Raw genomic sequence first — 72,089 nt, forward strand, 5'->3', positions numbered from 1 at the left:
CTAGCAATCGTTCCGTTTAATCAATTTTATTTATATAATTTATATCAGAGACTTGCTTTTTTTTAAACATATCCGGGCCGGGCCTAAAAAATTTTTTATAAAAATTTTTACATTATGAGTTAATGGTTATAAAATTATATTATATCATAGTTATGATTAATATAATTTTGGGTGATGGTTAACACTACCTAACACCCACAGATCGATCTAATTATTAATTTCCTGCAAATTTATTCAAAGTATTAATATATTTTTTTACAATTCATATCTAAATTTTTACAACATATTTTACCAAAACAATCAAATAAAGGAATATTTTAAATACGCCCCAATATTCAAGTATTATTAATATATATTTTTATAATTCATATCTAAATTTTTAGACTATATTTTACCAAAACAATCAAATATAGGAATATCACTTCTTGAAGTTTGTAATACCTTTCATAGCGAAAAAGGAGAAATAAAATTGATTTTACTTAATATAAAGCATTTTTTTAATTGAAAAATTTGTTTTACACAAGTATCATTTTATTTCTCTTTTTCTCTGTCCCAAATTCAAGCAATTACGTATGTTGTCAGGGACATATCGCATGACGGAAAACTATATAAAAGATTATATTAAATTACAAGAGGCTCAGGAAGTAAATGAAATACCATCGACCAGTCAAATTACGACAGTTGTTAAACAAACTGAATCGTTTTATGACAAATGGGGCGATGGTAATTCTGGTAATATTTCGATACCCGATGATGAATATTATAATTACATAAATAAAATAATAGATGAAACATTTAAGGTGGACAATTTGTTAGAGTGGTGGGCGGTTCATCAAAGCGAATTTCCAATTTTAGCAAAAATTGGCAAAACGGGTATTGGCAATTCCTGCTTCAAGTGCAAGCTGTGAGCGGAATTTTTCCACTACATAATTTTAAAAAATTCCGAGCCGGGCCTGAAATTTCTTTAAAAAAATATCCGGGCCCTGGCTTTATATTTTTAAATATAGGCCTAGCCGGGCAAATGGTACCTCTGCAGGTCTCTGATTTATATAATTTATAACAAATATTTTATACGAAAATTTGATTATAAAATCGAATATTCTATATAGTATTGTTTATTCGTATTAAAAAAAAATACTGTCATTGTAAATAATATTTGTTGTATTTTGACAAATATTCGAAAGGAAATTAAAGATATGCTAATGTTATATGATTTAATCGACTAAAATGATATAATTTTAAAATTATTCAAAGTCTGGTAGGGCCAATCTCTTCTAATTTTTATAAGAATAAGATTTTTCACATTTTAAAAAAACATGCTTAAATAAATAATTTAAAATTGAAAGACATGGCACATATGCCCACGAAAACACATTCACACTTTATTATAATTTTATTTAAGCTTATTTATTTACGTTTTAAAAAAAATTGTTTAAGTTATGCTATAGGGGTGAATGCGTTTCAAGAACAAATTTAGCAAAAGACGGCTCATGGAGTGATTGGTATACATCAGGATGTCAAGGCAATAAAGTAGTAGGTTATACGAAAACTACTAGAAAATGCGACAATCCAAAGTATAATAAAATATTATTTTTATCTCATTTGTTTGACAATATAAGAATATATTTTATTTTTTATTTTCGAATATAATAATAAAATATAGGTTAAAAAAAATGTTTTAAAAGGTACAACTGTAAGATATACATATAAGAAAAGATATCGTAAAAAAAAATTTGAAATATAAAATATAAAATATAATGTTAAAAAATTTTATAAGTGTAAGGAAGAAAAAATTTTATGGAAAGGAACTAAATTATTGAGATAACCTGATGTAAGAATGGATGCCTAAAAAATTAGAGCACCAGGAAATCCTTTGATGAAAATAAAACTCCCATTGTGTGCTCCAGCATTTTAATAGTTATTTCTTCAGGCAATTTGATTAAATGTAGCAGAGCCATCATCAGAGATATCTAGAGGATTAGGGCGTTGGTTCCCCTATCTGTTAAACATGTTGTCATACTAAATGATATGTGCTATCTCTCTAGTGGAAAGGGATATTAAGTTGCTCTTTTCATATTGATGACTAAGTAAATTTTTCTAAATGGATCAAGCATTTGTAATAAGGTGCTGAAAATGCAGGATAAAAAGTCAAGAGAGCGCCTGACTGATTAGTTGTCAAGCAAGAATGTTACGTACAGTGGCCTCGCTCAATCTCAGGGGGCTCAACTAAAAAAAATTTTTTATGGGTTTTATTTAATATATTTTACTTTTGCTAACAATCGGAATTTCATATTTTGTCATTTATTATATTATGCATCCAAAATCAACTATCATATAAATAATTAAAACAATACAAGACAATTGTAAAAATTATAATTTTTTAATACAAAATCTATTTACAGTTAAAAAAAAATTTCATTACTTATATAAAAAAAATTTGCGACTAAAGAATTACAATAAAACAAAAGGTTAATTAATTCAAACATAGTCTGAATTGGTAATGGTTTTTAGAAACCACACAAGAAAATTAAATTTTTAGGGCAACCTACATTGACAAAAGGTTATGAAACTACCACCATTTAAGACAATAATTTATAAAATGGGCCAATAAACTATATGGTGGTTAGAGCTTCCACGTAGATGACATTATGGAAGCTAGATTAGTAATTGAGAAAATTATCGTAAGATATTAAATTACAAAATATCTTCCATTTTTAATGATATACAAACAACTAAACAGTTGACCATTATTGCTCATCTAAATTATGCAATCAAATGCTCTCAGCAGCAGGAGTAATAATTTTAAATTATATTGCCATACAAATAATAGATGCTTGTTACTTTGCCATTATAGTCATGACACTCACATTGTAAACTCATATCAGAATTCATTATGTTGGATAAATTGGTAAAATAAAAGCACTAAGAAAAAATCTTCAGAAGAAATAATTATGCAAATATATTGAAGCCCTGAGTTATTTACACGGTAAGGATGCCATATTAGAAATGAATTATTTAGTAAGAAATAAAGACCAGAGTGATTTGATAGAAATTAAGATTTTATATATTTCGAACCAATTCTAGTTAATATATTATGCCTAGTAGTTTAGTTTGTAATAATATCAAAAATATACTTGTATTAAAAAATTTAAATCAAAACATTTTTTCAAATAAAATAACTTTCTTAAAAACAAAAAAAAAGTGAAGTTAAAAAAATCTAATAAGAAATACATCTAATGTGGGGTAAATAATAAGTTTAATTCATAATATTATTTATAAATAAAATAGATGGCGTTATCGAATTGAAAACCAATATTTACATATGTTATTATCAAAAGCATTGATTAGTAAACTTTTATAAATTATTAGCTACAATATATTCTATAACTGTCAAATACGACTGTAAAAGTGACATTTTACCTAATATTTTATAACCAATTCTATGTAATAGAGGATTTTCAACTATATGTATACCTAATTTTTATTAAGAAATTTCTTAAGGAACATGCTAATTAAATATAAAAATGAATAATATAGTTGATTAGTGATTTTTAACTCGGCTAATTGTAATATTAAATTGTTAATTCTCAATTAATAAATGATTATATTTATTTAATTAAGGGTTTTTAAATAATTTAAAAAATAAAATCTTAAACTTCAAATCTTAATATATAAACATTATGTATGGCATTGATATTCCATTTTTAACAGAGAATTTGATTGCAAGCTATAGTGAAAATATAATTTATATGTATATAATAATTAAAATAATATTCATTTAATAAAATTTATATAGTCTTATTAATTTTTAAATAATAAAATCAAATCTATATACTACTTAAAAGAATTCAATATTAAGGAGCTATTTAAAAAAATTTTTATTCAGGGGGTTATTCAAATTTTCAGAGGACTCGACTCCCTAAGACCTACCCCCCCCCCCCCCCCTTAGAGACGCCACTGGTAAAATTACATACTTTAATCTCTATTAAAATCTTGCATCTTTGGTTATGCAGATATAATGTAAATCTTGAAGGCAAGAAATTATTATAGCATGAGATTTAGGATCTGCACTATTAGTCAATTTGTAGATGAATTATTAAGAATATCTGAAACAGGGATTAAGGTTGTAGATGAATGCCACAAAGTTGCAGCTGTGATGCGTGGTTGTGAGAATTATAAACAAAATAGACATGGCTGGGTTTAATACATTCATTCTGTATTGGTGGTATTTGATTATCCGGTGTTTGAGATGACAAAAATCCGGCTTTTGTTATTCTAGCTGAAACAATGGGAAATTATTATGTACAGGTAATATTTGATTGTTTTTTTAATTTTGTGTAAAAGTAATACTTGAGATTTTATAAAAAATTTATTTTACAATATATATTTAATATATTAAATTTTATTATACTGAATTAACTAATAAAGATCATCTAAACATTAATAAATTTTGCAAAATATGTGATTGAAAAAAGACATATTGTGAGTGTGACTAAAAATGTTAAAAGTATTATCTTATTCGATAATATACAAACAATTTTTTTAGATAGTATGTTAGGTTTTAAATAGTTTCACTATTTACTTAAAATGAGAATAAAAAGAGGGATTATTGAATGTATTTTTAAATCTATTAACATGTAAGAAATGTGATTGAGCATATGTATAGTATACTTTATACCTTTCAGTGTAAAACAATTGATGGTATAGAAAATAAACATCAAATAAAATTTAATAAAACTCGTTAAATCTTAATCATTAAGAAAACTGTATAAAAAAAATTAAAGTCTAATTAAATGTTTTTTAAATTTTATTTTTCTTTACAAAATCAATAATTATAATAATATAATGGATTTTTTTTTTTAATATATTTAAAAATGTTTGAAAAATATATAATAATACTATTAAAAAAAAAGAACAAATTCTTAGAAAATTGACTGATAAAACATCTAATTGTATGAAATAAAAAAGGTCTAAGAAATTAAAAAGTTTGAGATTCATCAGAACTATTTTATTGTTTTCTAATATTTTTATATAATATAAACATAAGCACAAACAAAATATTGGTTAATGATAAATACTGCCAGAGGCAATACCAAGGGAATTGCTGTTTTGTTTATTCTTCATTTGGATAGAGACTGTCAAATTTGGTTAATATAAATTTTAAAATCGTAATTTTAGGAAATTATCTATGGTCTAATTGACAGGAGCCTAGCTTGTCAATCCGATGGTTGTGGGTTCGAAGATAATTTTTTCTTAAGACTTGGTGGTTCCCTCTTCAGGGAGGGGGGGGGGACTCAATTATGTGATAGCAATATATTAATATATAATTGGATCTTATTGAAATATATTCATATGACAGTGCTCATCAAAGAAAAAAATTCTAAAAAAATCGTTTCTCTAGGTCTTTGGCAGTGAATATCATTAATCCAAAATGTGCCATATCATTTTTATATTTTATTTGATTTAGATGATATCAAGTCAAATGATGTTATTGATAATATAATTTACGTGTTTATGTATTTAATAATTGGAAATATATTACATTTATATTAACATAATAGAAATTTGAACGGAATATTTTTTCTGACCAATATTTTACTATGGCCCATTAGATGGGCCATTTTTTTTCCTATCTCCTGCAGGAAGGAAAGGCTGTACTTTCCGAGGAATTTAATAATGTAACTCATAATATTTGTTTGTTTTATATTTCTTTCATCGAATGAGATTTTTTTGGGTATTAGTTTTAGCGAACATGAAACATCAGCAATCCAAAGCGAAGGGGACACCCATTTCCCATGGAATTAAGGTTAAGCCACCTCCCTCTTATCATTTGAAGTTTTGATATCTTGGAGCTCCAGGGTGCATTGTAGGTTGGGATAGCTGTCTTTAGAAAATCGACAGTGGAATGGATGGTATCAATTTTCTTCATCTCTAATGTTTCAAAACAAAGAGAAAAAAAAGAGAAACGATATTGCAACAAGTACGAAGACCGTTTGATATTCTTAATTGTTCGAGATAAATGAATACCCAGATATTTGTCAGGGGTGGCTTTAAATTTATAAAAATACAATAAAAAAAATATGCCCAGTAAAATTAACCACCATACATTAATTAATGCATAGTTAATATTTAACCATATCACAGATAATAAGTGTAAGGCAATAAGAATTATAGAATAATCATGAAACATAATATACCGTAGAAAATTTTGATCTGACAAACTTTATTGTAATTTATGAGAATCGCAGTTTTTGCATACTAATCAGTCAGTATTAATATATATAATTACTGTTATAAGTAGGTAGTGTTGTTAAAAAGCCAATGGTCCGATTAAGATTTTAGTTAAATAATATCATGTATAAGCATCGTGATTTTGGCAGATAGATGTTCAAGCATTTCTGTCCTGCTATGAGCAGAAATCTTTAGACTAACACAATGATATTTTAAGTTATAATCTTAACCGGGCCGTTTTCTAAAATTGACCAGAATCGGGGATTCTAAAAACGTTAGTTATTAGCTAAATTATTTATAAAATAAATTATCATGACCTTCCAGAAGTAATTTTTTTTTATAACTATCTGCAAGGCCGGAGTTCGGTGGACGATACTGCCAAGGCAACAACTTAGAATATGAATTGTGCATAAACGAGGTAAATTATTTATCTAATATGATATATCTACCGTATATAATTTTTTGACCCTTTTGGATCAATTTAGGCTTACCAAAATAATACAGAAAATATTAATCTCTGTAACGAATATTTTGGAACTACATTGTATAAACCTGACGGTATATTTATTCATTTCATATTTTTCGTCTTAGCTAGACTACTTAATTATTGTTCTTATTCAGAATGTAAGTCTTATTATTTCGATTAGATAATGATATTTTACGCTTAAATCATTCTTTAATGAAGCTTTTTAGAATTTTAAGGAGAAAAAAAGACGGTTCAAAACAGAGCCTAACTTTCTCATGTAAAAAATATTTAATGAAAATTGCATTACAGATTCTAAACCATGTGTTTTATCCTGTGTTAATAGACCCGAAAGTAATAAGTTCTTTTATCATGGAAATGCTGCCGACGGAACATTCGTTAATACGTATAACTCCATAGGGATGTGCCTTAGAGGCTATATTATAGTTCAGTTGACTTTGATATACCTCATATACATTTATATATTTTTTATTTTAATATAAATAGTTAGTAATATCTTAAAATTTAATCATCTTCATGTCCAGAATTTAAATATACAGTTATTTATTTATCGATATCACAAAGTATATTTTGATTATCATTGTGGTTGGAATTTTTATTTAAACATCTCTAATGAAGGGCAAAAAAATTTAGGTAACTATCGGGTGAGTTGACTAAATACCCGTAAATAGTTGACTTTAATAACTTGTGACTAATAATTTTTTGTATAATTTTTAAATCAATACAATTTTTTTTTCTTGTTATTACTTATGCACTTTACATAATAATAAAAAAAAACCAATTATATGAGGGGGAAACGGGCTGTTAACTTATTAGCGTTAGCCCTTTAAAGAAGCGCTATTTTAGAGAGTTTCCATCTTACCCAGTGAATTTGTGTAAACCTAATAAAATATACATGAGATAAAAGAAAAGGATCTCTAAGCTTTTTTAGTTAAGATAGTGTATTTTGTTTTTAAAAAAAACAAAAAATGAATAAGACATTTTTTTTATAGTCGCTTCTTACCCCTATTTTAATCTATTAATAATTGAATGATTTACATTTAAATGTTAAGTTTGGCCTGAAATTTTAAGATTTGCTTAAGATGAGAAATTTTTTTTTAAAGTGGCTTAGGCTGATTAAATAAGAAAAAATAAAGAAGATATATACTAAAAAAAATTAAAAATATTTATCGAAATTAATAGCAAAATATAGTTTTAAAAAGTTATCCAAAATAAAAACATAATCTATGAATAAAAGAAACTCGCAAAAACCCAAATAATTATTATATAAACGTTCATGTGGTGTAGTTACTGGTTATCATCAAAAAAATTATGATAATTATAAGTATAATGACGAATTATTAATTACATGATAAATAACTAATAATTAAATTGAAATGAAACACTATTATAAAATTAAAACTTATTGTTCAGAGAGAGATAATAAGATTATTTATAATTAAATATATAATTTACTAATCCACATTTAAAACATTATTTGATTGATTGTTGGATATTATTATATAAATTTATATATTTATATAATATATATATATAATGTAAAAATAGACAATTACAACAATAAATATTATTCTATCAGAACGTAAGGGATAGGTAAAAATTTTATATAAATCAAATGAGCAAAGTAATCATTCGTAAAAGGTCATTAGCAATAAGTTTAAATTTTAAACATAACTTCTATAATTATCAAGATATTTGTATATCAAATAATATTTTTAACTTAAATCATGGAAATGGCATTCCAATTTAACAGCTCTCTCCATAACTGTTAGCATGTTTTATATAACCTATTATTTGAATTTGTTATATTGGTTAATGATAAAATAAATATTTTACGGCCATTTAGCAGATAACTTTTTTAAAATAATTTCTCTACCTATTTATATAAAAAATATATTTCATACATTTTGACAATTCATTAACTTATTTCAACTCAATAATACGTAATTACAAATATTTTAATCCTTTTTTTCTCCAAATTTTTTTATCTAATGATTCCTTTAAAATAAAATAACATTAAATTAAAAATGTTTATATTTACCGCTATTATACTAAACATTGGAACAATATTTATTGAGTAAATTTTTATTTGCCATAATCTTCTAATAGTCCTTTATTTTGACGTCAGCATTAGCTTGCTCACTCAAAATTTAGGCACTATCTCATTGGCGATGTTGTGGCATATCTTCCTTATCGTGGTGTAGGTGACTGCTTAGTCTATACCATAATTTTATATATTTAAAGGTATAGATAAAATAAAATATATTACAAGTTGAAATTTAACGAATTCTTTTTTTTATTTAATATTTTGGCATAAAATAACTATCGAGATATACAAAATTAGGTTTCCCCCATCTCTGCAACATTTTTCTACTTTACTTCAGCAAGACACCCAAAACTGAAGAAAACGATTTAGAAAAATCCTGTTGTTTTAATTAATGTTATATGGCTCAATTTGAGTGCTATTTATAAAAACGGCTATAGGCAAGCACTTAAGTGTTGATAATATAGCATAATGGGTTTGGACAACTATTAATCTAATCTCGGGAAAGGGCTAAATTTTTGCTGGATCAAATTATTGAGTTAACCATTTAAAAATCGACTAAAATCGCGAGCCGTTTTAACAAAAACTATTTTATTTAATGATTAAATTTATTTTCTAATTAATTTTATTTTTTAGTCTATCGGTTATGAAAAACAACCTCCCGTAGAGATACAAAGTGTGTTCAATTCGTTTGAGGGTATATTATATATATATATATATATAGTTTTTTAAATTTAAGTTCTTTTCTACAACTAAATATAACGAACGAATGAATTGTATTTTTAATCTTACCTTCAGGCGCTATCGCATATAAAAATAAGGATTTTTGAGGATCTCGACTAATATATAATGAGAATCTTCGAATTTATCCCCTACATTTAAATGCCATTTAGATCGATTAACCAAATTAAACCAAATTAATATATGATGAATTCAAAACAAACAAAATAATTAGTCGCTAATTTAAAAAAAGTTTATATTTATGTCCAAGGAGTTTAAAAAAGTGATATGGCCATTTAATCCAGGGGTTTTTCTCGTTTTATGAAGGACTTAAGCGTATAATAATTAATAGCAAATTGTGAGCAAGTTTTAAAAATCAGGGAAGTGGAAGAGTATCCCGAAATTTACTACTATATATGCAACTTAATTAGGTTTTAATTCAAGATAAAAAAATATTTAATTTAACTCTCGTTACTTTTAATAAAGTAACGTATAAACAAAACTATAAAAGAGATAAGAGAACCGATTCAACATAATATCCTAATTTGTATTTAATGTATTCTTTGAATTTGATGATTCTTAAAATTGGATTTAAAATAAGATCTCAAAATATATTTAAGTTTTGCATTATAATTTACTATTTAGATAAAAAAAAATTTAAAAATAGTTGATGCGTCCCAGGTGAACTCACTTTAGACCGTTTTTAATTTGGTGTTTTTTAAGTTTACTTTTGTCAAATTTTTTTGTATTTTTGACAATTAAATCTAAAAAAAAACATTTGGGGGGTATACTAATAAAAATTAAACAAGTGACATGTTTTAAAGACGTTATTTATATATTTTTTGATCAGTATAATAATATATACATTAATAAATTTCTTTTAAAATTTATTTTGATAAAATAATTCAATATTCTCTATTAGAAGATAAATAATTTTATAGACTTTAATGGGGGAAACTACAGCAAATACTTGGGCTGAACGCTTTACTAATTTTAAAAAGGACGGTTAAAAATAATATAGGGTAATCTGGAAAAAAACTATATTATAATAATTTTTATTTAGTTTTAAAATTTACCTATTGAATGTTTAAAAATAATAATTTTTATTATATTTATAAAAATAATAAATATATTAAATCTAGTATATTTAAAATAGTTAATTTCGCGTAAATATACATATATTAAAAAAAAAATACTTGTATTTATAAAAATAATAAATATATATAATTACAATAAAATATAAGTAATTTTTGTTGTAATTCATTCTTATTTTTCCTATAAACAGATAGTATGAACTATGATGATGAAGAATGATATGTAATTGATGTCAAATTCCAAATGAGTTATAGCCACTACAAAAATGATCCATCATTATATATTTATTCTATATTATTTAAAATCAACTCTTTCCACTACAAAAATGATCCATCATTATATATTTATTCTATATTATTTAAAATCAACTTTGTTCAAACATCAATTTTATATATATTTACATAGGATTTTACTTTATTATTTTATCTTTTTTATTAAATTACTAAATGTATGGTGTTAGGGGGGGTTTAATATTCATTACTTAGATATAGCAAGATTATAAAATTTTATTAGTTTTAAAATTATGATATTTTATGAAAGGCTTTATGATTGTATATTCTCGGGGAACTGATTGATAATGATATAGCTTATTTGTAGATAATCTCTCAAATCGATATTTTGCAAAAAAAAAAGACAATACTATGTGACTAATAAAAGCGATACATAACAAGTGGAATGATATGAGATTACAAATATCTCATAAAATCTGCTTTAAAACTCGGACATTATTTTTTTATGTATTATAAAATTAGAGAATAAATATAATTTTAAGGGAAAGGGGGAAAAAAACATTCGATAAAATGATAATTGACATTTAAGGACGTTTGCCAATTAATCTACAATTTTTCTTTTCGAAAAAAAATGGAGAGTATATTCGATCACATGTTTACTTTTCTATAAAAAAAGTTCTAAATTTTATTTTTCTTGATCCACATTTTTGGTTATTACAACGATGTCATCTGCGTATGATATTATTATTTTTGAAAACGTACCCTCTCACTTGACCCTATATCTGCTAGATCGGCCGTGCTCAGCACTTCCTTTATGACTTTATTAATTATGATATTAAAACAGGAATGGAGATACAGCCTTGTTTTTACACCTTTTTTTATATCCTGAAGGAAAGGGGGATATTTTATCTTTGATATTGAAGCATGCAAAGTTTAGAATAGGGATTTTCTTGAGATGAGCCACACCCTGACAGCGTTTGCCGTAGAGTCTAATGGTTTACATTATGAAAGGCTTTACCATAATATACGATTGTAAAGTTGGAGGTTATTATTTTATATTTGCAACTTTTCTGCATCATTATATTCAGGGCTAATATTGGCTTCCAATATGTTTTTGTTTGGTCTGCACTTGCATATGTATTTTGGGAAAATATGAGGTGTAGATGATATGATTCTATTTTTCAAGAGGACCATAAAAATCTTTGAGACACTGGATGTGAGGGCTACGGCTCGGTAATCCGTAATTCTTCACTGACACTAGCATTTACCCGAGCAGTTAAATAATATATATTAATTTTTTTTTCTTCATTTAGGATAAATCGACATGAACTTAATCTCAATATCGATAGTATAATCAATCATTAAAGCTTACACTTAAAGAAATTAAAAACTTAAAATCGGCAACCACCCACCATTAAAGTAATTAAATTATATTGTAGCTCTCGGGTTTATAGGCTTTTGATTTGCCCAACTCTTTTGTTATAAGCCTATAGACGTTTAAACAACAGTTCTCGGACTGTTGTGTACAAGTACAAGTGCTGCTTGCTCACAAACGTGTAGAAGGGCTCCTCATTTTTGTCCCCCTAAATTAAATATCCAGTTTGATGGATTTGATCCAAAACCAGAGGGCGAAAATGTTTTATCACGTTATCACATAAAAAATTTTATAACTGTATTCTCGTTATTTGAAAAAGATATAATATGTTATCGATAAAGAAATTGAAAATATTCGTGTTTATAATAATTTATTAGAATAGATAAAGTAAGGTATCACGAGAAGGTATATTAATGATAGAGTGATATAGTATTAACAAGAAAATTAAACAAGTTATTTATGATATGATCTAATTAACAAATACACAGTGCAGATTTCAAACAGGATGATTTTTTTATAAAACGATTGTAAAAATTCTATGCCTATCCACATTTTTTTTTACTGATTCTCTCCGATCCCATGTTCCAATAGAAATTGGTTTAGCTAGCATAGAAATAGTTGTAAAATATGTATCTTACATAACATAATTATCAACAAAGAAGGGCGTAACATCTCTCTCCTTAAGTGACTCCCTGTCGTGCTCCTTCCTAATCGTCAAACCATAAGCTTGATCATCACTGACTTATACAGGCGCGTAACCAATGGGGGGGGGGGGGAAGGGGGAAATTCCCCCTCGCAAATTTGACAGTTTTCATAAATATAATTTTAGGCTAATAAAAATTTTAAAAATAGTTGAATATCAATTTTCCAACAAAAAACTTATTTTTTTTATAAATAAATTTTATTAAAATTATCCTTTACTTGTGAGTACATTAATACAAAAATATTAATAAAATGGAAATATTTTAGGCAAAGAGATTGAAAACAAACGATAATTTATTTTTATTATTATATATAATTATTTTATTAAATTCAAAATTATTAGTGAGTTAGAATTAATAAGTATTTTTAATAAATATCTATGAATTTTTAAATATTTTTATTTTTACTTCCATTTTGTAGAACAGAAGAAATAGATATACAAAAGTTAAATAAGGCTGAGCATGAAAAAAAGTAATGTGCCGTCAGAAGCGATATCTTAATTGAATTCAATTGATCAATCAAAGTTTATAATTGCTGCTAGTTGCATCAATAAATTATTTTCCTATAGCCCACTACTTTGTAGAAATTTACAAAAACCAAATTTAGATTTGGTTCAGGTTATTGATTTGGCGGAAAATATATATGAACAGGTAGATACAATAAGACTGACTGAATGTAGATTATTATTTTCATAATATTTATCTAGACGTTGAATAGAAGGCTAAATTTTATGATATAACACTAATTAAATCTCGTCTAGCACTTAGGCAATTATTGAGATGTATAATAAATATTGTCTCAACTGAAAAATATTATTAAATACTCATTTTCATCCCATTCTTAGATACCTTTTTATCGCAAATAAAAGTACAGTTTTTAGATAAAAAACAAGTCTTTAACAATCTTCAGGTTTTATTACCCAAAGATCCTTCTTCGTTTTCTAATGCCACTATTGGTAAAATTAAATATTTAGCAAATTTTATTCGATACTGAAATAAATTTAATCAGTGAATTTGAATTGTGGTATAAATATTTACTACATTTAGCTATTTTACCTGAGCATGCTAATGATGCGTTCAATCGGTGTAAAGAAACTTGGTTCAATTTCCTAATATTTTGAAGTTGTTTTATATTCTTGCATGTTTGCCTTTACAACATGTACGAATAAAGGACTTTTTCCAACTTGAGAAGGTTGAAAATATATTTAAGAAGTATTACTTCCGAATCTTGGCTAAATGGGTTAGCTCTGTTAAATATCCACAGAGATTTGGTTCCAACGACTAACGAAATTCTTGATGAATTGGCAACATTTCCACGAAAATTAAAGATCACATTATAATTATAGTGCTTAATATAATTTTTTGTATAATATTGCATTTGATAAGAGGTTAAAAAAACTGGTTTTTAAAATTATTTTATAGTCAATATTTTATACACAGGTCTATTAGTATTTTCAATAAAAACATTATATTCTACTTATATTGTATGAGAAGCTGAGGCTAGTTTTTAAAATTTTATAAAAAAATGACATTAAACTTTATTTCAAACTTTACATTTAAAAAAACTTTATTAAATGTAATAGACCTAACTTAAAATAATAAAAAATAGGCTTGTAATATTCATAAGCACGAATTTGTAAATAATAGTTAAAAATAGAAATATAATAATTATTATTAAATTATGAATAATTTAAAAAAATAGCTAAAACATAAGACCCGGCCGAAGACCGGGGGAAAGCAGGCCGAAGAAGAAGGTATGGGGGCGAAGTCCCCCCCCCCCAAAATAAAATCTTCCCCCCCCCCCCTATAAGAAAATTCTGGATACGCCACTGGCCTTCATTGATCATCATCGTCTTATCATTGATCATCGTCATACATTACCATTTTGCGCCCGTGAGAACAAGAATTTATTTCGCGTTTTAAGTATTTCAAGCGTTTTAATTTTATAAATTTCTTTTATATTTGCGTTTTTAGCCTTTTTATTTTATATATATGTATTTTTATATTCCTTTACGTTCATCGCAAAATCTTTGAAATAATTTGGTAAACGTTTTATTCATATCCCTCTTTCATTATGTCTCTTCCCCCTCCCCTTCAAAAATTCTTATCGGTCCGTTGTTTTCACTTGCTGCCTCGCATGCTCCTTTATCTATTTGGTTTATATGCCTACCAAAAATTTTACACCCAGTGTCGATCTTGTATAATAATTGGCTTTCTTTCCCTACGATAACACCTTTATCCCATTTTGTCTTCAAAAATTACGCTGTCCCCTTTATTTATCACCCTTTTAACTGTTTTTATTCTTGTATTCTTTCTTTGTTGTTACTGGTTTCAATGAGTCCCATTTTGTTATAGCGTCGTGCGATAATAATAATTTGCATGGCGCTAACGCCTGACGTGCTTTTCGGAGTATTGCGATAATTAAATAAAAAACCCTTCCAGTGCTATATCTAAATCTGTTTTCTTTTTCTCCAGCTTTCTTTTCATGTTCATTTTAAATCATGGGTGTTGTATTGTATTAGGATTCACTGCCCAAATATTGCATGATTCGAAATTTCTTACTTCGAGATCAATAATCCGTGTTCATTCTTGACCAATACACGTAACCCTTAGCTAATGCCTTGGTTTTTCCAGCACCCAAGTGTCCCATATGCAATTCTTTCAACATAGTTCAATGAAATTTATGAACCATTTTTTTTAAAAAAAATTGATACAAAGTTTGTTTATATAATTTATAAAGTTAGAGTTTTCCAAAAAAAGTAACAGAATTACTGTTAAACTCAAGTAATTAATTATGGTAACTCGTTACTTTTTATTTTCCTTACACTATTATACATTAATCATTTGTACAAATAAATTCAAGTATTAAATTAATTAATATATATACTTTATCTTTAACTAAATATAGTATATTATAAAAGATATTACCCGAATCTACATTACCCAATAAACAAAAATTTACTTGAGTTGTATTAAAATCAAGATTTTTATACAAAATAATTAAACACGTAATTGCGCAGCTGCGAGACTTTTCGCTTCTGAGAAGAGTTATTACGGGTCAGAATCTTAATATTGTTAAAAAAAAATCAACATTATAAACATTAGATTATATATTTTATTACTTTTTTTTTTTTTTTTTTTATGTTTAATCTTTTTATTCAATATATAGTTATCAAAAATAAAATAAAATAAAAATATTATATAAAAACCGTGGTGGGACTACAAGTTCCCAAAAAACAACAAGCGTAATTATATTTTAAAATTATGATTTGTAGGTTTTGTTTTAAGAAATAAAATTCTTTAGGTTCTGATGTAAGAGCTCTTATCTTATCCCCTATATTTTTTAAAAACTTTAAAGTTCCACTTGGCATATGTCCAAGGGAAGAGATAACAATCGGTGTAAAAATATAATTTGTGAATTTGGAATATTTCATTGTTTTTTTTTCTCGGCTATATCAACCGGATTAGAATTTAAATTTTTTGGGAAAGAAGATACGCATGTGAAGTCCCAAATTAAGGATTTCCCTAAAGACCAAGGCACGGAAGTTAAGCCATCAGGTCTTAAGCCATCATCTAACGATAAATTTGTAGGCTCCAGGATGTTTGGTATTCGGGCCCTGGTAAGAGAACGGCTAATAGCTAAATTAATTGTTGCATGCCTTGCATGCCTGCCTTGACTATATATACAATTTAGACCATGTCTCCCTTTGGAGTCAACTAATGTTTTACATTTGATGCATGTATGTGGTTGAACAATATGTTACATCCAAGTCGATGGCCTATGGCAACTCTTAATTGTTCATCTGATAAGAGGTTACCTAGGTTACGACTTGGTAATGCTTCCAACCATTCATAACCACTAGTACAGTCAGCATTCTGTAATAGTTGAATATACTCCAAAGGGGGTTTGATGAGATTATTTTAAAAAAATTTTTAATTAAAGGTTCGAAAATAGATTGGTGTGTTAAGATCGTGGGTAAGACAGCTTCAGGTGGAGCTAAAGATACCCAGGTTGTCAAGGCTGAGTTTAAAAGGTTATCTTTAGGAGAGATAAAAGAAGATATCATGGCGTTATTCATCAAACGCGATGCCAAAAATGAGGAAAGAGATAGAAGGTTTAAAGGATATAAATCTAAACCACCCATTTTCGAGGGTAATTGTGAGAAACCCCAATTAAAATCTTCCAATTTAATATTTAAAATATTTTCTAATAAGCTTCTAAAAAATTCATGAACACGATTAATAATTTCATTATTTAAAAAAAAGAAGAAGAAGATCTAAAAATATGTACAATCTTTGGTAAAAATAAATATTTTTTTAAAAGAAAAAAGCTCTGGTGTGAAGGAATTTCGTTTAAAATAGTTTCAAGACCTGATAAGCCTTCGAAAAATTTTTCCACGAACACCTCACAGTTGGAAAAACTGCTTAAAGGTGAACCTAGAAGATTAATTTCACTTTTTTTGATGATTTTAAACCCTTGGACTTTGAGAGTATTTGAATTTAAAAAGCATATTTCCGATTTAGCTTTATTTAGAGTAAGGCCTATGTTTAGAGAATTCTTCTCTATATAATCTATCGCTGCAAGAATATTTTTAGAAGGTCCGCAAATGGTACCATCATCTAGATACCATATGTTTAAATCTAAATTAAAAGAGGATTTTAGACAATGAACTAGGTTATGTATACCTAAACTAAAGATCAGAGGGCCCAAAGGGTCTCCTTGTTGAATACCTTCGTCAGAAGGAATTGTATATTCCCCGAATTTGAGAGGGGTTCTACAGCCATAAAAGACTGTTCAATAAATCTTGCATAAACTGGGAATTTTTCATAAAAAATGTTCAAAAATGTTTTTCTGGATAAAGAATTAAAAGCATTTTTAAAATCAAGCTTACAGACTACGGCGTCTGGAGGAGGATCTTCGATATATATGCGAAGAGAGTGAGCGGCTATTTCGCATCCCCCTTTGGTACCAAAGCCTAGTTGATATGTTTGGAACATTTTTGAAGCATCAGGTTTGATGCGCTCAACGATTATCTTAGCTAAAAGTCTCCTAAAAAAAGACCCTATTGCAATTGGCCGAACTCCACCATCAGGCTTAGAAAAAGCAATTAATCTTGCGCCAAAAATAATTTGGTGAATTTGACTAGGTAAATCATTGTTCAATATATTTTCACTAAGTATTATCATTGAATTTACAAATGAATCTTGATAAGGATTTTTAGGGTTAATTAAAAATTGGAAATAAGAGGGGCGAAAACCGTCAATTCCCCCTGCAGAGTTTTTATTAAAAGATAAAACTGTTTTAATTTTAATTAATTCTTCCTTACCTATTTCGATTAAATTAGATTTTATAGAGATGGGAAGATCTTCAGGAAAAGCCTGAGGGTGCAATTCTTTTAATAAAGTAAAAGTATGTTCATCAAATGGAGCCAATTTATCATTAGATGAAGCTAATTTAAGAGCTCCACATACGTCCCCTTGGTCTATTTTTTTTGATATAATTTTACATTTATGGGCAAAATCAGGTGTAGCCCTTACATCAGGAACGTAATTTTCCATTTCTAAATCATAAAAATGGTCTATTTTATATTTTATACTCTCATGCAAAATAGTTTTTTTATTTTTATCTGTAGGTTTAATTAAGACTTTAAAAGGAAAGGTTAAAAGATTCTCCCAAGCTTTAAGGGAATTTAAATTTGAATTAACTTCCATAATAAGTGTTGTTAAAAAATTAGAAATTAAAGACCTTGATTTAAGGGGTAGGTGGATTAAGGTTGGTGGTTTTTCCCACTTTAAAAAATTATCATAAAAATCAGGATAAAAATAAATTTTGAATTACAATGGGGGTTGATTCAATTTTGTTGTACAAAATTTCATTTGAAGGGGGTTTACCAGAGTTTATACATGGTTTTGACCTGGGCCCATGTTTATAAAAACAAATAGCTTGGGTCAAGGTTATATTTCTATGGCAGGCATTACAAATGCTTGACATACCCATTTTAGAAGAATAAAAATAAAAAAAAGGAGAAGAGGGTAGGGGGTATGTATGAATGAATAACTTTTCTAAAATATTATTTAAAAAAAAAATAATTAAAAAAAAAATAAATAAATAAAAGTTATAAAATTAAATTGAAAATTTAAATTTTGTTGTATTAAGAATAATTGAGTAATGTTTAAATAAAAATTTATATTTTAAAAAATAAAATACAAACTAACTTAAAATCTATATTTTTGAAAAATATATATTAAAATTTGAGGTTTAGATGATTGTGGAATTTTGGAATGTTTAAAAATATTTTTAAAATCAAGTAGATAAATTAACTTAAAACTATATATGATTGAGAGATAAGTATTTTCATCATTGATTGAATCAAAGACATCTTGGTGGTATGTTAGTGTTGAGCAAGCCACAATGTTCTTGTATTAATGATTGTTGTGCAGGAATATCATTGATTGAGTCAAAGAAATCTTGGTGGTAAGTTGAAGCCACAATAAAGTTCTTGTATTATGATTGTTGTGCAGCAGTATCTATTTAAAACTATATTTGATTGAGATAAGTAATTTCATCGTTGATTGAATCAAAGAAATCTTGGTGGTAAGTTACTGTTGAGCAAGTCACTATAATGTTATAATATTAATGATTGTTGTGCAGCGATATATAAAATGGCGTGTAAGGGTTAGGTTAATATGTTTAAAGTCAAAGGGATTGCCAGATATTGGGAAGGATTAAAATACTAAAATACCAATGTCATTTAACAAGGTAGGAAGGAATTTTGGTTGAGATATGCTGATTGTTGTGTTAAAATTTCAGGTCGGAATATAAGAATCAAAATTTTGAGTAATTGGTTATATTTTTAAAATTATGTAGGTATGATAATAAATGAATGATTCATGTTGTTAATATAATTGTTTTGATTTCATATATAGCTATAGGAAGGATCCTAAAAATATTGGTTATTGCTAGTTTGGGAGAGAATGATCCAAGGACTGATTTTATTATTGCAGCTGTACAAACTTTTGTCTTTTAAAGAACTTTTGTGTTCCTGTAGTTTCTAAAAATTATTCTACTGCTAGCACTAAATGTAATAGAAATTTGATAAGTAATATAGTTAAATTTTAATTAATAATAAATGCTATTTCATTGACTTCACTTAATGGCAAAAATTAAATTGCATATGTTTTAAAAAAACATTAAAACTTATAAATAAATTAAAAATTTTTAAATGATATTTTCATATAAATTTTTATTAAATAAGGTTATATTACTTATAATTATAATATTGGAAAATCAAAATTATATATGTTTTTTCAGTGCATTTATTTATTATTCGAATTTTGTAAATTTATATATATGTATAACCAGTTGAGTAGATAAAAGGAACAAAAAATTTATATTAGTGATCAACTTCTTGAGTATAACGTAATATTTCTTTTTTTTGAAAGAAGTAACGTAATTATTACTATTTTTTTACAGAGATACAGGCTCCGTTATTTATTTCGAGTTGCCATTATGAATTTGTAACTAAATTAGCAAAAAGTAAATATTATTCTTGTTAAACGGCTCGCTGAAGATTTGGCTTACAGAAGGAAGAAAGGTCTAAAGGTATATTACAGAAATCTCGAACAGCTTAGGCAATATTTCTGGTTAAATATTGAGTTAGCGTTTAACAACACTGGTAAAATATAGAATGAAGATAATATTTTTTTTCTAGATGAGCTATATCTGTTTTATTAATTATAATATATTAATATGAACCTGAAAAATATAAGGTAAAATAAAAATGAACATATTTCATTATTTAAATTAATGAGCTGCTGCTATTTAACATAATTCTTTTTGTTTTAAAAAAATACATAAATAAGGGTTTTAATAAATCTATGAACAAATTTATAATATAAATTTTTTTATCATTACAGATATTATATAATATTTGACAATAAAATAGGGTTTAAAAAAAACTAAAAAAATAATATTAATTAATTTAAAAAGGTAAAATTATTATTTATAATTATATAAGCGCAAATTGTATATTTTATATTATATAATATATTTTGCAAATATAATTTTTTTATATATATATAAATTAGTACACAAACCCATTAGTTAATGTTTTTTTTTGAGTAGAATACAAATTGGTTTAAAATAAAAGTTTAATTTTTTTTGGTTCCCGCCATTATTGTGAATCCAATTTCAAAATTTCGTTCATTCCTTAAAATCTCTTTTCAACCTCCCAATTCTTGGTAGTAAGACACCACGCAGAGCAAACAATAAACCTAAATATTTGAGTTTAAATATAATTTGTTAATTTTAAAGAATATATTAAAAAGTTATTCGGAAAAATAAAAGTAAATGCAATTAAATATGGTTTAAAAAAAAAAAGATAATTCCAAAATTACACTAAATAAAAAAAAAATAAAGAGAAAAATCATTTAAAAAAAGTTATACTTATATTGCAAGGGACATTTAAAGCACATGAGATTTTAAACCCCTCGTTATCTGTGTGGTGAAGAAGATAAAATTCCATATGGCAACCCTTAATTAAGGCCGCATTCATAGTGGATCCAATTTAACAGCTGATCGATTTTAAATCGGTTTATGAGAATCAGATTTTAAAAAATCGATCAGCTGTTAAAAAGTGTCGGATTGGATCCACTATGAATGCGGCTATCAGAATTATATTTAAAACATAATACATAAATAAAACTTGTCTAACAACCATGATAATTATTTTAAAATTTGATCGAGCAATATAATAAAGTTTAAGAATTACTGAAAAAATCTAAAATTTTAATTTTCTATATTAAATATAAATTATTATAATAACACCAAATAATTCATAGTCTCTTTTATTAACATTTTTAAAACCATTATACTCTTTCTTTTTTTTTTGCATTGAAAATAAAGCATATGAAGTTGCCCAATTATCAGAAAAAACATTTTCTTTCTAATTCACCAATCAAAGTTTCTAGTAATATTGTTTAGTAAAAAAAAAAAAAATTATTAAGACGCTATTGAAGAAAAAAAGAACTTCCAGATAGAAAATATTTATAGAGTTTTATTGTTAATCTTCGCAATGCAATTAAAAAGTATGGTGGTGGGTGTATAACTCCACCTGGTATAACGAAGGGTTAATACAAGGCACATAAAAAATAGAAGATGATAGTAATTTATTTTAATTGGCTTACCAAAAAGAGAGCCACAATTATGTTGACGATGGCGCTAGCTAGGAAGCTGACCACACCGTGCTATAAAAAACATGAACATTAAAAATGTATACAAAATTATGTGTTCTATCTTATTAGATATAATATGTATGTGATGTGATAGTAGTTTAGTCAATTCAGGAACTATGCTCATATAACCCCCTACCCCTCAGGTTTTTAGTAAATAACATCTTTTTGAGAGATCTAATTTTACAGGAATCATATTTCAGCAGGTATGGAATACATATCTTGTGTCACAAATTTTTGTTAATTTTATGGTAAAAATTTTCGGAATTCCGATATAATTAGACCTTTCAAATTTTTGTTTAAAAAACAACCAGCGTTATACGGTGATTTAAGTTTGAATGATTTGCTAAAACGATATAACATATTAACTTATTTTTAATAAAATAATAGGAAATTTATATACATAACCCCCCCCCCCCTCCTCCAACATATGTTTTAGGCCAAACAAAGCAACTCTAAATTCTTTCATTTTAAAATTTAGAAATAGCGCCCAGTAAATAATTTATAATTAGAGATTTAGAATCCTTATGGGTTCCATGTGGAGTTAAAAGATATACATTTACAGGTTTTTTTAATTATCCATTTTCAAAATCAGAGAGACTCCTTTTTTTAAAAAAAACAAATGTATATTTACACAATTTAGAAAAAGTATAATAACCGATTAATAAGTTATAGTAACTGGGAAAAGGTATACTCACGTGAGGATTCGGAGTCTCAATTTTAAATCATCTGAAGATATTATCCAGCATGGTGTCTACCACCCTTCCATTTCATTTCAGACAATTTCACTAACCGATTTATAAAAAAAAGAACAAAAATCTTCTACGCATTCATGTAATATACAGATACGTTAAAATCGGATATTTCTAAATTTAGCGACCGCCCTCGTGAATGATTTTACAATTGAGATTTTAGAGACTCCGAAATATTAAATATATATATCTAATTTTTTTTTTTTAAAAAACCAACTAACCGCATTATATTCGTATGTTACATTATATATTATTAAACATTTTTATATAAAATGGAACAATAATTACCCCCAAAGCTAAGGTGGCAATCGATGAACATAGGACTATTATTATCATGAGCATTAGACTCACCATCCATGGTACAAAGTAACTCCGATTATTCTTTCATCAGATAATTCGAGTATATATAATAAAATAATATGTTAAAAGATAAAATTGTGCTTTAAGAGTCATTTAAGAATCAATGATAAAAAACACGGCAAAACTCAACTTTTAACAAACAAGCTATTAAGTAAACATCGGTTTATTTAAAAAATACAGCTTAATTATGAACGCGGGTAAATATAATAAATTACTGCCCGGTATCGTTCCGCCCTTATAATTAAGTATTTTATCGGTTAACTATTCACTAAATTTCGCTTAAGTTTAATATTTGTACACTCAAATATCTAATTGCTCAATTTATAAGTTTTTATAAAAAAGCAATTTGCGAAAATGGTTGTCAAAATAGCCCCTACAAATTTTAAGTTAGATAATTTATAATGGAATTAAAACATGGTAACCAAGATATTGCAATTTAACCATTCCCAATATCATAAGTTTCATAAATAGCTGGTTTGCTTAATTAAATGATTATACAAAATCTTATATCAGTTAGATGTGCAAATGTTATTTAAAAGATATGATTAGTGTTTTATTTTGAGAAGTATGTGATCCAATTTTTTAGCTTTAAGTTTCGTTTATAACAATATCTTATATATTAACATTATAAATTCGACTCCTTTGCAAATATATAAATTAATGTGAAGATTTACATTTTCATATTATTAATATATATTAACAAACATTGAAAGTCATAAACATATAATATCAATATTAACTGTAAAACAAATTCACTAATAATGCAAAATTTCATAAATAATAAATGTAAAACAATTTCATAAATTTTAAATGCAACAATTTCATCAATATTAAATGCAAAACAATTTTATAAATATTAAATGTAAAACAATTTTATAAATATTAAATGTAAAACAATTTTATTAATATTAGATGCAAAACAATTTCATAAATATTAAATACAAAACAATTTTATGAATATTAAATGCAAAACAATTATATAAATATAAAATGTAAAACAATTACTTCATATTAAATGCACAACAATTTCATCATTCAAAAAAGTACAGTGGGCAGGTATCATACCGACTACCGTCTTTACTATTTTTAAGTTATAATTAGGTATTTTGTCGTTTAGCTATTCGTTAAATTTCTCTTTAACTTATAATTAAAAATGCTCAAATATTTTAAGCTTAATAATCAAATTATATGCATTTATAAATATTATATTAAGATTCTTTAAAAATAATTAGAGTTCCTTCAAATATTTATTTAGCAATAACTGTGTCTGCCAATAACTAATTATACCTCTTAAAATAAAAAAAGATCCAAGTTAAAATGAATAATATTTTTATAATGTTTTTTAAAAATGTAGATCATACCTGAAATTTATATTAACAAATAATTGTAATTAGATTATAAATAATTAAGTCTAGTTCATGCATGATGTGTGTTATTCAGTCAATCAGGCCACTCTACTTTTTATGAATAATGAGTATTTAAATAGATGTAATTGTTTTACATTTGACATTTATAAAATTGTTTTGCATTTAATATTGCTGAAATTGTTGCATTTAAAATTTATGAAATTGTTTTACCATTTATGAAATTTTGTATTGGTGAATTTGTTTTACATTTAATATTGATAAAAGATTAAATTTCTTCATTTGTGTGATTATTTAATGAGATTATATGTGTAAGAATAAGTTTCAATGTTTGTTAATATATATTATTTTACTCTAAAATAATTCTTCACATTCATTCATAATTTGATATATAATTATAATATATTTGCAAAAGTCATTGTAAGTTTTTATTTTGTTTTAATTTTAATATATTATTTAATGTTACGAAAATGGAAAGTGAAGTATAATTTATAACATTAATATATGAGGAATTGTTATCAATGGAACTTAAAGCTAAAAAGTGAGAATATTAGATACCTATTTATCAACACTAGTGTCAATACTTCTCAAAATAAAACACTCATCATATCTTTTAAATAAAATTTATTAATCTTACTGATATAAGATTTTTTGTAATCAATTAAATTAATAGAGACTCAAAAATCTAAATAAGTAAGCCAGCTATTTATGAAACTTATGCATATCGAGAATGGTTAAATTGCAATATTTTGGTCACCATCTTCTAATTCCATCATAAATTCTCTCGCTTAAAATTTGTAGGGGCCATTCTGACAGCCATTTTTATCTTATTTGCCTCTTTAATTCTTTCTTAATAGTATTACTAAGCTGACCCAAACCCTTTTAGATATAATTCATTAAATATAAAAATGTCAATTTACCCGTCTAATACCCATTATCAGAAATATCGATGAGATGACCACGAATATGGCGAACAAAAGTTCCAAACCCCATCCAATATTGAAACCTTGCGTTATATTATTGTTTTTCAAAATTTGTTATTAATAATAATTCGTTTCGTATATTCGTAAGGTTTATTCGTTACTTCCTCATAAGTGTTGTTAAACGACCCGGTTTAGGTCGATTTTTAAAACCGGCCGACCCGGTTTAGGTCAATTTTTAAAACCGGCCGACCCGGTTAGGGTTTTAGCTATAAGAATATTATGTAATCCTGGAGATTGTGCTTATAGGTAGTGGTAGGAATGTTATCGCGGTTTACATCATATTATCTTGAAATGTTTGATCAGACCGTCCCAAATTTTTTTAATTTAAAATGTAAATAAGACCATTAATATAAACACAAACCTCTTATTCTATCAGGAGTCGTTCCGGCGTGAAGATAATCTATATTCTTCTTGTTCCATGCCGTCAAATAGTATATTCTGGATATGGCTTGTAGCAGGAAATAAATCTAAATATAAAAAGGAAACCTTATAAGTTAAGTAAAACTCGCATAATCAATAATTAATAACGTTTATAAAATATCTTCGAAGAAGCATTTGTATAAATGTTGGGATAAAGGGGTATCTTGAAAGGGATTAATCCTTAGTTGGATGGAACATATTCTGAAGAGGTTCTACAGACGAAAATTCTTGGTCTTGTGCTTTATAAGGAAAACGGTGCCTTTGCCGGCTTGAAGTATGCAAAAAATTCTCTTTCAGTTTTTATTAGCGTTGTTAAATTACCTAATCTGACCATCTCTATTGATGTTTAGTCATTAGCCTAAAAAATAGAATTAAGCCTCTAAGTTAAGTCTCAACTTGAATATTGATTAGAATATTTTTGAATAAAAACATGGCTACGGTATTATAGTTTACTAAAGTTATGTAGTTTATAAACACAAGTTTATATATTAGTTACTCTTTGGGGTTGATGGGTCATATATATAAACTTGGTGAATCATCATTAGGGTGAATCACATATCAGGGCACAAAAAATGGGTACAAGATAGGGAATGGGGAGAATAGAGGGAATTTCCCTTCTAGAGATGAAGAAAGAGCATTTTTTGGTTGGGAGTAGATTGTAATTGCTTGACTTAAGGATTACAACGCCAGATATTCAGGACCAGTTTGCCATGCCTCACTTCTCATGGAGGTAAAAAGGCAGGAATCTGAGGGAGTATGGAATTCAGAAAAAAAGAAGAGTTTTTATAGATGCGCGTGAAAGAAAGGAAGAAAGAAAGAAAGAAAGAAAGAAAGGAAGAAAGAAAGAAAGAGATAAAGAAAGCACTTTTCTATAATGATTTTAAAGCAATCGTAACATATCGAGTTGAGTCTTATTTTTTTATTTTATATTTAGCAATTGATTTTTGGAAACTCGACAAAATCTTCGAAAGCATCCCCCTCCGCCTGCCACCTACTGTCTGTTATGAATGCCAGTCATAAAAAAAACAGTTAGAAGTATGATTGAAAAAAAAAACAAAAAAAATATAATTGTAGTTTTATCTCAACCTTTTTTTTGAGATTATCATATTGGAATTTAAGAATAATCAAGCGCCATTTTTGTATTTTAATTAATATTCACATGTTACAATCTGTATAATAAACATAAATATTTAACGAATTTTGATTTTCATTTTCTTCTTTAAAAATATAAAATTGGATTGGAAAATAATTACCCCGGACCTATAAATTCCTTTATTGAGAATTGAATAAATGTAGATAAAAATTCCCCCTCAAATTTTGTAAAATAAAAAACAATTATTTTTTAGGTGGCAGATGAGATCTACTAGAGGCTTGCAAATCTGGAACTGAGTTTTCAACCTTTTGAACGTTAATGTCAAATGGTAGCCAATATGGAGGCCGGGTTATATAGATCAATGTATATATAATACCTAGACTGACGATTCATTCATTTAAGGTATACATCAATGCAAATCAGCTGAAGACGTCATCTTGGTTACATTCATCATTATTTAAAATTTTAAACGAGAAGCCTAATTTATTCCCATATCTGATGCAAAACTTTATTAATGAATTACCGGATCATGGAGATAATAAGGAATACAAGTTATCAATTTAATAGTTTTTAACATGAGAATAATTATTATATGTGTTTACCAAAATGGCGGGTCCAGCTGATTTGCTTTTTAACGACGCTTAAAAAATGAATTTTAATGAATGAATCGTCAGTCTAGGTTATTATATATGTCATAGAAAGAAAGAAAGAAAGAAAGAAAGAAAGAAAGAAAGAAAGAAAGAAAGAAAGAAAGAAAGAAAGAAAGAAAGAAAGAAAAGAAAGAAAGAAAAAAAGAAAGAAAGAAAGAAAAGAAAAGAAAGAAAGAAAACAAAGAAAGAATAAAAAAATTATCAAATGAAATTTTCGTGGTTTAGTAATATATATTACTTATAGAGATATTTTTTGGGGGAATTTTGAAGAATATTTTGTATAGGAAATTTAGTCACATTTTTTTTTGTTCCATTTCTGCGAAATTTATGTTCGCGAACTTAGAAAACGCTGTATCAATTTTTTTAACCACACTTAAGACATTTTTACCTCAGAGAGGAAAACTGAAGTTGTGTGGACTTAATTTGGATAATATCGTCATTAGCTTGTGGGGGGGGGAGAGATGGAGGTTGGGAGTAGATCTGTTATACCCTGCCTCTATATCTAACATATAGCAAAAAAATTAAGGAGAAACAAAAAAAACGTTAATTATTTTTGTTGAAAGTGTGAAATGTAATAGTGTCCCAAATAACGAAGCTAATAGTTCGAACCAATTTGAGAGTTTTAGATAAAAAAAAAAGAAGCAAACTATTTACGTTTTTGTTAATGTTTACAAATCCATTTGAAGTGCCTTTGTTTGCCAAAACGCTCAATTACATCGCGCTATAAAGGATTCTTTGGGTTCTTGCACATATTAGTTGTTATAATATATATCAGAGACATGCCGGATACTCGAGCCGAGCCGTAATTTAAATTTTTTAAATTTAACCGAACCGGGCAGTAAATGATACCTTTGCAGGTCTCTTATATAAATATTATTTCCAAGTTTTTTGCTTTCTTAAAATGATGGAGACACAAAAATAATAATTAAATTTTAGAGGATAAAATAACATGTATTTATACGTTTTTTTTTAAAATAAATTTTCGAAAAAGTTATGCTAAAAAAAAAAATTTGAAAATTTATTATAAATTACCATAATTTATGTATTTGAAGAAACGAAGCCAAAAAATCAGTTACACAAAAATATGTTAAACTTGGCTTTATTTTTTGTAATTTGTTTTTTTAAACAAGTTAGTGATGATGGTACTATGAAAAATTATCTTAATATTAATAAAATAATTATTTTCTTTCACCTTTTTGACTGGTAGAAATACGAATTAGTTAAAATATAAAAACTACATTTCAAATCTTTCATGTTCAAATTTTCTTTTAACCCCGTGTTTTTAAGTGACAGGTGTAGGCTCAGAGGTCACAAAATCTGGACAGTGAGGAACAGACCTTTTAACGGGGTCAGTCGCGTGGTTAAAAATATTTAAAAAAATATATGATTTCTGCTTTTTTTTGAAAAAATTTCTACGAATTTGGATATGGGGAAATTTAGTTCCTATTTTCATTTCCGGAAAAATTTTTATGCGAGGCATCAATGTCACATGGGATGCGACTTTTGAAGGATTTTTTGTTATTTATAGTTTCGAAGTTTCAGGCTACCCCTGATCAAAAGAAACTTAACCGATATATCATTTTTTAATAACAATTTTCAATCATTTTTAGGAAAAAATTTTGTCCGTAGATTATCATAATCCGGGGGAATTTTGGTCCAAACGCTAAAAAATTTAAAAATTAAAGCATTCTAATTTCCCATTATAAATTTCATATGTGAAAGCGAAGGCGTGTCAAAATTTTTCAAAAAAATGTTTGCTTCGAAATGAATTTCGCAGGTATATATTTTCTTTATATTTGTATTGGAAGAGAAGAGAAGAGAAGAGAAGAGAAGAGAAGAGAAGAGAAGAGAAGAGAAGAGAAGAGAAGAGAAGAGAAGAGAAGAGAAGAGAAGAGGAGAGAGAAATAAACTTCATTCTTTTTTAAAGCGATCTTGTTTATTTGAACTATATTTAGAACGATAATTAAAACACACCCAAATTTTAACCTTGAAATATCATTATTTAAAAAAAAAATAAAATTAATTTATTATTAGTTTTAAAATTATAATTCGCCAAGAATTTAAAATAAATCAAAATCCCAATTTTAGAATAATTAATTTATTATATATATGATATAATATATTCTATCTCATCTGATTCATCTTTTGCAGTATTTTTTAACATTTTTTTTAAATATTTATATTAATTAATATTAATTAAATAATAATATTATTTAAATTTTTAGAAAAATTATTATTAGTATATTTTTTATTTTCAGAACATATTTCACCTAAATAAACAAAAAAAACAAAAAGCTAGAATTTGAATTATTATTATAGATCAAAAAATCTATAAGTAGAGAATAATTTTTATGATTGCTAAAAATTAATTGGTAAAATGATATTAATTATTATATATTTTTTATTTAGATTATAAGTTATTGATTTTCTATTATTCTTATTTTCCAATTCCCTCGAATTTCTTGCTATTCCATCTTTCTACGTTCTTCCCCGCTTTGCAAAGTGGTTTGGAGAATTGATCTCAAAAATAAATAATAAACTCTACGAATCAAAGGAGGAATAAAAATAGTTGGGATACTTTTGAATTTGTTTAATAAAAAAAATTGAATAAATTTTTAATCTTTTATTTTTCTATTCTATTATATTCTTCTCCATTCATTTAATTTTTCTTTTTTCTTGTGCGTGCGTGAGAACTCTCCTGCAAAAAACCAGAATTATCTTGGAACCCTTTCTATACCTAAGATGACGTCACATTCTTGTCGAACTGTTATCTCCATGCACGCGCATGCGCATAAAATGTTTCCCTCAAAATTGAAATCAAATAACTATTATTATTATTATTATTTATATCGACGCCAATTATTAAAATTTAATATTTTATGGAGAGAAAAAAAGGCATAAGCGAGGAAGGTAAACATAAAAATCGCTTTTTAAGTTTTTGGCGCCAAGATATATTTTTACTCCTTCCGGAATATACCGATATTTTATCAAAAAATTAATCTGAATCATATAATATATTATAATTAGAAAATACAAACAATTTCATTAACCGTTAATATAAAAAAATATAATCAATAATTTTTATATATTTACGAAGGTGTTCTTTATTGGCAACAAAAATATTCGCTTTATGATACCCCCCCCCCCCCCCCCTTGATATATATTTTATATTTTAAAAGGTGAGAAAAAAAATTATGGAAATCCAATCTTGATAAATAAATAAATAAATAATATATTGGAGGGAAGAATAGATAAAAAAAAAAATCTTATCATGCCCCCCCCCCCTGGTATGATCCTATTGTAGATATTTTTCTTAAAAAAAAAGATTTTACGGCTTCCATCGTTCTTCCGCTTCTATAAGAGATATATTGGGCCAACAAGGAAATACAGCTGTCTAGTTATCCGCTCCCCAGGGAAAGTGAGAGAGAGTGAGAGTGAGGGAAAAATAAAATGGAAACGATAAAATCTATATAATAGCTTAAAGTGGGTGGTGATCGGGGTAGGTGTTCTACTGAATAGAATAAAACGGTTCAAGGCATTCCTTTTTTGCTTCTGTTTTTTTTGCTTCGATGCATTCACCTAAACCTACTTTCTATTAGACAATGTATCGTCTAAATCATTTCTTAAACTATATTAAATATTTAATGAATGTATTATGTTAGCGTCAAATACGTTTTTTTTCCCGGTAAAGTCTTATTTAAAAAAAAAAAAAATTAAATCATTTTTTGAGGGTGTTTTATTAAATTCATGTATTCCAGCATGTTTAGAAATACCCATCTTTATGAATTGTAGATAATTTTGATGTTAAACCTTTGAGTCATTCGGGTTCAGGAAATTTAAAATTGTTTGGTTAGATATTTTGAAAGCACAGAGTAAACAGATACCGATTTTAGGACAACTCATTATACCCGGGGTAAAATGAACCTGGGGCAGGTCCGGACCCCTCTTAGGAAATCGGTTTCGATTAAGTTCCCGTTATCAAAATTTCCATTAAATGAAATTTAAAAATTCTTGAATTCGGGTTCGGTTTCACATCTCTGGAAAAAAAATAAAACATTGCGCCGGAAAAAAACTCATAGACGTTAACGCATACAATAAAACATTACGTCATTGTGTTTTTACCAAGGTAATGATCGCGGATATCATACTCCCCTGCCTCAGGGAGAAGCACAAACAACAGGATTTGAGAATGGCCATGTCAGTTTTTTTGTCTTACGAGTATCTGTTTTTTTTAACTGGAATAAAAAATAAAATATAATTAAAATTTTCATTCTTTCTTTCTTTCTTTCATTCTTTCTTTCTTTCTTTCTTTCTTTCTTTCTTTCTTTCTTTCTTTCTTTCTTTCTTTCTTTCTTTCTTTCTATCTTTCTATCTTTCTTTCTTTCTTTCTTTCTTTCTAGACCATTCGTTCAAATTACTTCAATGTAAAAAAAATATTTATTTTTTTAATACGAAACGACATTTAATCTAAAAAGTAAAGGTTATTTGTGCTAAAGGACGTTATTTTTTATTTATATAAATGACTTTTTCAAGATTAAATTTATTATTATTTAAACACATTTTTTACCATTATTATTATGTATTTAATTTTATTTTTTTACTTTCTTACTTTCATTCTTTTTTTTTTTATTTAATCTCCTTTGTATTTTATTTTTTGTCTTCTTTTAAATTGATTATGTAAAATTAGGTAAAAGTAAATTAATAAATCAGAAATACGTATATTGTTAATAATAAATATCATAAATATTGTCATAAATATTAATAAATATGCCTAAAGTGGAGTATGCTTAAAATAAAATTCAACAGTTAAGCATTCTTTCTCAGAGGGGTAAGTGTTTGGACAAAGTGTTAACGGGCACTTAATGGATACCGCCTATATTTTTTTCAGCCTCGGGGTGGTGGGGCACTCATGGAACCAAAAAAGTGTAAATATTATGATAAATGCAAATTTAGAATTAATCAATTTATTTACATATTTTTTTTTTAAAGTCTAAACGTTTTTCTAAAGGAAATAAGGGAGGTAAGAAAATTAATGGAGTTCTAACTATTTACTGAAGGAGGACCAATCTCTTCGCATTTTACATAACACTGCTATGGCCGTAAACAGGAAATCGTGTTAGCGAATAAATTTTCAGCTGTAGTGTGTATTTTCTTCTTTTTTTAAAGAATTTCATAAAACCATTCTTACTACTCGTTAGTTGTTCACCAGAATTGAACTGATGGATGTACCAGCGTATGCCTTGAAACCTCAACCTTCAATATACAATCAACGGAAAGAAGAGATGCTCAGTGGATCAAGAAGCTCTACCATTGTGCCACCAATTTCAGAGGAGTCGAAAAATAGTAATATAAGAATATGCGGCAACAAACCATGGCCGCCAATAGGATTTTTTAGAAAAGTCTAGGATTAAAAAGAATATCGCCTGAACCTGGGCCACAAAGTTTTAGGAAAAAAGAAAATACTTAGCAGAAAAAAAGGCAATATGTAGTTTTAAAATATTCCACCCCTTTAATTATCAATCCACAAAAAACTATTTTTTTGTATACTAATAGAAAAGTTAAAATTTTCAAAACAGCTATTTTACCAGATTGTTGTGGTCCTTGCATTCTATGTGAGGTAATGGAGCATATTGCAAGATTATATGCTGGGAAGAAATTTAATATGCTAAGGCTCCAAACCCGTTTCCCATTTCATCATATATATCGATAAAAATAGGATTTAAAATAGCACAATAGATAGCTATGTGGAAGTAGATTGCAGAGCGTTTTTTTTATTATAAGGATAGGAAAATCTCAGAGGTTTCCACATGGTAGATTTATAACTTTTATCAGTTAAATAAGTGTAATTAAACAAATTATTATATTATTCTTCGCAAATATAAACACCATCATAACAAAAGCTGAACTGTAAATTTATAATTTTTATTGATTTGCGAATTTAGGAAATTTAATTTTGATGATTAATAAAAGCTTTATTCCAAAAATTTTGTTCAAATTGATTTTGTTTTTAATAATAAATAAAATAAAATAATTGGGCTAATAAAAATTAAGTTTATAAATAATTTTTAATTAGAATAAAGTTTATAATAAATTTGTCACTTTTAATTAGAATTAATAAGTATAAGTTTGTCATTTTTTAATTATATAATAAGTTTTTTTTTTAAACAATATAGAAGAAGATTATTAAAGAAAAAAAATATAATCTTATCTATATTATACAAAATATATTAAAATAATTGTTTTATTTTGAATTAATTTATGAATAAAATTGATAATAAACAAATAAAATAATTATATATAATAACCTACATTTTACATAAATATATGATTGATTTATTGAACCGCCTTTCGAGTGTGGGGAAAGATTAAATAATGAATTCCAAATAAGGATTATTGTATTCCTCCCAAAACACATGTTTTTTTTAAAAAAAATTAAATTTCTTCTCTCTTTTTTGTTTGTAAGTGTGTTGTTTAAACGGTTCAGACACTCAACATTATAGCAGGAAAAAAATAATGCCTACGCGTCGATATTTTGATAATAGATGTTCAATCCTATGTGCCATCTAAGAGGAATAAAAGCTTGCATAAAAAATTTTCTGGATATTATATTGAGTTTTGCGGCGCCTAACAACATTTGTAGGAGAAGAGAGAAGAGAAGAGAAGAGTTGTGGTTTAAGCTTTTTTTAGGAGAAACTGGACGAAAATAGAAAATGAAATCGGTGACCATTTAAAATCTTACTTTTATCTTAGGATCTCTTAAAGAGAATAAAATCCATCCAAAATTAAGCCACAAATTAGCAAATAAAAAAAAAGAGGATACATAAACTAAATATTTGACGGTTCCTAATAAAAATATTCTAATTTCTGAGCTGGAAGCTGATAAACTTTACAATCTTATGAATTGGGATCAAAAGTTTTTTTTTTTTAAAGATTATGACTTCTTGGGGTGGAAATGGTTTATGAAAAAAAAAATTATAAATGATTTTTTAATGGTTATTTATAGGTGAGTAGTAATGTTGTTAAAAAAGTCGAATTGTAGGGTTATAACTAAAATAAAGGTTAGGTTAAATCCTAAAGTTTTTTACGCGTAGCTGACAGAAACGCTCGGACATCTTATCAGCCAAATCTCGACGCTTACATAGTAATATTTCGAGATAAAATCCGTTTTGAAAAATCGACGCAAATCGCGTTTATTAACAAATAATAAATATTTTTTTTACCTTTAGATTTATAATTTTTTCTCTTCTTCTTTTTACCTCAGAATTTTTATCTTAATATCAAATATAAAATAAAATATTTACGAGAAATATTTATTTATTTTTTATAAAAGAAAGTAATTAATAATTTGCCAAAATAAATCAATATTTAATATTTAATTTTGTTTTAAAAATTATTATTTTAATAAATAAATTTATTATTATTTTTCTTTTAAAAAATAGTATTTTTAAAAAATTTAAAAAATAATATTGACATTTTTTTAAATTTGCGACGAAATTGAAATTAATATAGTTCAAGGTTTATATAAAATTTAATGTTATTACATAATTACGACATTTTGAAATGAAATAAATCATTTTTTAATATACTTTAATAAATGAATTTTTATTTTCCTCTGATTTTCCTAGTTTTTTCCTTTCTTAAAATAATAAATAATATTTTTTTTGGCATAACGAACATCTAAAAATTAATACATTAACAAAAGGTTTCGTTCCAACTTAATAAATCAATTTTTTTAAAACTATTCTGGTTATTAAAGGTATTATTTAAAAAAAAAAGAAGTAAGAAGATTATTTCTCCTCACCCTGTTTTGATTCCATTTTTTTTCCTCCGATCCCATCAGTGCCATTTTTTCTTTCTCATAGTTTTTGGGTTACCTGGTTATAGGATAAATTTATGCAGTTGTCATTAGAATCCTCTAACACTCCCGGAGGTACGATATAATTGCGACATATACGTTTCACTCACCCAGATCGCCTTAAAATTGTTAAAAATTAAAAAAAAAAATTTTTTTTTTATTTTTTCGCATTTTAATTCCCTTTGGAAAGTAAAAATAATAATAATAAAATTAAGTATAATTAGTGTGTTGGTGTTTTACCAAGTTTTTTGATAAAATATTTCTGGCTCACTCAATGTTGGTAAACGGCCACCCAGAAAAATATTACCCAAATCTGAAGATTTTACTCATACAAGGAACAAAGGTCTAGAAGTATATTGTCAAAATCTAGGGGTTTAGGCAATATCTTTCTGGATAAACTATTGAGTTAGCCTAAAGAATCGGCTTAAAACGAGCTACAACACCACCCACTTGGGGCCCATATGCATGATTTTAAATCTGACTTTAAATTATCCCAACTAATATACGAAGTCGCATTTTCACCACAAAAAAAAACATATATGCCGTTAAATTCGATAAGCCTTTTATTTTATTTAAAAAAATTACATAATTATATTAATATGTACTAGCGTAAGAATATTTTTTTTTATATATAATGTATTAGAGATCTACAAAGTTATTTAAAATAATCGAGTTCCGGCCAGGGCGGATATTTAAAAAAAAAATTCGGGTCGAGTCGGGTCGGACCTTGGAATTTTTTTTAAATATATCTAAATTTATCAATTTTATATTGAATTTTTTATCACTATTATGTATTATATTATTATCATTTAAAAAAAAAACACTAATAAAAAATCTTTTTTAAAAATTCTTTCTTTCTTTCTTTCTTTCTTTCTTTCTTTCTTTCTTTCTTTCTTTCTTTCTTTCTTTCTTTCTTTCTGGATGAAATATTGAGTTAAACCTTTTTAAAAAATCGACTCAAGACTGGCCATTTAACAATATATCCTACCCCCCCCCCCCCAATTTTAACCATATCCGGTTTAGACGGCTCCACAACCCCCCCTCCAAAATAAAAACTGCTTAGCGGTTCTAAAATGAGATTTTAGCTTAGAAAATCTTCTGTAAGAAAAGTCTTCGCCAGAACCGATTTACTTAAACACGAATTCTATTATAACAACCATCATCCTAATTTTTTTAATAATTAATTGCTTTTTTAAACAAAAATAAAATAGTTTAAAATTAAAATTTCATTTTATTTTTCTTACAGGTAATATTAATAATACGCAACGCTGGTCGGCAAATGATTTATTTTTATCCCCATTTATTTTCTTTTGTGTCATAAATATAAAATTATATTAATTTATTTATATCAATTTATAAATAGAAATCAGCTGAATAACGGTTATTTAATCAAATTTTATATCAAATTAATTTTTTTATATTTTGTAAAATATAATATATGGGTATTGGGGGAAGGGGGTGGGGAGTGTATTTAAAATAAGATAGTTATTATATGAAATTATAAAACACCCCAAAAATCTATTCTTTGCTCCTCTATTTGAAATATCTGGTTCCCCGTTGAAAACGTTGGCGAAAATGGAATTAGCTAGGAATCATCTCAATCCCCGAAGCTCCATAATCCGCCTCGACTACTTATCTTGTCTTCTGTAGTCCCATTTCACCAGTTCGTAGAAAAAAAAGCCAAAAAAACGTTTTCAAAATAGAAATAAAGATATCCTCTAGAAAAGAGCTACTAAAAAAAATTAAGTTTGGGTTTAGGAAAAAAATTGTTTAATTATTTTGTAAAAAATATTTTACACGCTTATAGAGGTCGGAGCGGAAGACCCTTTAAAAGACGCCCCGCCCCCCCCCCCCAAAAAAAACATTTTTCGCTGTCCTTATTTTTTAAGAAATCCGCCTCATTTTATTCTTTTTTACACGGTGCTACCAAATCGCACAAAAAAAATGTACATATTAACGTTAAGACTAATCATCAAGCTAATTAGCCCTGTGAATTCGCTGTGGGCAAGTTGGCGAAAAATTTTTTTATAATAAGATCTTCCAAGTTTGGTGAGATCCAACATATCTTCTAATACATGATTCGGCCAGCCACCCCCCCCCCCTCTTATTTTAAAATAAGTTCTGATAAATTTTATTAAAATCATTAAAAGCGATGCATTTTTAAAAATAAATTAAAATTTTTATTAAAATATTTTCTCAATTTCGATTATGACATTGGTAGGTAAACAAATTTTGAAAAGAAAAAAAAAATTAATAAAAATAAAAATAAAATTTTTGCAAAAAATATTTCAAGGTAAATTACATATTTAATATATACTTTTATTACTCTCGTAAAAGTTTCAATTTTTTTTGGCTTTTCATTTTAATACCTTAAAAATATAAGTTAAATATTATACCTATTTTTTATTATTATTATAAATATCTAGTCCATTAATTTGTTCCTTTTTTATTTTTATTTGTTTTTATTAATATATATACACAAATATTTATTATTTTCATAATTATATTTTCTAAATATTTTTTTTAAAAAAGCATATATTATTGAAACTTTTCCAAAAAATTTATCGCGACCAAAATTTATTTGATTATTATCGAGAGTTATTAAAAGTCTAATTATAAAAATGTGTGTGGTATCTGACTAAAATATACACTTTTCTAAAAATGTATCTGTAGTTCGTTACTTTTTTAGAAAGTTTCTATTTTATTTTTTTTTAAATTACATTTTTTTTGAATTTAATTTTTATTTTACCTTTTTTTTTATATATATATTAAAAAATAATTATTATTTGAAATTAAATTTATTTAATAATAGGTCCCAGTTTATTTAATTACAAAAAAAACAAACCAGACAAATTTGAATTTTACTTTAATGGATGACGACAATACGGTAAATTATATTTTATAATTTATTTAAAAAAAATAAATATATATAATAATTTTTTAGACCAATATATATAGACAATCTCTAAAAGAAAGTCAAATAATTTAATATTAGAGATTTTTTTTTTCGTTTTTACTTACAAATTTTGAATTATTTTATTTTTTTTAAAAATAAATGTTGGGATTTTAGTATATTTACCAATATAACTTAGTTATTTATTAAGTATAACAATCTATCTGACATCAAGTATTCTGGTAGCAAAAGTTTAATGTGGCTAAAATTTTTTATAGATAAACGGATATTGCATTATTCACACCTCATATAAGTATAATAGAAGTTGTATTTGTATCTTGATACATTTATAAAAATATGTCTATATCTAGGTACGTTTTTAAAGTTTTTTGTCTATCTTTTATATTTGTTGTTAAATTTATAGATGAAATGAAAGAGGCCCGATAATTAATGTTTACAATTTCTAATGTAATGAATATAATCATATCAGCTCTTTCGAAATTAATACATCTGTTAAAAGAAACTATTTTATCAAAATGCGACTGCGTAAAATACATGTAAAAATGGAAACTACAACAAGATCCATATTTTACAATTGTATCTGTAATTTAGATCCGTTTGAAAAGTATCTTTTAACAACTAGTTATAACTCAATAAAATAAAAAAATTTTATGGTTGGGTGGTGTTACCGCTATAACGGCAGTGATAAGAAAGTAAGAACGCTGAAAGAAAAATAAATTGTATCTTATTTTTTAGGTTTAATTTTTTTTTTTAAATATAAATAATATGATGGTCAATCGTGATTGATCATTTTTACTATATCCTATCTATAGTAAAAAAAGCTATAAAGAAACGTTACAATTTTTTAAAAAAAATACAAGTAATGGCATTAGCGTACTTCAAAACAAGTTAACGAATAATGTTAATACTATATATTTATTTTTTGTATAATCCGCCTATTACTCTTTACTAAAGATTTTACTAAACTATTTTTTAAAATTATTAATATTTGTTTAAGTTTTTAAATTTATTTTCTAAAATATAATACATATTAAAAAGAAATTTATATAATTCACTGGTTTGACTAAACTAATGCGTAGGCAAGCTGTAAAGGACAAGCTAAACTGCAAATGCTTAGGTAAAAAAAATTTTTTTTAACATAACAAAATGAATCTTACTTCAATTAATAAGAATATGTATCAAAATTTTTTACGTGAGCATTTGCAGTGTTTACCTAAGCATTTGAACTTTAGCCAAACCCAAATATATATATAAATGCAAAACAGAGTTTTAAATAAAATATATATTTTTTTTTTGATTTGCGTTTTATCTCATATCATTCTACTTGTCATGTTAACCACTTTTATTAGTCACATAGTAGGGTCTTTTTTTGGAAGAATAATATTTTATTTCTAAAAACGGAAATAAAAAGTACTAGAATAACCTTAGAAACAAATAGACTAAACCGTGAAAGTTCTAATATTCCGAATTTTCCATTGTCAACACTCCTGGAATTTATATTGTTTGGGAGAAGGACTCAACTATGTGAATTTAAAAAGCTATATTTTGTGTGGTAATCGGTGTTGCGATAATTAGGAATGGTATTATTAGTTTTGTTTATATAAATAACTTGAATGAAAATATTATTTTTTATATATATAAAGTTGAATATTAAGAGTTCATATAAAATATTAATATGTGTATGGACGAGATTGTATTATGTAATGTAGAAATTTATTAGTATAAATATAGAGATGCAAAAAATGTAATATCAATAAGAAGAAGCAAAGGAAAACCTTCTTCTTTTTTATAATTTGTAGTTTGACTTTGATTTATATTTTTAGTTTATTTATGTTATCATAGATTATCAATTATATTAACTCTTCAATACTCTGGTGGGGTATATGAAACCCAAGGCATGCTAGAAATGATATTACATAAAAACGGTTAAATATTATGATCTGGATTCTTCAGTAGCCTCATCAAATGTATCTTCTATATTACAAATTTCATATATTTCGGTTGGGTAGTTTTTAAGATATAAGTATTTTGTGACTGATTGGAGTTTGAAACGCCACCAGAGTAAAGAATGTTCTATAGTATTAGTGCATTTTTTTTTTATATTGAAGAATAAAGATCCATATTATGAATCAACATGTTATATGATGGATAAGTTATTTTTTTAATTTTATATTTGAAATTCAAAAAAAAGTAAGCTTTTTTAAAATTTTTTGGCACAAATTAAAATTATCCTCATCATCTTTAATCTAGGCTTAAGAAATAAAAATAATTAAATATTTTATCAATCTTAAGGTTAGATCTATCTAATATCCAAATATCAAATGTAATTAATAAATATTACTGGAGATATATACATTGTCTTTTAAACCCCACCCGAGTACTAACGTCATTTTTTTCACCGGAGTATTGAAGGTTTAGAGAGTGATCATCTACATATTAATTATAAATTATCAATCTTCCCCAAGAATATTACAAAATAAAGTCTTCCAAAATATCGGAATTTTATATATAATATAATATATTTCAAACATTTTTATAATCTTGCAATATCTAATGAATAATAAACCCCCTCCCCCCCCCCCCTTTGCACTATTTAGTATAATATAAAAAAAATGTTGCATATAAGTAAAATATAATGAATAAACAAATTTTAATATAAGATAAAGTTGATTATATAATATAAAATTAATGTTGATCATTTTTGAAGTGGTATTATTCATTTTATAATCTGAACATCAATTATACATCATTCTCGTCTTCGTATTCGTAATCATAGTCTACACTATCTGTTTATCGAAAAAAAAAGAAGAGAATTTATTTTAACATTTAAACAGGCAAATTCTAAACTAAAATAAAATTATTTATAAATAAGTTTTTCCTGATTGAACGATGTGCCAGATCAAACTATATTATATTATCTTTAACCGTTCCTTTTTGATTTACATTGGATTTTTTTTAGAAAAAAAGCGCTCAGCCCAAATATGTACTATAGTTTTCATATATTAATCTATATATCACTTATAAATTTAGTTTTTAATGAGAACTTTCATATAGAGATTAGAGAATAATTTTATCAAATAAATTTTAAAATATTTTTTTTACCTATATATTAAACTGATAATTTAATAACGTCTTAAAAACGCGTTAATTTTGTATTTTATTAAAGAAAATATGAAATATTTTTAGAATTAATTGAATTTGTTTTTTAGAAGTAAATAAAAATACAAAAATTTTCACAAAAGTAACTTACAACTACAGGTTATTTCGTTTTCAAAAATGATCTAAGATTAGTTGCCAAATCTATTATGTTGAAGTATAGTTTCATGTTCACCTTTTATCAAAAATTTTCTCTAATCGAATATTATAATGTAAAACCTAAAATATACATTGAGATCTTACTTAGATACAATTTTTTAAAATAATTTAGAAATAAATAAATATAAATTACGAAATATATTATATCTTTTTGCGTATATGGGTTATTTTACGCTACTTACAAAAGCAACGAATCACACCGCCTTTACTATTTTTAAGTTATTCCCTAAATTTTGCTTGAAACCTAAAATTTATGCTCAAATATCTTAACCTTATTGCTCAATTTATAGATTTATATATAAAATTATATTAAGATTCTTTGAAAATTAGAATTCATATTTTTTTGTATTAACTGTGGCAATAACTAATTAAACCTCTTAAGATAAAAAAAACGATAATAAGTAAAATATGAATTATATTTTTATAATGTTCTTTAAATAAGTACATCATTCCCTGAAATTCGTATGATCAAATTATTGTATAATTACATAAATAATTGTGTCGTTCATGATATGCCCTATTCAGTCAATCGGCCCTACTCTTCCTTTTATGAATGATGAAATTTAATTTGATGAAATTGTTTTGTATTTAATATAAAATTATTTTGCTTTTAAAATTTATAAAATTGTTTTTCATTTAATATTGATGAAATTGTTGAATTTAAAATGAAATTGTTTTACCTTTATTATTTATGAAATTTTATGTTATTGCTGAATTTGTTTTACATTTAATTTTGATAAAAGATTATATTTTCTTAATTTATACGACTATTTAATGAGATTTGATGTGTATACTGAGTTTCAATGTTTGCTATTATATATAATATTTTACTATGAAAATATAATTCTTAACATTATTTGATTTATAATTATAATATATTATAAGATTTATTACAAAAGTCATTTTAAGTTTTTTTTTTGTTTTAATTTTAATAAATGATTTAATGCTATGATAATGGAAAATAGAGTAGAATTTATAATATTTATATATGAGGTATTGTTTTAAAGCTAAAAAATGAGATTATTAGATAACTATTCATCAACGTTAGTTTTACAATTTATAAGATAAAACACTAATCATATGTTTTAAATAAAATTTGCACATCTTATTGTTATAAGATATCTTATGATCAACATAAATTAATAGAGACTCAAGGATCTAATAAGAAAACCAGCTATTTATGAAACTTATGCATATTGGGATTGGTTAAATTACAATATTTTGGGTCACCATGTTTTATTTCCATTATAAATTCTCTTGCTTAAGATTTGTTAGAGCCATTGTGACAGCCATTACAGCTAATTTGCCTATTTAATCTTTTTTTTTAAATAGCGGTACTAGTGGATCTAAACCTTCCCCTGACCTATTTAACTGCTATTTATTTTGTATTACTCTTAATCATTACACATAAATTGGATTATACGGTTTCGAAAAATAAAGTCCTTCAAAATTAAAATAAAAAATATATATAATGAATATAGTGAAAATCCCGGTGATGGGCATGCCACTTTTTTGCAACCCTTTGCGATTATAATATAAACTTTTTAAATTACCGTCTTTAATTCAGTTAATTTGGTAATAGATCCAAAATAACATGCATATGCAAGGGACAATAATTCTAATATCGCATTATATTATTCGGATATTCTCAAATCCAAAATTTTATAGGCGGTAAGCGTGCGATTTAAATTATAAATACATATTTATTTTTTTTGGTTATTAAAAAGTATATAAATATACATATAAAATACCCTCATATGGAGTGATATAGTTATGAATCTTCTCGTAAAATTGCTTGTCATAAACGATAGGCTAAAATAAAATAAAACGACTATAATTTATCATTAATTAAAATAGTTAATTGTTAAAACAGTTCGATTTGTAGCCGATTTTTAAAAACGGCTAACGCCTAACGCAATATATTTTATATAATACAAAAAATATTTGACATAAGTTTAGAAATTTTAATATTACTGTCCCCAAGCCATCGTTGGTATCTGTAAACAAAATCTTAAGAACCTGCCTAATATTTATTTTTATTTTTTTCAAAAAATTAATTAACATATTTATTAAAAGACGACTAATGCCGAAATTTAGTCGACTCACGCAAGAGTCACCTAAATTTTTTGCCCTCGTATAGGGTTAAATAAAGATTCCAACCACAATAACAATCGAAATATTCTGGTGAATATCGATAAATAAATAAATGTATATGTAAAATGAAAAATATAAATATATATATATTGAATGAGGTATCAAAGTAGACTGAACTATAATAAGGCCTCTCAGGCACATCCCTATAGAATTGCTCGTATTAACTAGCGTTCCGTCAGCAACGTATCCATGATAAAAGTACTTATCAAAATTGGGTCTTTTAACACAAGACAAAACACATGGTTTAGTATCTATAATGTATTTTTCATTAAATAAAAAATATAGATAGTCAGGCTTTGTTCTGAATCGCCTTTTTTCTGGTTCTCTTTAAAAAATATCTAAACATCTTCATCTTTCTTTCTATCTTTCTATCTTTCTTTCTTTCTTTCTTTCTTTCTTTCTTTCTTTCTTTATTTCTTTCTTTCTTTCTTTCTTTCTTTCTTTCTTTCTTTCTTTCTTTCTTTCTTTCTTTCTTTCTTTCTTTCTTTCTTTCTTTCTTTCTTTCTTTCTTTCTTTCTTTCTTTCTTTCTTTCTTTCTTTCTTTCTTTCTTTCTTCTTCTTTCTTTCTTTCTTTCTTTCTTTCTTTCTTTCTTTCTTTCTTTCTTTCTTTCTTTCTTTCTTTCTTTCTTTCTTTCTTTCTTTCTTTCTTTCTTTCTTTCTTTCTTTCTTTCTTTCTTTCTTTCTTTCTTTCTTTCTTTCTATCTTTCTATCTTTCTTTCTTTGAATGATCTAAGCCTATTTTTTTAAAAAAAATATCATTATCCTAAAAACCTAAAATCTAAATTCGAAATAGAAACACGACTTATTATTCTGAATAGAATTCATTAATTAAGAAATGATAATTAAGTCTAGCTAGGAAGCCGCCTTTGAATAAAACTTACCGTCAGGTTTATAATATATAGTTCTAAAATGTTCTCGACATAGTTCGATATTTTCTGTTTTATCTTGGTGAGCCTAAATTGATCCAAGCAAAAAAAAGGTTCAAAAATTTATTATATGATAAGATATATTATTACTTATCATTGAAATTGTGTAAAACAGAAATATGGTCTAATTATATATTTGGTCATTAAATAGTATTACAAGTATAAATTTTGTTTTCATACATTCGCGTAACTAATTACGAGTATTCGTATTTGCATAATATTTTAGAGAGAAAATCTAATTTTATTTTATATACTATATATATATATATATGTCGTATTGGGATTCCTAATCCTTGGGAATTAGGAAGCTCTTGATTTTAAATCCTTTGCCGAGATGATTTAAAAAAATTTAAAGTTCGATTTAACCAGAAATCTGTTCTAGCATAGAGTACCCAAACTGTAAATTTCAAACAATTTTGATGTGAACTTTAGAAACTACTTCCTAATTCATATTAATTTTTGATTTTTCATATAAATTAAAAAAATACAAAGATATCTATAGCTGAAATTGACTGAAATTTATAGGGTAAATACTCTACACATGCTAAAATACACCTCCTGTAAAATCAGATTTTTAAAATCCAAAAATCGTCCTTAGTAAATGATTTAAAATTGATAGATTGACACATATATATAAGCTACTGAATATTTTTTACTGCAATGTATTATTTTATCAACTTTTAAATCATTTTACCGAAAATGTAAGCTGCCATGTTTGGAATAATCTACTCTTTGAAATTTCTGACAATTATTCCACGAATTTTTAAACCTAATATAATTTGTATTAATATTTTTCCTTATATTTTTTTAACATAAATTATAAATGAGTCAAAGATTATTCAGCAAAATTGTATAAAATTTCATAAGATAGGTGTCACGACTCAACTTAGAAGTCTAAAGTAAAAAATAAATGTAAAAAAACAACAAATATCTTAATTAATAATAATAAATCTGAAATATTCGTCCTCTAGTCACTCGAGTTGACTTGAGTTCACGACACTAGTTAGTCGATTAATTCGACTTACGACTACAGACACTGAGTCAGAGTCGGATGAACTCGACTTTTAACAACACTAGGTATTCCAAACATGATAAAATATATTTGCGGTAAAATCCGATTTAACTTTAATAAAACCCGCTCAAAATTATGATTTAAAAGTTGTAAAAAACACATTGACGTTAACACGTATATACATATATGTTTTATTACTTTGAAAAATGTAAAAAAATTAATTAGATTAGATTAGATAAAATGTGTGAAAAAAATTCCCTGCCTACCTCACCATTAGTGTTGTTAAATGACTCGGATATCTCATCCAGAAACAATATTACGCAAAGTCTGAAGATTTAGCTTGTAGAAAGAACAAAGGTTTGGACATCTATTAGCGAAATCTCTTGGCTTAGGCAATATTTTTCTGGATAAAACATTAACTTAGTCGGAGTCGTTTAACAACAGTACTCACACCATTCCTATAGAAATCAAATCTGGGTTATTTAAATATTGGATAAATAAAATTACCTCGTTGATACACAAATTATATTTCAAGTTGTTGCCTTGGCAGTATTTGCCACCGAAATCTGGCCTTGCAGAATAGATATTAAAAAAAAATTATATTTAAAATGATATAATCAGGTTTAAGACACGATAATCTATTTATAAAAAAATTATTATGCGTATAAACACCGTAATAATTAATCTAATTTGACTTATTGGGATCGCGTGCTAAACTGTGCCCTCATAAATTAAAATCAGGTTTGTAAGATCAAAATTTTATATAGTATTTTGATAAACGCCGGGGTGGCTAGTAGGTTGTGATGTATGCTTGAAAACAAATGGTCCCAGGTTCAATCTTGGTAAGGAACGTAAAATTTTTAGGTTTTTTCTTCGATGACTGATTGTAAAGACATATGGTAAGATGAATTTCGGAACTTAGAGATGACACCCCGATCACCGACAGGCTTGGATAGCCGGGTGCTAGGATAATTGCCAATAAACGGATAAAAACGAAAATATGAATATGAAAGCTAGGACGTTCCCTTCAAGCTATGCGCAGGGTGTGGACCTCCATCCTGTGAAAAGTAAAATAAAGGTCAAAGCAAAGAAGACAAGGTTATGGCACACTTAAAGGTAAGGCGAGAGAATTGCCATCGATGTTGAACAAGAGAAAAGTTGATATAGCATGCATACAAGAGACCTCTAATAATTGGAATTGGGTATAAATTGTGCTATAATGGAATTGTTAGTAATAGGAACGGTTTCACGGTTTAAACATCATATTCAGTCGAGATCAGACCTCCTCAGTGGTAAAATTTAACAGGATCTCTGATAGACTATGAAAATAAAACTCTGCGTTGGTCAATCAATATTACACATCCTTTCAGTATATGATCCTCAAACTTTGCAAAGAAGAAGAGAAAGATAACGTTAGAGCTATCCTTGATGAAGCTGTAATGAGAACTCCCAAGGATGACCTAAGCATAATAGGTGGAGATTTGAATGCGCGTGTGGGGAAAGCAAGAGACAGCTACAAAAGCCATCATGGTGGTGGTTTTGAATATGGAGAAAGAAATGATGAAGGAGAGCATGTACAGATATCTGTGGAACCGTCGACCTTGCCTTAACCAACAACTACTATAGGGAAAAGGACAGTCATTTAATAACATATGAGAGTGGTACAAGGAAAACACAGATAGATTACATGCTAATCTCCCGTAAAAGATTAAAAGATGTAATAGACTGCAAAGCCATCCCAGGAGAAGATATTGCCACGCAACATCACAAGTAAATCCACTCAAAACATGCATCAAATGGTGTAGATTGAAATTAATGACAGATACCTTTCAAATCATGTAAACATTGAAACAATAGATTCCTCGCAAATCAGTAAAAAAATGTAGACAAACCTCATCCAGATTAATAGAAACTGCCAAATCGACACTAGGCTTGACAAAGGGATGCAACAAATTATACAAAGAACTATGGTGGTAGACTGAAGAGGTACAAACCACTATACAGGAGAAAAAAGCCAACCCAGATTATAAGACAAAATACAAAAAATCCAAAAGAATAGCTACAATGGCAATATACGAAGAACTACTTACTAATAGAGGGACATATACAATTAGCCAAAAAAAGAATTCTGAGGATAATAACGGAGCGCCGAAAGTAATCAAAAATAAAGATGGGTAATAAAGAAAAAATAATGAATAAAGGAAAAAATGTTTTCAGGAGCTTCTCAACTTTAATTCCCACATACTACATATAGATGAACACTCCCCATTTCAAAACCTTATACAGCCAATAACGGAACAAGAAATAATAACATGTAACAACAAATCTAGAGCCTTAAAGCACTGGAGATGATGGAATACATTTCCTCACAAATCTGTACAATTAAATACTGTAAAAAAAGAAATTCTTTAAAAATAAAGGCAGAGGAAGTTTAAAGGTAGTGCCGACTATGATAACAGGGGCACACAATGCCTATGAACTATATAGGAAATTAGGTTGAGAGTTGTAAAAGAGGCGGGTGCCAAAGTTAAAGCCAATATGAAGATGTATAGATTAGATAAAAGATAGTGGAGATAGATATTAAAGGAGCTTATCACCAGAAAAGATCAAAACTAAAGAGAAAAAAATTTTTGTTATGTGATTAATCGATATCTTGCTCTCCTTTCACGTTTATCTCTCCTATGGTTAAATAACTATACATATTTTAAACACTATTCATGTTTAAAAGTTAATTTTAATGGACATATGTTTTATATTTTATTTTATTTACTTCAAGTGGATATGACTGTAAAGATACCCCAAACTGTCATTCTAAAAATTAAGAATATCAAATAGTCTTCGCTGGTTTATTTTTTTTACCTGTTCTCTTTGTTTTGCAACATCAGAGATGATTGGCACCATCCATTACACTGCCGATTTTCTAAAGACAGCCATCTTAACATCCAAAGTTCTAAGATGAGCTAACCTACAATGCACCCTTCACCTTCTTAGGTATCAGTACTTCAAATTATAAAAGACTAGGTGGTTTTACCTTTTCCATGAAAAATGGGCAATCCATCTGGCTCAACATGTTCACTAAAACTAACACCAAGAAAAATCTCATTCGATGGTAGAAATATAAAACAAAGCAGAAATTATGAGTTAGAATTAACGTCTATCCTTCAGCCATCTTTCCCTCTTGAAGGTGATTAGGAAAAAAAATTACCAAATGGCTACATTGTAAAATATTCGTCAGAAAATTGATTAGAAATTACCCGTTCAAATTTCTCATCAATTCTAAGTGTTCATATAAATGTAAATAATCGATATAATAAAATGATATGGGACATTTTGGTTAATTATTCACTGACATTAACGAATAGATTTTTTTAGAAATTTTTCTCTGATGAGTACTGTCATATGAATATTTTACAATAAGATCCACTTTCATATATATATATTACAATCGCGTTGAGTTCTAACTTAACACCCTCCCCCCCCCTCTAGATAGATGGCATACATCCTTCAGTAATGATTAAATGTCAGAAAGGAGAGCCAAAACGCCTTAATCCTCTTGGTATCTCTAAAGATGAGTCTCTGCTATATTTAATCAAATAACTATCATAATGCTGGAGATCACAATTTTATTTTCACCAAAGGATTTCCAGTTGCGCCAATATTTAGGCATTCCTACATTCATTTTTTTATGTCCCTTTCCTAATACATTTTTTATTCTACACTTATAGATTTTAATATTATATTTTATGTTTCAAATTTTTTTTTCGTTACCATTTCTTATGTGTATATTCCTACAGTTATATCCTTTTTTAAGCATTTTTTCAATATATTTTATATCGAAAAATAATAAATAAAATGTCTCCTTGCTCTCAAACAAATGAGATAAAAAAAAATAATATTTATTTAATATCACTTTGGATTGTCGCATCTTCTAGTAATTTTCTTATAACCTATTAAGCTTTTGCCTTGACATCCTAACTCATACCATTCACTCCATGAGCCGTCTTTTGTTAAATTCGCCTTTGAAACGCATTCACCCCTATAGCAAAGCTTAAATATTTTTTTTTAGCGCAAATAAATAAGCTTAAATAATATTTTAATAAAGCGTGAATGTGTTTTCGTGTGCAGTGTAACGTGTCATTTCTTTAAATTTTGAATTATTTATCGAGCATGTTATTTTTCAAATGTGAAAAATCTGCGAAAATTAGTGTCGGTAAACAGCTAGATTTTAGCCAGCAAGGCAGAAGATTTTGCTTATAATGGCACAAAGGTCTAAACATCAATTAGTGGCATCTCGAAGCTTAGGGTAATATTTCGTGGCTAAAATAGTGAGTTAACCGTTTAACAAACAACACTTAAAATGTCAGAGATTGGCGCCTTACCAGACTTGAAAAAATAAATTAAAGACCCACTCTCCGGTTTTTAAAATATTATATTTTAAAACCGGGCCGGGCCGGGCCGGGTCGAATAATTATAAAATAAGTTTTATATTATACCTAGGTTTCAGGTCCGGGTTCGGGTACAGGAAACGTAAAAATAATGACTCAAAATAAGATTTTTTTCCCCATTCATTTATTATTATACTTCAATATATATACATATTCATAATTTTAGAAATGAAAAATTTTAAAAATGAAATAATTTATATTTTAAAATGTTTAATTCGATCGCACAATCATGATATCTTCTAAAATATCATCCTTGAGATATGCATAGCAAATTAGAACAATATATACTTTACAGATGAAAATACAGGTATACCCTTACATAAAATAGACAGTTATCTTTTTTAAAATTATTGTAATTGCGATGCCCCATGAAGATTCTAGATGAGATATATTTCTGGATATATTGAATAATTTTTTCCCAGAATTTTAAAATATTTATATCCTTATATATTCTTTTAAATTCTGAGAATTTTACTATTAAAGACGCAATAGGCATTTTTGATCCTCCTTTCTATCTGATGATAATTTGATTTTTTTTCCCACTATCTAAAAGTAAAATTTCAAGATCATTGCTATCATTTTTATTACCACTACTACCAGTAGGTATTGTCGTAGCTTCCAATATATTGTAAACAATGGAGTTTTGAGTATGGCATAAATCCTTGAGATGGTCTTTAGCCATTTGTTTTTGTTCAATACTCAATAAAACTTGATATCGAGGGTCTAAAATATATAGAAGCGTATACAACGCTATTTTGCAAATTTTGTTGCTCTCGAATTTTCATGTTTTCTAATTTTTCGTATAAAAGGACTGTAAATTTTTCTAAATCTAATCGGCGTCTAATCCATATTCCAAAATCATAAACATAATTGATTTTATTGTAATCTTAATATTGTTATTTTTAAAGGAACTAATACATTAGGTCCTTTTGGAAACAATCATCTTCCGACAAAATGACTTCACATGCTCCTATAATAAAATCATTACAGAAATCTTTCAAACTTAATAATCGTTCTAGGATCATATAAATTGAGGACGAACGTGTTGTGGATTATCATCACAATTCACTTTAAAAATAATCTACATATTTCTATATCATAGTATATTAAAAAATTTACATAATTATAGACGAAAATTTACTATAATTTATTTTAAACTTTATAAAAATCCCCACCCTAATTTTCAATTTTCATAACATAATCTCAGAAATTTCTTCTTTCTAATTTATGGGTAAATTTTTTTTTATACATTACGAATAAACGATACTTAATCGATACTTTTCATTTTACTGATCAAATTTTTGCGTAAAATAATTTTAAAATGGAATTATTCCTAGAGACGCTAAGAGTCATATGGGATCGGCGTTTAGCGCTAAGCGTTTTCTATGTTGTACCAAAACCAAATCATCTTATTTTGGAATCGCATTTTGGAAAGTATCGCTTTGACTACTTCGCTACCGCTACTTTATTATAGGAGTATCACAGATACATCCAGAAACTTCGAGTATATCTCATATTATTAAATATGATATGGTAAAAAGCTTCATTTTTTTAAATAATAATTATAGTAATTTTTTATAATTTAATATTTTTAGTTCGTCTAAAATTTTTGTTTCTAATCTTGATATGAATACAATACGGGTTTAAGATTAAACTAAACTATAATATACTATTCACGATTGTGAGTCTGATTCATATCAAATTTTTTTAAATATAACTTCATTCAAAATATAATGAGAATATAACTATTTTTCATCTATATCAATTAAACAAATAAAAGAACAAATCATATCTTGAAAGATTAAAGTATAAGATACGGAAATATTTTTTAATAAGGTATAATATCAAAACCATGTATTTTGAATTAATTATATTTTTGAATCGTAGGAAAAAAATAAAGCGTAATGTATTTAGATGTAATTTATTTTTTTTAAAAATTCGATCTTTAAGACTTAGCTAGCGTACCTAGTTGAGGAATTACTAAGTACTAATCAGTCATTTCATTGGCCGCCTAAATTATTTATAAATTTCTCTTTAAGCATGATGCCAATCATGGCAATTTGTTACTGCAAACAATGTGTTTACCTTTAAACTAGCTACCATTAAAGCACTAAAATGGATACTAAATTATTGATATAAAATTTAATGTTATTGCTTCCAGAACCTTATGTTGACTTAATGCTTAAGGTTTATATGCGCAGTTTTTATTTAGGAAATTCGGTCTGTGGGTAGCAAAATTGATAGAAGAACTAAAATATGTAAGGAGCTATTAACGCGAACCAGATATTTACAATTAAATTCTAAGACTTGGCATGATGTTCATTTTACTAATATTTTTTTTCCTCTTTAAAAAATCTATTAAACAGAATAAAGCAATAAAATGTACCAACAGCACTTCTTATTGAATAAGTATCTGATGCCACATGCTTGGCTCATTTCATTCTTAAATCCTGATACCATAGCTTTCATTTGCATTATTTTTTTTAATGGCTTTCAACATTTGATAAAGGAATTAATAAGTAATGTAGCCATTAAATATTATAGCCCATCCCATTTCCTTATGTTATAATTTTCAATCTATAACATGATACCTAATTTTGACTATTTTTCCGTATTATGCTAGCAATTCATATCTTCTTTTATGCTGTCTATCGAACGGATAAATAATATAAACACCCAAGATAAAATTTTCTGAATAAACCAGTCGCTTTTTAATCATATAAGGTTGGCCCAAACTTTGTGAACTAAATAATTTTTCCTTTATAAAGGTCGCCACTATACTGAAGCACTCATGATCACTAATAAATCAAGAAAAACAATGGCATAAATTTTAAATATTACTAACTCACTCTAATTCCTCCGCTGAAAGGTGATGGTGAAAATTAACAATATGGCATTATAATTTTGCTTATGCCAGTGAAGAGAGGACAAATGGGGGTTTGAGATTAAAACTCCCTTCCCAACCCTAAAAAATATTCTATACTAACCACCCTCCCCTTAAGTAAATCCTGGCTACACTGCTACAAATAGAATAATAAAATAAAGATAATAACCGATCCCGTGTGGGAAGTTGATAATCGATTTGTAGACTTGTTACAATTCTCGAAATCTAGGTAAATGGGATAATTGTAAGATTGCCCAGGCTTAGTACATCGAATAGAAGTGCAATTACTCTGTAATAATTTAATATAATATTATATATATATAAGTATATTAATGTTTTTATATCATATAACCACTACCAAATAACATGGGTTAATTGAAACCTAATAGTTCTTTAATTTCGTGATGATTTCTGAAATTAGAATATTTAAGGTTTTTATCTATGTATAAGATTGTATTGCAGTTTACAATGTCTCTAAAAACTCACCTAGAATAAATTAAGTAATTCATATATTTTTGCAATTTAAAAAAATATCTTATTAATGAAAAATGGTTAAATATTTATTCTTATAAATATTAAAAAAAATGTTATTTTTAATTAATAGCAGCGTCCACATGACAGATTTTTCACTGGATGCAAACCCTCTTCAAAAACTTTTACCTACCCCCCTAAAAAAAATCCCAGCCTTGTTTCCCCATTCTTATTTCCATCTTTTTAATTATAATGATACTCTTTTCAGAGAATTTATAAAGGATAACTTAAATTAATCTATCTCTACTATCAACTATCGATATTTTGCAATAATATAGGTTTTTTAGATAATTCAATAAACCTCCATGATTTACAATGAATTCATTATTATAACATTATGAGCTTGCTGAAATATCTAAACCTTTTAAATTACATTTAAAAGGATAGCAGAAAATTTTATTTAGAAAACAATGTGTATGATTGTTTGCAATATATAGATTTGGTCGATGAATTGTATTATGATAGTTCTATAATAAAATTATTAATTTTTTCAGCAATAAATGTTGTCCTATTTCATCTCAAAATTTATCCTACCCCCCTTAAAGCCGCTTACCCCCTACCCTACTCAAAAAAATAGGATGCAAACTGTTCCTACCCCTTCCGCTCATGTAGACGCTGATTATTAGGCAGGAAATCTAATGGCATAAGAAGAGCCCCTTAAAATTATAACTAATTTCACTGTAATATAATGATAAAATGTAATAATAGCCACTAATAGTGTAGAGTTTTAAAGGCCATCTATTAATAAACGCAAGCAACATAAAATAAATTTAAATTATTACGCGTTCAGAATCATAACGATACTTTGAACTGATAGATTTACAAGTTTTAGTCAAGTCTCTTTTCGGAATAGTAATACCGAGGGTTTTATTGTTATTAACATTACGCAAGCAAAGCGCAAAATTTTCGTTCCTTATAAATTTATTTATATATATATATTTATTTATAATGTATTTCACAAGTTATATAATTCCATTGGAATTGTTTAGAGATATACTAATCAGGGGCCTGCAGTGGGCTAAATATTAAGATTGCTCTAGTAATCTTTGTTGGAGTTTCCAAGAGTCTGACTAGTAGCAGTTATTCAACTCAATTGACTCTAGTTAGGAACTATAATTCTCAAGTTACCACTCGAGATTTTAACCTGAGTCAAGTCGCAACTCAAGTTCTGAACTCATGTTTCTAAGCTCGAGTCAAATTATAATTGACATTGGCGGCGAAAAATTAATTTAATTATAATTATTAAGTAAAAAATTCAAGACAAATAAATAGAATTTCTGACCATCATATAAACCCTATTTAGAAAAATATTTTATTAACTATGCTAAATAACAAAAAATAATCATACTTAATCATGATACAAATTTTTTTTTTTATCTTTTATTAAACAAAGTTGGTGAAAGACATTTTGACATATCTTATCTAATTAACTGATTATTTGGCTAATCAAAAAACTATAAAAAAAAATTTTTTTAAAAGTGAAAATATATTATGTTTGTAAAAAAAATATATTTTTTTTATATAAAGAAAAGCTTGTTTATTGATTAAGGGAACAATATCACGGATTCAAAACAGCACAATAATAAGATTTACCCTAAATAATCATCGATTTCTTGAACACTGCATTCAGACCAGTGAGCATTTCTAGGGAATTTACTAAAATCATGCATTATGCCACCCTTGTCTAACGAGTTGCAATCATTTTCCATATCATGCCTTGCTCCTAATCTATTATCAAATTTTGTAAAAATATAGTTAATATTAAAGATTGAGTCCAAATCAAAACTGCCGACAGCGCGAATAATAATAACTTATCACATCTTTTATAATATCTTGTTGTAGTGTCTCCATTCCGGCAAATTATTACTCAATCTATCTCTCAGATTAGTGTTGATTAGGCTCGTTTTAAGCCGATTTTTAAAAACGACTAACTCAATATTTTAGCCAGAAAAATATTGTCTAAGCCTCGAGAGATTTCTATAATATATGTTCAAGACCCTTGTTCCTTCTAAGAACAAAATCTTCAAGCTTGCTTAATATTTTTCTGGATAAAATATTGAGTTAGCCCTTTTTAAATAACGGCTCAAAGCGAGCCATTCAACATAATTATCTTAGACTAATCTCATTAGTTTTAGTAAAACCTAATTAACCATCATTATAATTTATATGATTTTGGCTCTCAAATTTTATTTTCCTAAATAACTTCAATTGTCCAAAACATATGGAATTGTGCAAAAGTTTAAAGCTTGTAGCTATCAATTTAAAGTCAAATATTAGTAGACATGATATGATAGAATTCGATTAATTTCTCATTTTGTTATAATATTCCACCTTTATTTGTTTTTTTTTTTGCATTTTATAATTGATTCATACAAATCATTTATAGGATAGATAGGGGTAAAACTATTGGTACTTTGCATCGCTTCTTCATATAAAAATGTATAACAAAAATAAAATTCGAAACAAGTTTTAAATTCGTTTCCTACTATACTTTAGGAGATAAGCCGTAGCCAGGGAGGGACAAGGGGAAACCCCCCCACCCTATTTAGAAATTTATCGCTTTTGCTAATAAAAAATATTGTTCTTAGTCCTCTCCCCACTTCCTGTCTCCCCCCCCCACCAAAAAAATGTATGGATATATATCTTAAACAATAATTTGAAAGAAAGAATGTAAAAGTTAATATTTTTTTTAAACTTAAAACTGTTCAACAAAATTCATAATTTTTTTTGGAAAAAAAATGCATTTATATATTAAAAAAAAGTGTAACCATAAATGTTTTTTAAGAAATGAAATATAAGTCAAAGATGAGTCTTAAGACAAAAGTTTAATGCATTATAATTATTAATAATAGATCCGTAAAAATACTAAATAATATATTATATCAAAATATAATTTATTATAAAGTGAATAACTTTAATTTATATATCTTAATAAAAGTAAAATATAATTATAAAACTATTGATAAAAATAAATTATAAAATAAATATAAAAAAATTAATGTACAATACAGACATTGGAATATTATATGTCCTAGATTTACAGTATTTTCTAATTTTATCAATTATCGCATGACAATCAAATAATTTTTACCAATAGTCAATTATAATATTGATAATGACATGAGAAACTATCTTTTAAAGAATGTAATGGAAAAAGTAATTCTATATTTCAGTAGCCTCAATATTTTATAAGGTACATCCATTGTGGGATAAAAAATTAATTTTTAATATCAATGGTTTTATTTAAAATAACTAGATGGCGTTAAATAATTGTAGGCAAATTGTTGCTTATATTTATTATCAAAAACATTGATTAGTAATGTTTATTAAAATATTAACTGTAATATATTATATACTGTCAAATATGTCTGTAATTTTACCCTAATATTTTAAAACCAATTCATTATAATAGAGGATTATCTACTATATGTCTACTTAATTTTTATAAAGAAATTTCATTTACTTGTATGAAATAAATGATTATCATGCTTTTGTATTAATGTATATATATATATATGTGTAATTAAATCATTATATTTTTATATAAACTAACAAAAATATATTTCATATTTGTTCCAGGCTTATTATTTTTTTTAAAATTAACCTTATATCTTCTGAAAATATTTTATGACTTATTTCAACTAATAAAAACCCGAACGAAGCCTAAATGCGGGCCAATAACTGGCCCAAAATGGGGTCTGAGGGTTTTTTAATTCCCCCCCCCGTCCCCTTGGGAAAATTCTATATACACCTTTGAGAAGATATGATTAGTTATGTAAATGTGTTTTCGCCATTTATTCTATATCCAGTTAAGCACCAAGGGTATAGCGGCTATAATAAAATTGAACACAATTTTATTGTTTTACATTAATATTATGACCGAATTCGTCAAGTTGGATTTCCCTAAATTTAGTAGCGATGACAGCGTTTACAAAGAGAGATTGCAAAATTTCTTCGACACCAGCAAGATCTCCAACGGAGAAAAGGCCGCATTGTTTCTTTGAAGTCTTCCAGATGACGAATTTAATAACATTGGAGCTATGGAGGCAGACTTCCAGAACCCAATCGCTTTTCTTGGAAAATTCAAGCTACAACATCCGTTGAAGACTGAGAACTCAAACTCTTATTATTTTATGCTGCCACTCAAGAAGGATGAGACGTTCTCAGCTTAGGTCACACGCGTAACAAGACTCAATAAAGAATGCAAATTATGGCATTCAGCATATTATTGAGAAAGTGAGAGTTGCTACAATTTCCAAAGATGTCAGGAAAGCGGTCAGGAGCTCTATGACTATAGAAGATATTTACAATCTATGTCTAGAGGAAGACACCCCGGAGCCAAGTGAGATCAAGGGCGTGATGAAAGTTGAAGCCATTCATTTGAATGAATCACCTGGAATACAATGGTTAAATAACCACAAAACCCATTCATGACTCTCATGCACATGGTAAATCTCTTATCAAACAACCCCAGTTTATCAATAACAATCGCCACGGACAACATTTCGATGAACGTTACGATACACGCGCGACTACTGCCGCGACAAACGATATGAACGTTACAGAATACGCTACGACAACGGTCGCAACAAACAATTCGACGGACGGCACGGCTACTTTCACGACAAACGTTTTGATCAAAGCTACGATAATTGTCACTATAACCCCAACTGTTTCGACAATCGCGATAACTATTACGATGATCGATACAACAATAGCGGGTACAACTTCCATGGCAATCGCCACGACTATCATTGTGACCATCATAAAAGCCCTGATCGATGGGACGACTGCTAAACATGAAAACCGAACCAACTATCCCCGTCGTGGTCAGCACAGACACAACCCTCAAAATATTAATGGTTTTCCAAAATATTCGTTGAGGCCCAACCCTCATAAAAATGACAATGACACCTACAACAGATCTTCTGATCATAAAGATCGTGTTGTCAATTGAATAGGAACCATGCTATGAACATCGAAGTAATCTATGATGACGACGACATAATATAATCTTCAGAATCTTGGAGTGTACAATCTTGGGGTCAACGATACCAGATATGACACGTGAGAGGTAACAGTGTGCATCAACAACATACCCACGCGGATGCAAGTAGACAATGGTACAAGGTAAACAATATTTCCAAAGCATACAGTTAAGACTGCAGGCATAATTACGGTACGTAAGACCGATATAAAACTCACTGGTTATGACGGCAGCGCCATAAAAATATTAGGAATTGCCAATGTGAACATTAAGTATGAAGGTAACTCAAATACACTGGAAGCCATTGTAGTGGATTGTTATAAGGTTCTGCTAGGACGTACGTGGTTACACGCCTTCAATAACATACTAAAATTGTTCGTTGTGGGTAACATAGATGATGATCTTGAAAAATTTATATCGGTAAGCTACCATAAACCTAACATGATCAGACAAGTAAAAATTCACTTGAAACTCGATGCCGTGGCTAAAATCATACCTCCAAGGAGAGTTCCTTATGCCAGAGTTGAGGCGACTCGTGAATTGGACGGCTGGATAAAGGACAACATCATAGAGGCAGTATCTCTAGTCAGATGGGCAAGTCCATTAACCTGATTTTCAAAGGTGACAGCACTATGAGGTTGTGTGCTGATTTTAAAGACACCATAAACGCTGTTCTGGAGGACTTCAAATACCCGATACCGCGCATTAATAATCTGATCTCAAAGTTGGTCATCATGGGCAGGAAATTCACCAAAAATTTTAAGCATGCCTTTCTGCAGATTCTCATACACAAAAATTCCAGGGATCTACTCACGATCTCAACACACAAGGGGTTTTTCCGCTTCACCAAGCTACCATTCGTTTTGAAAACAGCCACAGCCATCTTCCAACAGATTATGGATCGGATAATCGGCCATCTTAAAGATGTCATTTTTTATATTGACGACTTGCTAATTACCGGTAGTAATGATGAAAAACATATCGAGAACATTAAAAAAATGTTTGAACGAATTCGAAAGAACGGATTGACACCTAACTTCTCTAAAAATGAGTTCATGAAAGACACAGATTTCTAGGCCATGATATCAACGCTGAGGGCATACATGCGAACAATGACAAAATTAAAGCCATCACCGGCATGCCAGAACCAAAATGTAAAGAGGAGCTAGCCACATTTTTAGGAATGGCCAGATACTACCAATTTCTGAACATTTTGCCAGCTTAGCTGATCCATTACATAAAATAGTGAATAAAGAGAAATATACATGGGACGAAAGTCACAAAAAAAGTTCTGTTGAATTGAAACTACTCATGAGTCAACCACCAATGTTAAGCTATTTTATCCCTAACCTACCTATAGGCATTGCGGCAGATGCGTCCACAAGGACTGGGAGCTGTAATATTTCGCATAGAAGAAGGCGATAAAGAAAGGCCTTTAGCTTTTGCCTCGAGGTCTTTGTTGAATGCTGAGATCAACTATACAAATATAGAGATAGAAGCATTAGCAATTGTAATAATGAGTTCCAAGAATATTTTATTGGAACGAGGAGGCCTATAGCTTTTGCCTCTAGGTCATTGTTGAAGGCTGAGATCAACTACACAAACATAGAGAGAGAAGCATTAGCAATAATCGTAATAATGATTTCAAGAATATATTATTGGAACGAGGTCAATTATAACAGATCACAAGCCATTGATTTACATTTTCACCTAAGGATTGAAAGACAACACTGCCATGTCAATGAGACTCCAAAAATGGAATATTGCAATGGGGGATGACTCAAGATAATCCACAGGTCTGGCAAGCTCAACGTGGTACCAGACTGTCTGTCCAGATTTCCTTTGGCTGCTGACAATGAAGAGGTGCACGTGATGGAAGATGACAAGCCATGCAAGGATCTATGGGACATTCCGATTAAGTTCGAGAAAGTATCTGCGGACACTCAAAACGATAAAGAGATTATGGACGTCATCAGTGATAAAAGAAAAGGGGAAGTCTTACAAAATAAAACTTAAAGGTTCTTGGAAGATAAATTAAGCATAGTTGGTGACTGTCTTAACAATGAATCAAAAGTGATCATACCATTTAACAGGAGAAAACTGATGCTGCAGGAGTTGCATAGAGGACATTTGGGGACTCACAGGACAAAACTTTAGAAACTACATCTGATGGCCTGGTATCCGACATACGTTAGAAATTGTGAGTCATGCAATGCTTAGGGAGATAATCTAAAAAAAAGATGCTTGGACTGCCGTTAATAAACTTGAAAGAATGCATTTAGATTTCGTAGGGCCGTTTCTGCAAAAATACTGGTTGGTAATGGTCGATGCATACAACAAGTTCCCCATCATTAAATCAATGAACTCCAGGGCTGGACAGACTGTCAACAAACTGATGAGAACTATAAGCTTGTTTGGGATACCTAAACAAATCGTTACAGATAATGGTACCAACTTTACCAACAAGTTTTTTGAAAAGAGACCACAGGATTAAGCACACTCGAACGTCAACATATTACCAGCAATCTAATGGGCTGGTGTAGAGGATGATTAGAACCTTCAAAACACACATGAAAAGAAGTCTGGAAAATAAAAGTAGACGAGAAGATCGCATTGAAAGGTTTTTGTTCTGGTATCAGAACACACCTAATGCTGCAACGGGTGTTGCACCTAGTTACAGATTATTCCTACATATAACAAGCTACAGATTATTTAACAACTAATAACGAATGCTGCACACCTTTGATTGGCTAAAGAATTAAAATAATTTCCATTTTTTGGTAACACTTGTCATCTGGTTTGTAATACATTTACCTAAGTATTTATTAAGAAAGATGCAAAGTGACAATATTGGTAAGGGTCATTAATAGAAAGCAAGCAAGATTTTTAGATCGCTTTAAAGAAAACGGCTTTCAGAATTCCCTAAACTAAACGGAAGAGCTTGTGCAGGAATCGGAAATATGTTTAGGAGAGCAGTGTATCCTTTAACTAACATTAAAATTTGTAAGCAAACAGTAAACAATTCACATAGGAAGGAATGACATACCAATTCATGGTCATCAAAAAAAATATGAAATTGAATTTCTCAAAAACATTACTTGATCAAGCAAGACAATTCATCGTAATGTTTCTAACAGTTAAAGCTCTTTAGATATTATTTTGGACACTTATTCAATATGACAAAACTGATATTTGCGCCTGAAAAAGAGTTAATGGAAAAATGTTGTCGTTGAATATTTTATTTACAGATTAGGGTTATTAAACAATATTAATCAGCAAGATCTACTAATGGAATGTAAAACTTTAGTGAAATATGTAAAGCAATCATCCTATAAAATCTCCATTAGAAACTTTAAGCTATATTAACACTATAAGTTAAACTGAAAAATGAGCATAAAATTATCTTGCCAAAAGCAAAATAAACTAGAGTCTAATTTTAATAATTTACAGGTAAAGAATTGTTTTTTTTTTGGAGAAATATGCCAAAAACCAAGAATTTTTTTCAAGATACCCATAAAGTAATAAATTAAATATAAAAATCTTCTAAAACGAGTTACCACATCAAAATTAATATCTATATTAATATTGAGGTGCTATTTCATTTTTTTAACATAGTCATCTGGTCTTCTCATAGCATGTCGATATTCATCTCGGTTTATTCAACAAAATCTTTTTTCATTATTAGAAACATCTTCAAGCTTCCTAAAGTTCCTAACCCTTTAGCATGACCCTCGCGGTCTACATCCGCCGTACATTCTTAACATTCTTTTTTTATTCCATTGTAGTCAAACTCTTTTCTCCTCTCTTTTAGTCAGTGCCCATGACAGCAAAAATAAAATTGAGTCTTTACGTATAATTTGAAATTTTTTAACTTAAAGCCCATCCTATATTTTTTATCACGAATTGTAATATTTAGTTACTTCTATAGAAAATTTAATAAAATCTGAAAAATTACAAATGTCCCAATTCGTGTGCCATAGTCGCAGCTATAGTATAAGAGTTTGAATCAATCAGGGAACAACTTTTATCCAAGTCGCACATACCTCTTAGATAGGCAATACCTTTTAAAGAAAATAATTATATATATATATTTAAACAAAAGGTCTAAAAAGTGTTAGGGTAGGATGGGTATTAGGAATAATCAAAAAGATTTATTGTGAAACAAATTTTTTTAAAAAATTTGTTATATTATTGCAAAATATGATGTTATTTTCGATTGATATATGTTAATGTTCCTGTTTAAGGCCTTATTTTGATATTGTATTTTGTTCAATCGTGACTTGATATTGGACATGATAATGATAATAAGATATATTTTTGATTTTAATAGTTAGTTGGTTTAAAGATATACATATATCACATTTTTTATATACCTACAGTGAAAATAATAATAAAAATTTCTTGAATAAAACATAATATACTATCAACATCGTATAAACTACAAACCACAACGTTATTGCAAATTTAAGATCCAATTTTATTAAAAATTTCTTAAATATCATGAAAATAATATTTACCAAACATATTGGCTTCAAATTTTTTAATTTGTTTAAATTTAAGTTTATGGAATATTGAACGATTTGATTTGACCCGGTGTTTTATAATGGCTAACCCAATACTTTTCTTGGAAAATATATTTCCTAAGTTTCGAAATTTCTCCAAAAGATGCCCAAAACCTTTGTAGCTTCTATGAGAAAATAATTTAAGACTTGCCTAATATTTTTCTGAGCAAAATATTGAGTACAGCCGATTTTCCGTTTTTAAAATAAGCCCAAATCGAGCCTTTTAAACAAATTTGACATTCGAATTTTACGAGTGTTACAAAAATTGTACAATTTTTTAGCATTTATTTTGTTTTATTCCCTATAGAATAGATAAAAGCAATCAGATTCTTACAGCAAATTCACTAAATATGTCAATATCCCTAAATGAATTGCTAATGCAGGCGTTATAGTCGGAGTATACATCAGAAATGAAGGAAAAAGTGCCAGTCCAAATTGGCTGGATTTTAAAAGACAAGTGATTTACAAACACTAGAAATTAATTTTTCGCAGCAAATTTTTTTTTTATTATTAACAATTTATAAAAGGTTTTTCTGCTAATTGTCTCAATTATTGCAATTAATAAAACGCGTTGAAATTAAAAATTTAATATTTTTTTTGCCAAAAATAATATATTTCAGCATGACGTAAGAACACTTCTCCCATATAAATACCAAATTTTACAAAAAAAACATTAAGAACATTGGGCCAAGGCAATTTAAGCGAGTTGATTGGATATAATATAATCTTAAAGTTGGTAAGCTTTTATTGAGAGCTGAGAGTAATAAATATTTTGAGGGTAGAATTAGTTTTGTTTAGACTGCTTAATTTAAGCCGATATTTAAAAAGGTCTAACTCATTAATATATCCAGAAAAATATTATTCAAGACTGAAGATTTTACTCGTAGATGGCACATAGTATTGAACATCTATTGGCGAAAACTCGATGTTTGTTGGAAAATATTTTCCTGGTTATAATGTTGAGTTAACTGTTTCTTAAAAATTAGGCTTAAATCGGGCCGTTTAACAACACTAGGTAGAATCAAGAGTTGACACTAGTGTTGTTAAACGACTCGTTTTGAGCCGATTTTTAAAAACGGCTAACTCAATATTTTATCCAGATTAATTTTGACTAAGCCTCTAGATTGCGCTAGTAGATGTCCAAACCTTTGTTCCTTCTACAAGCAAAATCTTCAGGCCTGCGTAATATAATTCTGAATAAAATATTGAGTTAGCCGTTTTTAAAATTCGGCTCAAAACGAGTCGTTTAACAACACTAGTTGACACCACATGTTGCCTATAAAATATAGTCGCCCTTGGTGTCAATGCTAAATAAATCTAACTGAAATGCGTGAACATGCCTCATCATATACTATAAATAATTCATGTATTTTATTATTACCCACAAATTTATCGTCTTGCCAATTTCTAAATAATATATAGAATAATTTTTTTTTAAATAAAAATACGTATATATAAATTTAAATATTCTTTTAAATTTCTAAGGATATGTTGTCTAAATAGGAAGAAAAATTCTGTTTTTCCTCTACTAACTTTCTGCCCTCTTCCCCTCCCTAATTCTACCATTTTAACACATTTATGAATATGATAATATATTGAATATGAATAGAGAGAATTTGGGGGTTTTGATATTGCAAAAACAGTCTGATGGTAACTCAAATATATATAAGTAATTTTTTATAATTAATTTTATTATAACACAATTATTTGCCCCCCAAAAAAAGTTTGTTTAGGCTAACAGTTTTACAAGGTTTTTTCTGGAATATTTATAAAAAGGATTCCTAGGATTAACGTATCTTTGTATTATACATTGTCAACTAAAGAAAGAAAGAAAGAAAGAAAGAAAGAAAGAAAGAAAGAAAGAAAGAAAGAAAGAAAGAAAGAAAGAAAGAAAGAAAGAAAGAAAGAAAGAAAGAAAGAAAGAAAGAAAGAAAGAAAGAAAGAAAGAAAGAAAGAAAGAAAGAAAGAAAGAAAGAAAGGAAGAAAGAAAGAACTAAAAATTTTCATAATTTTGGGATCGAAATGGGAATGGGAAAATCCTATTCCATATTATTTATGAAGCACTTTAAATGGTATAATACTGTGATCGGTATATTTTAATAATAAAGATAATAAATGAATGAAAACGCGCGATCTTTTCTGACGCCTTGACCCCTAATTTGTAATTTTTATATATGGTCAGGCACTTTTATCGTGGAGGATGTTGGGAATAAGGAGATAAAGCTATGAGGGGGGATCTTCATTTGAATATTCTATTTTGCTAAGATGCTAGTGGGAGTTAATCCTATGATTGGATGGTGGGTATAGTAGTGCCTGCCTATGAATATTAACAATAAAACTTTGGATGAATTTATACGCTGAAATAAAGAAAGAAACATCTTGCTCTCCTGTTTGGCGGTCATTATAAGTGTTTTGGCAAAAAGCATGTATATCGCTTGAGCTTCTAATGCTCGAACCAACCTAAATAATATTTAGAGTAATTAAAAGAAAAAATAAAGTATAAAAACTATTAATTATGAAAATGATAATAAAATTAAAGAATACCAATATATATATATATAGTATATTGAAGAAATAAAAATAAAAATTAAATTTTTCTTATGGTAAACTATAACGAAGATTTAGAGAATATTATATAGTTTTAAGGTAAAAGTTATAATGGATTAATTTAATAAGTTTTTTTTTAAAAAGGTTTATATTTAGATATTACCTTTTGTGGAAAAAATATTGTTAAAAATGAACTCCAGTTGATAGAGTCAGATATCTTTGGTTAAGGATTGTTATATAATTTACAAAAAAGTAAGTTTTATTACTTCTACTTAAATTTGTAATAGTATGTTAAATTTAAATAATTCATTTTAAAAAATATTTGTAATTTTTTTTCAACAAAATGTATCGCATATATACATTACATAATCTTTAATTCCTTTGAGAATAAAATAGGCTTCTTTTTGAAATGTATTGTCCTTTAAAATGCTATCTACCTAAAAAAAAAATTTTTTTTAAAATTAATATAATTATATTTAAATAGATAAATCAAATAAGATTGTCAAAAATGTATTTTGAAAATATTTTACGAATTTTCTAAACTTATCCCCAATAACTCAAAATTTTATCAAATATGCAAAGGGGAAAATTATAAATGATGGATTCTTCTTATCAGATATAATCATATGCGTAGTTAGGATTTTAATGGAAGGTGGGGGTTTTTTCTGATAAATTTTATTGGAGGTCTTTAGGGTCCACCTATTCTAAACCTTTGAATATGTTAGAATTTTTTTTTTATTAAATTAATATTTTTTTGCGTTTTTCAACTTTCTTATTATGGAATGCATTTTTTTATTTTAGGTTCGATTAAAGAAAGAAAGAAAGATAGAAAGAAAAGAAAGAAAGAAAGAAAGAAAGAAAGAAAGAAAGAAAGAAAGAAAGAAAGAAAGAAAGAAAGAAAGAAAGAAAGAAAGAAAGAAAGAAAGAAAGAAAGAAAGAAAGAAAGAAAGAAAGAAAGAAAGAAAGAAAGAAAGAAAGAAAGAAAGATAGAAAGAAAAGAAAGAAAGAAAGAAAGAAAGAAAGAAAGAAAGAAAGAAAGAAAGAAAGAAAGAAAGAAAGAAAGAAAGAAAGAAAGAAAGAAAGAAAGAAAGAAAGAAAGAAAGAAAGAAAGAAAGAAAGAAAGAAAGAAAGAAAGAAAGAAAGAAAGAAAGAAAGAAAGAAAGAAAGAAAGAAAGAAAAGAAAGAAAGAAAGAAAGAAAGAAAGAAAGAAAGAAAGAAAGAAAGAAAGAAAGAAAGAAAGAAAGAAAGAAAGAAAGAAAGAAAGAAAGAAAGAAAGAAAGAAAGAAAGAAAGAAAGAAAGAAAGAAAGAAAGAAAGAAAGAAAGAAAGAAAGAAAGAAAGAAAGAAAGAAAGAAAGAAAGAAAGAAAGAAAGAAAGAAAGAAAGAAAGAAAGATAGAAAGAATGGTTAAATTTATGAGAGGGAATGAAATAGTTATCGGAATGTGCGGTCCAACTTGAAATTTTGCGTGTTTATTAATTAATTATGATTATTAAATTTATCTGTTAACGCACTTTGCCGATAACAATAAATTGTATATATGAATTGAATCATAGAAGCGATAATATTTGATTCTTACTTGAGCCGCGACAGTAATCAACTCATTGTCTGTCAACAACATATTCAAGGGATCTTTGTAGAACACAGCTTCCACGTAATATGGACCAGTGTAAAATGAATCGAAAGTTCTAGCCTTCTTAAATGATTCGTGGGCTGATGTATTATATTTTAAAAAATATATGATTCAGATGGTATAAAAATTTGAAAAATTTGAATATGACTTTAAACCAACTTTGGCTGAGACGATCGTTTCAAACCGATTTGAACAGAACCACGAAACCGGAAGGAACTGTTATAATTTTCTGAAACTCTAACCCTAACCGAACCGATATTAAAAGAGCTAACGGAACTGTTAAAAAAATATTTATTAACCGAGTTTAAACGGTTCATAACGATTAGTAAATTATATTAATTTTTTAATTATTAATCCAAATTCGTAATTTTAAATTTTCCTTGGGGAGCAATTTAAATTCGCGATTTCCTTTCAAAATTAAATTATTTTTTAATATACAATTAAATAGCTAATATCTTCATCAATTTTATTGTTTTTTTTTTTACCTTATAGATAAGAAATAATCTTAAATCATTTTTATCGCAAATAACTAATTTTTGGATAAATTAACAAGTTTATTCTTATATAGTTAGTATATATATTTTTATTAAATGGTTTTTTATAACAAGGCTTGCTTTTAATTTAAGGAAAAATCGTATAATTTCCAGTATTCTTCTCAGAGACCTGCAAGCCTGACCCTAAGCTCGGTCCGAATACCCACGGGCAGAGCCGAGACTAATAATTTTTTTAAAAACAATATACGGTCAAGTCCGTCGGTTCTTTCTAAATCTTTTTTTTTGTTTTATTTTTAAAATCTTAAAAAAAAATAAAAATAATTACTATAAATCTTTAATTTTAAATATTTTTTTATATACTATCATAATTTATGTATTTTTATAAAATGATCTTACATTAAAAATACGTTAAAACTTTAAAAATGGCTATCTAAATGATATTATTCAAGAAAAATATTACGTAATCACGAATAATAATTTGCTTCATAGATGGCATAAAGGTTTGGGTTAACAAATCTCAAGGCATAGGCAATGTTTTCCTGGTTAAAATGTAGAGTTTTCCGTTTTTAAAAAAACCGGGTCAAATTGAGCGCCGTTTAACAACACCAGGAAAATAAAATAATGGCATTTTACATTTCAGATGTTAATTTAATACGATTAATTTTTCTTTTTAAAATCAAATTTATAACCGGACGAAAAACCGTTATAAATTATAAACTAGGAAAACCGGTATAAATTTTTTCAAAATAAACCTGAAATAAAAGTAAATCTTTATAAATAAATTTTAAACTAAAAAACCGGAGCAAACCGAACCGCCATTCCTTAGCGGTTAAAAACCGTGGCTATTTTACTAGATTAATGGGAAGTGATTGTGCACCAAAACCTATTTACGTATTCTTTGTTATACCAGAATTGAAACCCCTACGTTAAATCTTACTGACTTAAAACCTTGAAGTTATATAGATATGAAAATACCAATGAGGTTATTATTTACTAAGTCAACATTAAAATAGGATTATCTATATATATAGTACACTAAAATGTTTATCCAGAAATGATTTAAATAGTCTAAACACGCTAGTTGATATTTTAACCCGAGCTTATAACTTTTACATGCTAAATGTATTGGAGTTGTATACTATATAACCATGTATCCGAACCGTTATTAATAATTGTTCCGTTTGGCTACGGTTCTTAAGAAAATTTATAAAGGTTCAATAGCTAATTGTATAGGTTTACAATGGTTAATTAGGGTTAGAAAATTTTTTTTTTATTGAAGCAATATTTGTGGCTAATTTATTATTATAAGCATCTATGAATTATATATAAAATATTATATAAGATTCAAAATAGCTCATTTTTAAAATATATTATTTGAACTTCTAAGTAATTGTTGTTATAACACAAAATTTAGCCCCGAAAAGGCCCATTCTACAGAAACTTGTGTTGCGGGAACCGCCTTTTTTTCCTTTAAAAAATAATGATATCGGTTCGGTTACGGTTCGGATATTTATAACGGTTTAACGGTTCATTACGGTGTCACTCCTGGTCTCTGTATATAACATTGTTTTAAAATTATTTTATTAGAAAATGACAGATGTTAGTTAAGAAAGGATATAGAAATTTCTAAATTATAAAATACCCCTTTTTCAAGAGTCGAAAACTTTTAATTGATAACAAATAAATTTCTAAACTGGAATAGAATCCAGTTTAGGAAAAAAAAATGAAGCAGGTTGAATTACTTTACCAATAATGTATAATGACTTTTCTAAAAAAATAAATGGAATTTAGACGTATGAAATAATTACTAAAACTATACAAAGAATTTACTATTATATATATTATATTGATTGATTATATTTAAAAAAATTAACACAATTATTTTTTTTAACTTGGTGCTTTGGTTTCAATATAATCTACAACATCACTCGCCAGCATATCTCTCCCGTTAAATTTGGATAGCAGTTTTAAGTGGTACAAATTCTTTCGCCCTTTATTGTCAGATCTTCGTCTTATAGAATATCTTTCATTGTCTATGTTAAGGATGCCATGCTTAAAATTTTTTTTTAAAATAAGACACTTGATTTTAAACAATAAATTTTAAATTTCATGTTAGTACACTCTGAATTATTCCTTTTTAAAGATATGTGTTAATACTCAAAAATAAAACAAACTATAATAATTATTAAATACTAAAATTTTAAATATTTTAGAAAGAAAGAAAGAAAGAAAGAAAGAAAGAAAGAAAGAAAGAAAGAAAGAAAGAATTAAATGCAAATTATTACCATACTATTATCTTTTTTATCCATAACTATTATGCCGCTGAATTCATTCAAGTAAAGTCCTCTATAAAATTCAAAATTTTGGCTTGGATCTGGGTAAGATATTCGGATTCCATCTTTCTTTTCGATAAAGAAGTTAGTACTAAGCACATCGCTTGTCATGGGAAATAATTTCAAGTCTAAATAGCTTCCTTCTTTGACTTTCGTCAAATTCTTGGCATCTTCATTTACGTGTAAAAATTTGGAGTCTTGTACATTTAAATATGCCAGGAACCACTGACGACAGTTTACTATTTCAAAACGAATAAAAAAATTTTTTTTTATCATTTAAATAATATTAATATTTTCATAATACCTATAAAATTTATAATTGATATATTTTTAAGCTTAATTAAACATATTTCTTTAATATTGGGAACTAAATAAGAGATCACATTTAATTTATTGTATTTAGCCGTGACAGGCATCGTTTGTATAATTAACAGAATCTTTACCCTTCAACTTCTCCAATTAAAAAAAATCTTCTATAGAAACACCTATACTGATATCAGAAAAACAGTGAGATTCTACCAAAATTAGGAAAATAACGGGAATCCAATAGAAATCGAGAATAAAATTAATATAAATTAGTTCAGGAACCCTTTGGATCACCCTGAGACAATGAAGAAATTTCTTTTGGAGTGTATACCACACTTTTGTCTAAATATAAATTAAATAGCTTATTCAAAATCTATAAATCTTATAAAGATGTGTAACTCATAATATTTATAAAAAAATATAATTCGCACAAAAATAATGCAGGAAGATTATTTTATTTCATGAAACAATTTGCCATTTAAATACACTTTATTCATAAAAATATTCAGCTGGGATAATTTTTGCGTCATATTCCTTAAATTTTAGGATTATATTATTCTAACTACTTACTATTTATATCAAATTAAATTTTGGATTGCAGAGGGGACTAGAAGGGTGAGATGGGATGAAAAATCTTCATGGAAGTATATAAATTTTTAATAATAATTCATAATAGTTTTTTAAAAAAAAAAAAATTAAATTGTTAATATCAAATTCTGATAAATTAATTTATCCCCCCCCCCCACCTCCTCCTCTAAGATTTGAATAAAGAAACTGCTTCATATTCTTACCTCCGGGTTAGAGTGGCATGCATCAGTTTAATTAATACGAAACTATATCATGTGTCACTAATAAAGAATTTTTTTTAAATATTCCCTCTCAAATACTACAATATATAGTTGATAATCCCTTATGTATTTTCATACATATTTTTTTTTATTTTTCTACATGCTATAGATGTGATCGTAAACTAGAATTTTTATAAATATAAAAAATAAAATGATTTAATATTTAATTACTGCTACATATATATATATATAAAATAAGATTCTTTAGCTGTAATTTATTATAATAATACCTATTTCCATAGTTAGAAATAGTGAGACGATACTATGAAGGATGTTCATTGGTGATTTTTGCAAAGAGTATTATATTCTCAAAATAAATTATTTTCTTTTATATATTTATAAATTTTAAACAATATTTTAAAAATTCATGATTAAAAATATTATTTTCAGAAAAAAAAAATCTTAGTGGGTTAGTTAACACACCTGAAACGATATTAAGCTATTTTTAAAATAGGAGATTAATTACAATTAGTTTTTTTTTAAAAATTTATTATATAAAAAAATTAAATTTAGAGGTTAACAACTGATTTAAACAATATTAAAGTAGGATTATAATTTTTCACAATATTTTAAAATATATTATTTTTTTTAAAATAACTTACACCTGAATCT

At 27.2% G+C, this 72,089-nt stretch overlaps 1 protein-coding gene across 1 annotated transcript; it reads right to left on the reverse strand.

Annotated features, from left to right (window-relative positions):
- Nucleotides 1–20,682: 20,682 nt before the first annotated feature.
- LOC135923314 (uncharacterized) lies at nt 20,683–35,113 on the reverse strand. The gene is made up of 7 exons (XM_065457997.1): nt 34,954–35,113; nt 31,856–31,955; nt 25,932–26,037; nt 25,508–25,593; nt 23,152–23,244; nt 22,067–22,126; nt 20,683–21,154 (listed from the first exon to the last, which is right to left on the reverse strand). The coding sequence occupies exons 2-7, from the start codon at nt 31,928–31,930 to the stop codon at nt 21,104–21,106; spliced, it is 471 nt and encodes a 156-aa protein (XP_065314069.1). The 5' UTR covers nt 31,931–31,955; nt 34,954–35,113; the 3' UTR covers nt 20,683–21,103.
- Nucleotides 35,114–72,089: the final 36,976 nt, after the last annotated feature.

Source organism: Gordionus sp. m RMFG-2023, chromosome 2, assembly GCF_954871325.1.
Source record: "Gordionus sp. m RMFG-2023 chromosome 2, tfGorSpeb1-WG-v2, whole genome shotgun sequence".
NCBI lineage: Eukaryota > Metazoa > Nematomorpha > Gordioida > Chordodea > Parachordodidae > Gordionus > Gordionus sp. m RMFG-2023.

What these genes read in the sequence shown, in the direction of transcription:
- LOC135923314 (XM_065457997.1), bottom strand. Translation starts at nt 31,930, where the DNA reads ATGGCCATTCTCAAATCCTGTTGTTTGTGCTTCTCCCTGAGGCAGGGG. An exon ending in TTGCCACCTTAGCTTTGGGG is followed by an intron (nt 22,127 to 23,151) that starts GTAATTATTGTT and finishes TGTTTTTTATAG; the next exon opens with CACGGTGTGGTCAGCTTCCT. An exon ending in TAATTGTGGCTCTCTTTTTG is followed by an intron (nt 21,155 to 22,066) that starts GTAAGCCAATTA and finishes TCAAATATTTAG; the next exon opens with GTTTATTGTTTGCTCTGCGT.